We start from the raw sequence: 72,089 nt of genomic DNA on the forward strand, positions 1-72,089 counted from the left end.
GACGATGGGCGATGGGTGACCGGCGGTGGGCGAAGGGCGACGAGCGACTGGTGGAGGATGAAAAATAAAGAAAGAGAAAGAAAGGAGCTCGCATTAGGGTTTTACAAGAGAAATTAGCGACGGATTAGAGACAAAAATTTCGTCGCGAATCCGTCACCAAGTAGCAACGAAAAAATTTTGTCGTTGATCTGTCGCTAAGTGGCGATGGAGTTTGAGATGAAAAGTTTTCATCGTGAACTCGTCGTTAATTAGCGATGGAATGTTTTCCGTCACTAATTTTGCAAATAATTCGAATGTTAGCGACAGATAGTTTTCTCTAGCTAATCTGTTGCAAATTTGCGATGAAAAAAATTCATCGTAGATTCACTGTCGCTAATTAGAGTTTTTCTTGTAGTGTTAGGAATGGATTCTTGTCAACTTAAAGACAAAAATTAGTTTCAAAGGTTTATGTACTATTACGTTTCTAATATTTTTCTCAATAGTTGACAAATATTTATTGTGGTTTGGGCATTGCATAGTCCATCATCAGTTGCTTAATGTTAATAACGAAGCCCACTTAAGTGCAATGTCACAAATATCGATATTTGGATTCTCTTGGCAATGCAAATCTCATAATAAATTTAAAATTTTGTATTTTGAGATAACGTTAGTAAAAATAACAGCATATATAATATTAGGGTATTCGAAAATACATACAAATGTAAGCATAAATCTTATAAAATGTTAATGTGTATCATGTAAAAAAATTAATGACAATCTTTTCACTGCCGTGTTCTTTCAGGAACCGTGCCCGGCTTTTGAAAATATCACAGTAAATTTGCATTACTCTAAAAATATCATTACAAGATCATGATATTTGTTACCTCAAGAAAAAAATTATTTTCAAAATATCACCAACATTTTTTACATAGACTAGGAGTGGTTACATCAACATAACAACCATTTTCTACATGAATCACAAGAAATCATGACCTAGATTCTTGATGGCAGCCTAAGCTTAACACGGTGACCGGCAGCATCATCTTCTATAAAATACCTGATCATTAGATTTTATAGATCGTGAATGCTAATTGTGGTATTTGTGTTGTCAATCATCTGCCTCGTTCTCTAGGAATCAAACAGCAACCCATAGAAGCAATGTTGGTCAGTATCATTGTCAATGATAGCCTGAATAGGCCGATTCGTATCATATCAGTAAAAAAAACTATTAGCAACTGATCTGATTCGGATATTTTTTAAATAAATCAAAATTTCTAAAAAAAAAAATAATTTTTAATAGTTTTATGACACATGTTGGTTGCTGGTTAAAAGTTGACCGATTCATTTCAATTCCGTAGAGAATCAGTATCGGCCGATTCGCCTGAATCATTGGCCGAACCAATGTTGTCAATATGGGTATCGAACCTGTATCATTTGGCCAATGATTCAGGTGTATCAGCTGATAACAATACTCAAGTGTATCGTTTTTAATCGTCAAAAAATAAATAAAAAATATTATGTGTCAATCAAAACATGACACGTGTTAAAATAATTTTAAAAACTAATTTTAAGTTATTTTTTATTTATTAAAAAATAACCTATTCAGGTCAATATAGTATCGATTTTATGGCAATACGATACGTATAGGCCGATACTCACCCATACTGACAACATTGTGCCAAACGATTCGATGGCCAATACTATTTTGACGACACTCCATAGAAGCACAAAATGACGGAGTCATGGCAACAGAGAAGAGGCCAGCAGGGTGAAATTATGATGGGGCCCACAAGTGTTGTCCATCTCAACACTAGGGATGGCAGTGGGGCGGGGCCGGGGACAAGGTCTCTATCCCCGCGCCGCCTCAAGATTTTATCCTCCACCCCCACCCCGCCTCCCCGGCGGGGATGGATTTTATCCTCCACCCCCGTCTTCATCCTCGTTTCATGTCCTCCATCCCCGGTTCAAACGGGGATGAGGCGGGGCAGGGCGGGGATATTGCGGGGAAAAGTGGTCGGGGCGGGGTTGAGGCGGGGATCGTGGCGGGGACGGGGCGGGGTGGGGAAAAGTGCACGTCCATCCCTGCCTCCACCCCCGACGGGGATGGATTTTAACCTTCGTCCCCGCCTCCATCCCCGTTTCATACCCTTCATCCCCGGTCCAAACCGGGCGAGGCGGGGTGGGGCCCCGCTTTCCCCCGGTCCACTGCCATCCCTACTCAACACCCAAAACGAGAATGGTTGGCAGCGGGTCCTAAATGGAGTCCGGGTGCAATATGATTGCACAAAAATTGTGCACTAAGCACTCGATTGCCCTTCATTGGATCTTGGGCCCCACACCTGACAGCCCTGTTGTCAAGATGGAGGGTAATCAGGTGCTTAATGCACAAATATTTGTGCAATCATATTGCACCTGATCTTTTCACCACCCCCACATGTACCACCCCTTTCTGTCACCGTCCATCTTGAAGATGAAGGGCTGTAAGGGTACCAAGTACAATATACTCATCCAGAGAAACGTGCCTCACCATTATTAATTACTTCACCGCTTTACACTGAAAAAAGCTGGACAACTAACTAATAAACCAACCGCTTATCTCCATTCAAGAACAATAGGAACTAGTTTAAATCCATTTGAAAGGAAGTGCAAGATTAAATTATTTCAAGCAACGACATCAACCATCATAAACGTATCAAAGAGCCACATGATACCTATATGCAAAATCTTAAGAAAGTATTCAAAGAACTTCATTAGGCTAAGCATTGACTTTGAACAAGTTTATCTTTTCAACCTTCAAAGTTCAAACGATCCACTTAGCTGATTTTGCTTTTGGCCTAAGCAACCAACCTTCTCTATCCTCAAAAAGGAAGGAATCCCACCTCCTAAATTCTAGGCAATTTTCACCTTGGATACCATCTCCCAAACGCTGCATAGTAAACAAATAGTGCAGCTACATCATGATTGGTACAATGTCACAAGAGTACAATGCAAATTTTGTGCTACCCTTTTTTGGGCAATATATAAAAAAGACGAATAATTAATAAAAGGAAGGAAATGAAGAAATTACAGATGAACACCTAAAAGAAATTATAGGAGCTCTCAATCCAGTTAAATCACAAAATTTTGTGCTTTGTCAGTCATTGATTTTTTAATTTCCAAAAAATCCTGCACACGTTGGATTTCAGCTATTTAAATGTTGATCTTCATTGAATGAATGATGTAGAACACGTCTGTGGAGTCCGGTTTGATCAAAATAACCCAAAAGGGGTATGAAGATAGGGATGAGTGGAACCGAATTGGATATAAAAGTGGTCTCTTTATTTTTAGTTTTTTTTTTTTTTGTGTGTGTGTGTGTGTGTGTGAGAGAGAGAGAGAGAGAGAGAGAAAGAATGTGCATATCACGGCTGTATTCGAGCTGTCTAAAGGTGTCAGTCTTGTTCAAAATAGAGATCGACCCTAAAATTTATTCGTTGACAACCAAATCTTCTTCCTACAAAATATTAAAAATAAAAAGAAAAAAAAGAGAGGTGAAAAAAAAAGGAAGTTGAATTTTTTTTTTTTTTTTTAAAAGAACCACCCAGTAGCCAGAAGAATCATGATGAGCGTAACGATCATGGAAAATCAACCGCCCGTTTTTCCTCTCTTTCCATGAACGATCCGTTACTCTCCAACTCAATAGGGCAGCAGGCACGCCTATGCTTTACCCATCAAAACCAGCAAAGATAAATATCTATATATCCTGCACAGCTAGCAGATGAAAAAAGAAGGAATACCAATGCTGTTTTTTTCTTCTCCCTTTCCGCTGATTTGTTTCTGCTCCCTGCCGGCCACCCACAAAATTTTGACCTCAAGCAGATGAAGAATGTTGCTCAGCATTGCCACCTCCGGGTGGTTGAGATGAGGAGGCTGTTGCGGTTGTCAACGTCACACCACCTACTGCATTTCACCACAGACTGTCATAGTTTCGGTGTTTCCATATGACCCTTTACTATAGATGGTGTCTTCATACCAGAGGAAGGAAAATCTAGAAACAAGGAAAGTTTTACCTGTGTTAGATTGAAGGTTGGCGGGTAGAGAGAGAATGGGAGACCCGTCTTGCTGTTGAGGGCCTTGAGGCAGATAAGGAGGGTATTGAACCATCTGTGGGTATTGCATACTGCCCTGTGCGTACTGTGTGTAGTATTGGCAGATTCCTGCTGTGTTGGGAAACATTCCCAACGCTGCATAGTAGTGGGGAAACTGGTGTCCTCCATACGGATTATAATAGCTCTGCAATTTCAGAGGAAGCCAGCTTTATACATCATCTGATTTCCTTCCATAAATGCAAGCAGATGCACTATTAATGATATTAACCAGAACACTAACCACGGGGTACATGTTTTCTTGAGAATGACCAGTAAACCTGAAGAAGAGGAACAAGGAAGATTTATTATAATAAAAACGAAAGAGGTCCTTAACATTTGTTTTAGTCTTATTTGAGTAGAGATGTAATGGGATTTAGGTGAGTATCATTACCCATAAGTTTGATAAGGAAAGGTTTGACGGAATGTGTATTGATGTTGTTGGGGGTAAGGCGTTCCCGGTGGGCAGTATGCCGGAACTCCGGCCGATCCGGTTGCCATTCTATGTCGACTACCTACTTTAATGAGAAAGAAATAAAGAAATAATTTATTGGCTGGTGTGTTTCGATTGACACTATTTTGATGTTTTTGGTTTGATGGTGATGAGTGAAAAGATGAACCAACCTTGTTGAGAAGTGGACGGTTGAGATGGACGGGCACCAAGAAATGCCAAATTGCAGTTAGCTCTCCTACCGTCGATCACTGGCGAAGGATCTGCGCATGCCCTCATTGCTGAATCTGCATCCTTAAATGTCACCTTTACAAAGAGCGGAGGAAAAGAAAACAACATATATATTTAAGAAAACCCACTTGAATAAAATTGAAGAAAAAAATCATATAAGGTTTTATGGCGTTCCTTTGAATTCTTACAAAGCCATATCCTTTTGATCTCCCCGTGATCTTGTCTGTGATCACAACAGCTTCTAGTATCTCCCCAAACTGCTCAAAATAGTGTTCCATTGTATCCCTCTGAGTCTCCCATGCTAAACCCCCAACAAAAATCTTGGTGTACGTTGTATCTCCAAACTGCTCGCTACCGGTACTGTTCCCTTGCCGTTGATTTTGCGCCATCCCTCCGCAAGAAACCAAATGGGGAAGCAATGATACAATATAAAACCTTCCCTGTGGATCACCAACTAAACACACATCACAATGAAAAACGCTTGCATTCTCATTTCCTTCTCATCCTCTCCCTCTTCCTTCAGTCAAAAACTAACGGCATTAGCATCCCTTCCTGCCTAAGAAGGGTTAGAGAGAGATTAATGGGGGAGGATAGAAGAAAAAGAAATAAAAAAGAGAAAACAGGGAAAGGAGAAAAATAAAGAGGTCTGCGTTGGATCGATGGTTGTTGCGGCTCCCACAGCACGTATCATCCAATGAAATAAGGGGGTTCTATTTTTCAATTATTGTATGGCCACCTTATTATCAAATGAGGTGTGTGCATAGCTGGCTTCAACCTTTGTAGTTCTTTCCCTTGTGCATTCATATTTAATAAAAGATTGTAGTATGTGGGTGAGTTGGAACATGGTAAGTTGACCGTCATCTTTCTTCTTGGACTCACTCAACTCCTTTGGATACCTTTGTTTTTTTTTTTTTATATCATGAAGAAACACCCTGCACCAAGACCTGGTAGCACCGGCTCAAGGCACCCCCACCCCACTACGCCAACTCCCCTTGAGGCATCGACCCCTCGTACCTGAAATTACTTGAGGCATCCCATTGAAAATAAGATGAGCGAGAATCGTTTACGGTGGTTTGGACATATTCGACGAAGGCCTAATGATGCTTCAATTAGAAGGATGGAGAAATGGGAAAATATATTAGTTAAAAGAGGTCGGGGTAGGCCTAGGAAGACATGGATGGAAGTGATAGGAAAGAATATGAATGCTTTGAACCTCACCGAGGACATGGCATTCGATAGAAATGAATGGAGGAAAAGGATTCATGTGGAAGACCCAGAATGATTTTCTTTGTTGGTTCATATCGCCCACCCTAATTGTTTTGGGATGAAGGCCTAATAGTTGTTGTTGTTGTTGGGTGGAACCAATAATATGATGGGTAACTGGGTTCTCACAATAAAAGCTCAAAATAAGAGCAGAAGGGCTTGGGGAAAGATGCTGATAGTGGAGAGCTTTTTTTTGTTGTTCTTGCCACTAATGGCCAATGGGGGCCTGTTGGATGGATAATTTGGGTTAAGGAAATGAAAACCACTAGAATATTGTGCATCTTTATTATTATGACAGCGGTAAGAAACAAAAGAAAAAGAAGAGACTTCCTGCCCACAAGGGCTCCACTCATCTGGTAGGGCTAGCTGCCAATGTCACTTGATGGGACATCACAAGTTTGAAACCCACGGTGGGTAGAAGTAGGGGGGTGTCAACGGGTCAGGTTTTACCCAGACCCTAATGGTGATAAACAAGGACACGATTAAGGGCTGGGTCCGGACCCCAATATCGGATTAATACATGGACCCAGCTATAATTTGTGAAATTTTATATCAGACCTGGACCGACCCAAGTTTCGATTAAGACCCACAAATTTTCAATGTAAAAATGATAAAAAAAATATTGTTTTATCAGGTCTGGTTCATGTAGTTTTTATCGGGCTTTAGTTTTTCATATAATGGACCCGATTAGATCGGGTCCGAACCTGATACCATACCCAAAAAACCGGGTCCAAGTCTGGTATCACCTGGCCCGAACCAAACCCGACCTGTGGACACCCCTAAGCAGAAGGGACCTGAAGGGTTTTGCCAATCAATGAACTGTTTGGTGATGGGGAAGTTTTCCCTTTGAACTGTCCAAAAAGCTTAAAAACAGAACAGAGGGAATTATTAGTGAAAACACAATCATTAGTTCAGCTAGGGACCAGAGTCCAATAGTTAGGACTCTCCCAAGTTAGATCAAACATTTACCTTCTCTCTCACAAAAATATGAAAATTACCTTGAGATAAAATGAAAACTTACCAAACAGAAAACCTCATAGACACTTGGGATCATGCATTTTGGACAAAAAAAAATGGTATTTGGAGCCTTAAAATTTTATGAAATTGTAGATGGTTGATTTTAAAACGTTATAAAAACATATTCAATGCATAGGAATTAAATGCTCCAAGAAATTATTCTTATAAAAACAAGCTCATAAATTACATCTGTAAGGTCAGAATTTCATAAAAGCACTGAAAATCTGATAAAAAAATTTATTGGGTAGATTTGAAAGGTTTTCTTTGGAGCTTTTATTTTTTTGTCTTAAATCTAACCATGTGTGTGGTCTACATGCTTGGTCATAAGGACCAGCTTTTATCATCGAATTATGATGCATAGACAAGATACTTTAAAGCTTTAAAATCAACAGTTCATAATCTTCATAAATATTTATGAATCCAAAAATTATAATTTTTCTTTAGAAATACAGATCCAACTAGGGGTGGGCATAAGGCCTGCCCGGCCCGCTAACATAGGGTCCCACTAGGGGTGAGTTGGGCATGATGAACGTGTCCCATGATGAAGCCCTAGACCCCGGATATGGTCCTCCGTGGCCCATCTCCGAGTTAAATCTTGCCAAACATCACGCTAATTGGAATGCTTTAACCGAAGCTAGCTCACCTTTTAAACAATGTCTGGCCGGACCAGCTAACAACCCTATATGCAGATACGTACTGGATTAGACAGGATTACTGATCCATCATTTGACCCTGGACAGGTTCCATCCAATCAATCAATGGCTAAAATTGGTTCACATTTCACCTGGGTGTGGACTGATCCTAGGCGTGCAGATGCTTCAGCTAGATGGCTCAGAACAGCATAGGATGGAACCCAACCGATCCTATGTCAAAAGGATGGGATCCTTTTTTATCAGACAATGATTTACAGGAAAAACATCAAGGCTTGATCAATTTAAAGTTGATTATAAATGTATGATGTGTGAAACAACATGCGTTTGTAACGTTAAAAACTTGGAAAGGCATTTAATTGAAGGCATATGACCAACACACAAAAGCAGTTTTGAGCCATAATGCCTCAAAGTAGGGGTGGCAAAATCTGACCCAACCCGCCAACCCGCTTCTTAGCCGGGTTAGGGTTTGGCTTAAACGGGTTCGTTTCGTAAACGGGTCGACCCACCGAACCCGTTTATTAAACGGGTCGGGTTCGTGTTAGGGGTATGCCAACCAGTTTGACCCGTTTAATAAACGGGTTAAGCGGGTGGGTCAACCCGTTTACACGAACCTCTCAACCTGCAAGAGAGCAATAGCCAACCCACGTCACCTGAGCGGCAGCCAGAGGTCATCGGCACCGACAGCCAGCCGAAAGGCCACTGACGATCGCAACCGTCCCCCATTAGCATCATGATCGGGGTCAAAGGAAGAAAATGTCGGCCAATGCTTGGTGACCCGTGTCGTTTACCGGCAACCATCCGACAACCCTGTGATGGCAGCCTCTGAAAGAGGTCCTTGGAGCCTTCCGTCGACGGCAGCCTGATGAACGACCATCGTTGAGACCGAAGAGAGGAAAAGCTCCTTCTGCGTCTCTAACGACAGCAAACTTCGTTGGCACGAGGATGAATCCCGGTGAGACATAGGACATCGCCGGCGAGGCAATGAGCCCCGGCGAGCATCCTATCAGAAAACCCCTTTCCAATAAAAGGGGTTCTGTGTCGGCAGCTACCAGAAAAAACTCGAAAACCCCTATCGACGTCGTGTAATCGGGTGTCGACCCGACCCATTTATTAAATGGGTTAGCTGTGTCGTGTCGGGTTACCTGTTTAATAAACAGGTCATGTTTGTGTTTGCCACATCTAACCCGTTTAATAAACGGGTCATGTTCGGGTTGAGGTATTCTGACCCGCTGACCCGACCCGATTGCCACCCCTACCTCGAAGGCATGCAGGAAAGCCTTTGGCTCCGAGCATGTGTGGATAATGCACCACACCAAGAGCTAATCATTAGTTGAACTATGCTTAATTGACATAACTCAAGTCATCCATGTCAAAACTCAAAATCGGAAGGCTCCCTTGTGATAGACGAATAGTGCTGGTAACTTGAGATTTTTTCTTTTAAGTAGAGGAATAGGATTCATTAAGCGTCCTCCAAGACACCATAATGCACCAAGGACCCTATTCGCTAGTAACCTAGCCACGAAAGATTTGAATCTTTCCAATTAAGCTTCGCATCACAAAACAGATCAAATTGGATAAACAACAAAATCGACTTGGCTGGTTTTTCCTTTCCTCTAAAAATTTTGTTGTTTCTTTCTTCCCAAACTCTTCACCAAGCAAATATAAACCACCACCTCCAGACTTTCTTCCAGTAATCAATTGCCTAAAGAAAGAGAATTAAATTAGCTTCATTTTAACATTCGGCCACATAAGGGAGAAAATCTCTTAAAAATAGGGGGGCAGAACCAGAGCAAAATGTTCAGCAATCTCAGTGTTATTTTCACAGACAACATCCATCAGCTAAATTGATTCCAATCTTCTGCCGTTGGACATGAGTGTCTTTTCGGCTAGTAGCACCCAAGCAAAAAATGACGCTCTAGGCAAAGGTTCTCTGCACCAAATAGTTTTATCTGGGAGCTAAGACATACTATATTCATTGCATGGCATATGGCAGGAAGCAACAGAAAAACAACCATCTTTGTTTGTTGAACGCCCATTTAACTTGGCCCGACAAATCAATAATGACCAACCCCTCTTTGAAGAGAGGGGGTTGTGTGTTCTTCCCTGAAGACAGATTTGTGTGTTTCGGGGGTATAAGGAGGAATATCTTGGGACCCATGATAATTCATATGCCAATGTTACTCATGATGATTTTATAATAAAATAACATATAAAAAAGATAGATGTGCGTTTGACAGAAATGTTCTTCCGTAAGATAGATATGTGTTTGACGAAAATGTTCTCTCATAAATAGCTTTGCATATTCCCGCGAGTCCAGGTTCTCACCTTAGTTTTTAGCTTGTGTTACAACACATTGCCGCCTTCTTGTTCCTGCCTTGTGTTGCAAAACATTTTCGGGTTCATTCCTACCTCGTGGAGATAACTATAAATCGATCAACTGGTTCGATAATTGGTGGGCGTCATAGGGAGATTTGTCGGCCATCTATTTTTACAGTCTTCTCTTCTTCGTTTTCGTTAAGCAGTATGAAAAAAAGCAACAATGCACAAGCATTCCTACAAGTGCCATTAAGGCGTCATGAGTGTCTTTCCATGTCATCATGCTATTGTTGAAGAACGTATATCATCGTGAGTGTCATTAAGGCATTGTTTTGTTATTGTAGGTGGATGTTGGCTTTTCGTTGGTTAAAAAATTAAAGATATTTGTAGGACGTTGGGACCTATTGACAAGAATGCTTGGTTATAGATGCAAGGAAGGGCCTCTACCGCCATCCGGTATTGTCCATTCACTCAGTATATGCAATGTATCGCAAATCGCGGTTATAGTAACATACTACCAATTTGTAAGATATTATTTTGTTTGTTAATATCGATTTGTAAGCTATTATGTTGAATTGTCATATCGATTTGTAATATATTATGTGATATGTATATCGATTTGTAAGATATTATGAATTTTCTAGTATCGATTTATAAGATATTTGTAGTATGATTTTAAAACATGTGCGTGCAGAATTTATATTATTGTGCGCATGCGGTGGCGATTTGCATATTCAAATCACTCTCATTTAAAGATTCTATTGAAATCGCTTCACAACGTCGTAGATATAATTAAATTGTTGTTACATGAATCGCTATCGTCAATACACATATACGATAAATCATTTCCTTTATTGGCATGGTAAATAACAACTCGATGCATAGTATAAGCAAATAACAAATTGTTGTTGCTTTTATACTGTGATTCATTCAATCATTTATTTGACTTGCTTAACTAATCGGTATCTATTGTTATATGCATCTTGAATAAATTGTAGTAAACATATGCGTTGGCTAACGCAAATTGATATCTTACTTATGACAGTGGTGAGCTTATCATCTGGTTGCAGTGAAGATGATGTATCTCAATTATTGGAAAGTTATGGAAAAGTAAACATTTGTATGAATGACGCACCTGAAGAAGTAAATATGTATACTAATGATGCACATGATAAGAAGGGTGCAGGCATTGGATTCACTCTTGACTTGAATGTTTCAGTAGAAGAAATGCAATTTGATAATGAGGTAGACAGTCATGACAGTACACTTGACTCTGTTCTCGTAGAAGAAATGCAGTTTAATAATGAGGAAACTGCATACAAATTTTATAATGATTATGCCTTCAAACTTGGCTTCAGTGTTAAAATATATTCTTGGTCAAAAAATGCACAGGGTGTCGTGGTGAGAAAGACATGTTTGTTCTAAAAAAGGTTGGAAGAAGTCAAGTAGAAATCTAATAAGGAGCAAGCCAGATTCAAGATGTGGTTGTCCAGCGAGAATGGTGTTAAGAAGACTTTCGAATGGAAAATATGTAGTTCATACTTTAATCAGTGATCAGAACCATGAATTAGCAGCTTCATTTATGACTCATATGTTGAGGTCACATCGTAAAGTAACTGAAGCACATGCTGTAATAGCTGATAGCGCCGACATTGCACCAAAAAAGACATATAATTTATGTGCGCATATAGATGGTGGTCGCGAGAATATGTCATTCACACCTATGGATCTAAGAAACTACTTTAGAAGAAAAAGAATAGATAACATGAAGAATGGAGAAATATGTTCTTTGGTTGATTACTTACAGAAGAAATCAAGCAATGACCCTGGTTTCTTTAGTGCAATGCAACTGAATAAAGATGGATATGTTGTGAATATGTTTTGGGCAGATTCAAAGTTAAGAGAAGATTATGAATGCTTCAATGATGTGCTTATTTTTTATACGACAGTGAAGATTAATACTGAACAGTGGTCATTTACGTAGTTTGTCGGAGTAACCATTACTCACAGAGTTGCATATTAGGCGATGCTTTTTTGTATGATCAGACCAAGAAAACCTTTGAGTGGTTGTTTAGAGTATTTACACAGGCAATGAATGAAAATCACCCTAAAGTTGTACTTACAGATGGTGATCACGCAGTTGTAGCTGCAGTGTCTCATGTATGGCTAGATGCACATCATTGTCTATGTTTGTGGCATATCTTTCAAAATACAGTAAAGAACATAGGACACATATTTAATCAGAAGACAGGATTTTATAAAAAGTTTTCAAGGTGTGTACTTGAGAGCATAGATAAGGTCACCTTTATGTCTGATTGGGAGGAAATAATTTAGATGTACGACCTTAAAGACTGTGTGTGGTTACAAAATTTATATGCAGACAAAGAGAAGTGGGCATTGGCATATAGAAGACAATACTTTTGTGCAGGTATGATATGTATACAAAGAGCTGAATCTATGCATGTCACACTAAAGAAAACCTTGTATTCATGTTTAATAATGTTTCGCTTCATAGAATAATATGAATTATTTATAGACAATTTTAGACAGAATGAGCTTGAACAAGATGTGAAATGTTTTAACACACACCCTATAACTTTGGGCATAAAAATATTGATGCTACCTGCAGATCTGTATATACTAACTATATTTGAATGGATTAAGAAGGAGGTTATACAGGTCATGAATTATAACATAGAAGGACATATGCAAACTGAGAATATATACAAATACCATATTGTATGTGAGGGTGAAAAGTATCTAAAAAGGCAAGAAGCACATGTTACGTACAATGTTGATAATAAAACAGTTGAATGTACGTGCAAAATGTATGAATTCAAAGGTATTTTATGTTGTCATGCATTAAAGGCACTTAATCAAGAAAAGATACAAGAAATACCTGAGTTATATTTAATACAAAGATGGATGAGACAAGCAAAGATTGAACTATTGGATACAGATAATGTCAGTGCATCCGGTATTGATGAGAAGTGTCACATAGCCTCCTGTTATCAATAACTATATAGGTCACTTATGTATATTGCAGATTTGGCATCTAAAACTGAAGAAGCCTATATATGTATAAGAAAAGTGCCAAGAGAGTTACTTGAAAATGTGCAGTTAATTCACCATCAGTTTGTTGCAGCTCATAAAGACCAGTCTAAGAAAACACGAGCGAACAACGAAGGTGAAAATCATGCTTATTTTGACCCACATGAGAAGTTGTGCCGAAGTGTAAACATCATCTTCAATAAGTCAGGAGTCAACGTTATAGATTATGATGAATAAATTCACCTAGCAAATAGTATAAAAAAGAAACCTACCTCTAATCGTAGTTGTCGGAGGACAAAGGGTGCACTAAAATTGGTTGGCAAGAAAAGGTCTAAGAAACAACCAACCTCTAAGCAAAAGCAATCAAGCCCTTCGCATGAACAGGTATGTAATACATTATATTGTTTTCTATGTAAATTGCATTAAGTGCAGCTTATCAATATCTAACTTGTGTAATTTTCAACATGCAGCAATAAACTACAGATGTGCACTACAACGTTGGAACCTTCAATCCTCCCGACCAGTTTGAGTGGAATGATGGCATCAGTTTTACAAGTCTTTTGCTATGTAATCAATGTTGGGAGGATGTTTGCATTTCTTGTTAAACGTAATGTAGTGTCTTATATTGTTTTGTTTCATGACAGACTTAGTTTAATTCAAAAGTGAGCAATGGAATACAGGAATCACATGTGAATTCTTCAACTACATAATTGTATTTGATTGTGTTAACATGATCGATCGTTGTAATATGTATTATTCACATGTATAAAATGTTGTCTCATCTAGCCTATAGAGCTATAGTTTTGATACCATTGGTAAATATCATAGGTAAATTGTCGTTGTTTATTGCTTATACCATTAGTAAAAAGAATTATCTTATGTAGCTTTCACATGCAAAAAGTAGTTCTGTAAATAAACTGTATTAAAAGTAAAAATTGTTGTCTCATCTAGCCTTCACATATACAAATTGTTATACATATATTGTAGTTGAATCATTGCAAAAAGTTATTATGTGAATAAACTGTATTAAAAGTAAAAATCGTTGTCTCATCTAGCCTTCACATATACAAATTATTATACATATACTATAGTTGACTCGTTGCGCAAAAAGTTATTTTGTGAATAAACTGTTTTAAAAGTAAAAATTATTGTCCCATCTAGCCTTCATATATACAAATCATTATACATATATTGTATTTGAATCGCTGCGCAAAAAAATTATTCTGTAAATAAACTGTATTAAAAGTAAAAATTGTTGTCTCATCTAACCTTCATATATACAAATCGTTGTACATATACTGTAGTTGAATTCTTGCGCAAAAAAATTATTTTGTGAATAAACTGTATTGAAAGTAAAAATCGTTGTCTCATCTAGATTTCACATATGCAAATCGTTGTACATATATTGTATTTGAATCATTATACCATATAGTGTCCTATAATGATTTATACAATGACGTCTATGTCAGAAACAATGATTTGCCTTTGCTACAAATCGTTTCATGGCCAAATCGATTTGTTTATTGTTTTTATTTTCTGCCTTTACTAAGTCTAAATATTTGCCTAATTTTCGATATACTTTATGACAAATATGCTACAGTTGTTTAGTTTCATCTTGTCTGCCTGTAAAAATATATCGATGATGATGGGATCCCATACATTCTGCAGCTCCATCTTCTTTGCCTGGATTGCATTCTAAGCACATTATTATTTGGACGTGGGGGTGATGCTGATGATGATGTCTGTTTTCTTTGATGATGATGGTCATGTATTGTTTCTAAGTCAAACCATTGGTCATGACGTATTGTAACTAAATACTCATATTTTTTGTAAATGAATATGATTGTAAATCACGTCAATTTGTAATTATGAAGTTACCACGACAATGATATATCTTTGTTTATCTTTGTGAACATTGATTTGTATTTATGAAGTTACCTCAATTTGTATCATTGAAATTACATCAATTTATACTTTACTAAAGCTAAACATCATGTCGATTTGTTTATTGTTTTTCTTTTCTGTCTTTTATGAATCAGTCATTATGTAAATCGCGATAGGATATATCGTTCACATAGACAAAGCTCATAAACGCAAATCGTGATAAGATAAATCATTTTTGCTTTATGTCCGTGGTTGTACAAATCATGATAGAACACTTCTTCTATAAAAATTAAATCTTGATCTCTTATAGAAAGAACTATTTAATTATTGAATGTTACGTTACAACAAAAAATTATAACTAGTTGCAAGCCAATCGATATCAAGCAAATCGTGATAGCACATAGCCTTCATATGTACAAATCGTTTCAGCCTTTTATCAATCATTGTATAAATCATGATAGGAAGACAGCTCGTAAAAGCAAATCATAATTTCTATAATACACAACGCTAAATGCTTCATAAGTACATATCGTTGTAACGTTTGGGCTTCATAAGTAAAAATTATTGTCTCATCTAGCCTTCACATATACAAATCATTATACATATATTGTATTTGAATCGTTATACCATATACTGTCTTATAGCGATTTAAACAATGATGTCTATGTTAGAGACAAAGATTTGCCTTTGCTATAAATAACAGTCTAACTTATTGACGTGTTTAGTAAAAATATTTTATCATGTAGCCCATCAGTATGATTTACAACCACATCAATTTACATAGTGTCCTATGTTAAAGGATGAAAAATACAGATCTTTCCATTCTGGAAGTATATATCAGCATTCCTCTTGATATCAACATTTATCAATATTTATCAACATTCATCTTGAAATCGGGATAATTGTTGAATTTTTATTTCAACCCAGAGAGAATTACATAATTTGTATACACAGTCTTACAAAATTTGTATATAGTCTTACAAAATTTGTATACACAGTCTACAAAATCTGTTACAAATTTTGTATATCATGTTACTCCTGGGGGGCTCGCATCGTTCATTGCCTTTTAGGTATTCTTGTCGTCTGAGTTTTTTTTATCTTTCGCAATTAGAAATTCCATCAATTTTTTGCATAGTTCAGTGCGAAATCTAAGTATATCATCATGCAATAAAAAGGTAATGTGAGACAAATATAGAAATTCAGTCTCTAATAATATAGGATAATAAAACATGTTTAAGTGTACATCATACAGTGTCGAAATCAGGTTCTTGTCTATTGTATATTGCTTCAATATACTTTATTGCAAATATGCCATAATCGACGCCGTTATTTTGTAAAGGAACATCGAGTACGCATTAAAACCTCCACATGCCAATGTCGACACCCAAGATATCTTTGATGAATCCCATCTGTGGTTAATGCAAATTAAAGTAAATTCTAGGCCACCGTACAAGATACGCTACACTTATAGATTGAAACTTACCAAATGTATAATGTCACATTTTATACCAGTGTGAAAGTCCAATGAGTTGTAGCACCATAGTTGTTGTTTTCATAAATCCATCACGTATAAGACCCAATGCTTATACGATCGCCACAATATAGAAATTAATATCTGCAAATCGATAATAAAATATCTTACAAATCGATATAAAAATTCGTATTGATAGCTTAGAAATTGATATTAAGAATCAGCATACAAATCGATATTAAGAATTAAACAATATCTTAAATCGATATAATATCTTACAAATTGATAGTACAAATCATGTTAAAACTGTTATGCCTCATAAACCTTGGACAACAGGTTTCTTCACTTACCTTTTCACTTAACCAAAAGTCTTTGCAGTGATCATCGTTACTCCATCATTGTAGTACATCTTGAAATCCAATGGCGTATGATAGTCGCCGAATGAAACTCTATTGAATGAAATAGTGATAATAGTAAGGTTAAAATATGAAGCAACAAGAGTAGATCAAAAAAAATAATAAACATTGATATACCATAAAATAAGGGTTGACAACGCGTCTAATATTGGTTGTTGTGTTGCTTTGAATATACATTGACAAAATCGTATATAGTCTATTTGTAATAAATATGCACGTGTTAACATACAAACCCATGGCATACGTAAATGTATAATTGATAGTGATTTTATATGTACAAAATTATTGATAGTGTTTTCTTCTGCAAATTCATCTTGTAGCCGATTGATGTTCTCTTAGAGCTCTTTGTTGAGTTTTCGGACACCTTTTTTATGGATGTTCCACTGACATTAGCAGAATATTCAATAAACGATCTGTCGCATTATATTATAATTCTTTTCTATAGTACACAAAACAAATCGAATATACGATATAAAAGAGATAAATTTTGAAGAAACTCATCACGAGGTTTAGAAAATATATACTTGATTTGCTGTTGTTGGCCGTGTAGCTATCATTGTCTCCTTCCTCACCATCGATAGCCCCTTTGCGATGAAGTAGGTTATATGTTCGGCCCACGAACACGTCCTTTATAAAGGAAACGTCAGTTCATCCATTTCTTACTCATGAAGCAAAGTGAAGCAACACCCTCCTGAATTTGTGCGATGTGTCATTCATTTATAAAAGAAATGTAGTTTGACATACCGCTCGTTTTCAAAAACCGCACATAAAGTATATAATAAACAAATAAATTATATTGTGCATAAATTAAAAATTATCGTTTCATTTTCAAAACGCTATAGGAAATAGAATATCGAGATAAGATCTTCATAATACAAATCGTTTCAGGGTCAAACCATTGGTCATGGTGTATTGTAACTAAATACTCATATTTTTTATAAATGGTGGTTGTAAATCATGTCACTTTAAATTTATGAAGTTACTGCAACAACGATATATCTTTGTTTGTCTTTGTGAATGATATCGATATGTAATATAGTGATTTACTCATATCGATTTGTAACTGTTACTAAAATATTGTTTTAGTATAAAACTTTAAAAAAGAATTGTACACTTATAGAATGTCATGTTACAAAAAAGAATTATAAAATTACAACAAAGAATTATAGAATTACAACAAATAATTATTGGGACATTGATTTGTATTTATAAAGTTACCGCGACAATGATATGTCTTTGTTAACGATATCGATATGTAATATCGTGATTTACTCATATCGATTTTCAACTGCTACCTCGATATGTACTTTACTAAGTCTAAACATTATGTCGATTTGTTTATTGTTTTTCTTTTCTGCCTTTTATGAATCAGTCATTGTGTAAATCGTTATAGGACATATCGTTCACATAGACAAAGCTCGTAAAGACAAATCGTGATAGGATAAATCATTTTCGCTTTATATCCGTGGTTGTATAAATACTGCGATAGGTCAAACAGATTTGGTGGGATGGGATGTATTCGATTGAGAGGATGGGTTTAGGTGGGGGAGTGATTGGATTGGGTTGGTTGTGAGACCCATTTAGCTCTCATCAAATTCAGACTCAATCTAAACTATTATATATATATATATATATATATATATAGAGAGAGAGAGAGAGAGAAAGAGATATACACATTTACATATATATATATATATATATATATATATATATATATATATATATATATTTTAATTAAATTTATTTAGGTCTCAAATGAACCCAAATTCTATTTATTTAAGTAGGATCTATTAAGAATTTAGATAGATCTAAAACTTATTATATTCTAGTGAAATTCACAGTACACTAAAAACATTCATTTAGATCATAAGTGAATCCAAATCTTGTTTTCTTAAGTATGATCTATTTGGGTCTCGAATTGAATTCCGATACAAACAAATTCATTTTACCTTCATGAGATCCATTTAGGTCTCAAGTAGATCCAAAAGCCTTATTTACTTATTGGAATCCAATTGGATCTCTAAATAGGTCCAAATGTTAATTTATATAATGAGATCTAATTGAGTCTTCAAGTAGATTCGATATCTTATTTTCTTAGTATGATCTAATTTGGTCTCTAAATGGATCTAAAATACTTTTTACATTAGAGGAGATCTATTTGGGTCTTAAATTGATCCAAATCTCTTAAACGTCTGGTCCAAACCTTTATTTGAGTCTAAACTCTTTCCATATCCATTCGGGTCGACCCAAATACTCAGCAAAGATCTCATAATTTTTTTCAATTAAATATTAAATAACTTGAATAAATATTGAAATATTATCGATAATAAATTTGCTAATTAGTCCACCAATAAGTTTTCAGAAAAAAAGCTTCTAATGAATTAACTATAATAATTCACAAAAATTGACTTTTTAATTCATTTTAAAATTCTAAAAAATTTGTGGGCTTCTTTTTCAAATATCTAAATATACGAATTTGTATTGTTTAGGTATTTTACTAAGTCTAAACATCGTGTCGATTTGTTTATTGCTTTTATTTTTTGCCTTTTATGAATAAGTCATTGTGTAAATCGCGATAGGACATATCGTTCACATAGACAAAGCTCGTAAAAGCAAATCGCGATAGGATAAATCATTTCTGCTTTATGTCCATGGTTGAACAAATCATGATAGAATACTTCCTCTATAAAAAACAACTCACTATCGGTTATAGAAAGAATTATATATTTATAGAATGTTATGTTACAACAAATAATTATAACTGGTTGCAAGCCGATCGGTATCAAGCAAATCACGATAGCACAAATCGTTTTTGACTTGTACTTTAAAGTCATCAAGTAATATGCCAACTTGTGCTTTCAAATCCAAGTAGCTTGTGATTGTAAGTCAATTTGTATTTATCAAGTTACCTCGATTTGTACTTTACCAATAAACATCATGGCGTATTTGTCATGAAGTATATCGAAGTAGACAGACAAGATCTATCCTCAGTCATCAGCATCGCCCTCCCCCCCATCTATCATGCACAGATAGACAGAACAAAGAAGAACAAAGAATAAAAAAAAAAGAAAAAGAGAAGGAAAAAAAATGACATAAGAAGAAGAAAAAAAAATGACATAAGAAGAAGAAGAATAGGTACACATGTGTAAAACCCTAATATAGATCTATGTAAAACCCTATTCTATGTAAAACCCTACCCGACCCGACCTGTTGTCCATATCAAACCCTAATCGATTTAACCTTTCTTCCTTTTTTCTACGACAGCGCAACTTCTTCTTCTTCTTCTTCTTTCTCCTTCGCCTTCTTCTTTTTCTTCTTCTTCCTTATATTTTTCTTTCTTTTTTGTTCTTCTGTGTTCCTTCTACCTGTGCTTGATAGATGGGGTTGGATGCTGATAACTTAGTTGTTTCACATCGTGAAAAAAGATCTGGATAATCTTCGATGATGATTATGGTGATTATCTTCTGTGTATACATTGATATATTTATGACATATACGACTGTAGTGTATTTGTTGTGAAGTATATTGAAGTTTACATAGAATATAATGGCCATAATCATCCTTAATTGTTGCCGCCATACCGGAGCAAGCACAAATATTCTGCATGATAGACATGGGGTGATGCTGATGACCATCTATTTGATCTATTTCTACTATCGAACCCCACATCATTCGCAAACCATCCTTCGTAGTTGGAAAAATATATGCTTAATCTTCGATATACTTCATGATAAATATGCTACAGTCATGCGGGCTCCATCTTCTCTGCCTATTGGGATCCCATACATTCTGCACCTTTGTGAGCTCTGTCTTAAAGCTTTCTGCACTAGCAAGTTGAATTTCATTCGCACCTGGATTTCATTCGAATCACATTACTATTTGGACATGAGGGTGATGCTGATAATGATGAATGTTTTCTTTTATAATGATGGTCATGTATTGTATCTAAGCCAAACCATTGGTCATGATGTATTATAACTAAATACTCATATTTTTTGTAAATGAATATAGTTATAAATCACGTCAATTTGTAGTTATGAAATTACTGCGATAATGATATATCTTTGTTTGTCTTTGTGAACAAAATTGATTTGTATTTATAAAGTTACCTCGATTTGTATTTTACTAAGTCTAAACATCATGTCAATTTGTTTATTGTTTTTCCTTTCTGCCTTTTATGAATCAGTTATTGTGTAAATCATGATAGAACGTATCATTCACCTAGACAAAGCTCATAAACGCAAATCGTGATAAGATAAATCATTTCTGCTTTATGTATGTGGTTGTACAAATCGTGGTAGAACACTTTTTCTATAAAAAATAAATTACGATCTCTTATAGAAAGAACTATATAATTATTGAATGTTATGTTACAACAAAGAATTATAAGTGGTTGCAAGTCAATCGGTATCAAGCAAATCACGATAGCATGTAGTCTTTATACATACAAATCGTTTCAGCCTTTTATCAATCATTGTGTAAATCGCGATAGGAAGACAGCTCGTAAAAGCAATTTATAATTTCTACAATACACAACGTTAAACGCTTCTTTAATTTTTTTTTATGAAGGCTGAACATTACAATGATTTGTTCAGTGACACTTATGTGTTACACTTATTAAAAAAAGAATTATACATTTATAGAATGACACGTTATAAAAAAAATTATAGAATTATAACAAAAAATTATAGAATTACAATAAATATTTATTGGGATACAAAAATCACATAATATTTATTCAGTAGCACTTGATGACTCAGATGAACTATGACATACAAATCGTCTCTTTTTTTTCCTTGGTGGACTCTCTTTCCTCGGTGGACTCTTGGTTCCCTCGATCTTATTAAAACCACTGGTAATCATCTCTACCAGTGTACCATATTGTGACCGCATTTGTCTCCCCAAATTCTGCAGCTGCTTCTGTAATTCTTTATTCTCCCTCTCCAACATCTTTAACCTTGTGGCAGAGACTACCTTCTTTTTTATGAGTTGTGTTGGCTCCTCATCGTGTACTGCAACTGAGAAAATCTTAGTTGTAGTCGGAGGGACACGATGGATGTTTTTTCTATGCTGAGAGACGACATGATGGGGACAGAAGGGATGCATGGGTTCCCAATATTTCTACGTTGCTTCTTCTCAATCTTCAGATTTTGACATATGGGTTCCCAATATTTTTTGAAATAGTTGGGGTCATATTGTCGTTCTTTATAATCATATGTTATGGCACGAACACCTCCTTTATTGCAGCTATCCAATTGTTTTCTGAAGTGTTTGTGTCAATTCACGTTTCTGGCCCCACCACTATTCATCTTCCTTCTCACTTCCACAAGTTGCTTTGGGGTAGACTGTCCCAAGCCAGCTTGTAGGAGAACTCGACTACCATGTTGCAACTCAGCTTCAGATTTGCTAAACAGCCAAATATCACAGTCAGACAGTCTCGCAGCCTCAACAACAACCTCTTGGTCCTTGTCCTCCCCATCTTCATACGGTCTCCACACAACCTGTACATTGGAGATTGTGGTTTAGGTATAGACATAATTATTCATGCTAATGAATGCTAAATATTAAAATAATTTATAATAACGAGTGTTAAATATATTACAATGATTGTTACTAATGAGTGTTTTGTATTAAAAGGATTTACACTAATGAATGCTAAATATTATAATGATTTACAATAATAAAAGCTAAATGTTAAAGTGATAATGCTTTGTACTAATGAAGACAAAATCTTGCAATGATCATTACTTAAGAATGCTAAAGATTACAATAATTTACACTAATAAAAGTTAAATGTTAAAGCGATAACAATTTGTACTAAAGAATATAAAATCCCGCAATGATCATTACTTAAGAATGTTAACCATTAGAACGATTTATACTAATGAATGTTAAATGCTAATACGATAACGATTTGTACTAACGAAGACAAAATCCTACAGCGATGATTACTTAAGAATGTTAAACATTTTAATGATTTACACTAATGAAAGTTAAATGCTAAAATGATAACGATTTGTACTAAAGAATACAAAATTCTATATTGATCACTACTTAAGAATGTTAAACATTAGAACAATTTATACTAATGAATGTTAAATGTTAAATGCTAAATGCTAATGCGATAACGATTTGTACTAACAAAGACAAAATCCTGCAACGATGATTACTTAAGAATGCTAAACATTTCAACGATTTACACTAATGAAAGTTAAATGCTAAAGCGATAACGATTTGTACTAAGAAATATAAAATCCTACAATGATCATTACTTAAGAATGTTAAACATTAGAACGATTTATACTAATGAATGCTAAACGCTAATGCGATAACGATTTGTACTAACAAAGATAAAATCCTGCAGCAATGATTACTTAAGAATGCTAAATATTTCAACGATTTATACTAATGAATGATAAATGCTAAAACAATTATAAACTATTTTAAACCATTTACCTCATTTAATTGCAGACCATCTAAAATGAACTTAGCATTATTCTCCTTGACATTTATTGTAGTCCACCGACCAATCTTGGAAAAACCACAAATCAGAGGGCCATACTGAGGATGCAAGGCAACAATATGCTCTCACGCCCAAGCCTACAAAAATAATATATTAGTAAGACTATAACTTTTAACAATCTTAGACTACAACTATCAAATATGTAATAAACAATTACTTGGACAAATGGCCAAAACCCTCCAACGGTTTTTGTACCCTTACTCGCATGGTAAAGTTGATTGTATAAGTGTGTGAGCATAGCAGCACCCCATGCATACTTGTCAACTTCATCTATGTCTTCCAAAAACTGCAGCCATAGGTAACTTAACCTTAAACCAGACAAATCCGAAAATAAAGTAAGTCCAAAAAAATAAAGAAGGAAGTCGCGCAACTCTTGGTTAGTTCTTTCAGATGCACATGTAGCAGACCGGCCTTCCCATTTATTACGGAAAGAAGAAACTTTCATTAATGTGGAATTGTTTCCACCAGAAATACATTAACCCTAGTCCTCCATCGACATTCCTAGAAGGGCCATGCACTTGTCCCTTGCGTTATAGTTTGAATCACGTGCTAGGACAATACTTCTATGGCACTTAAGACCCGTAATTTCTGTCACATCTTCTAGGGTCATGGTGATCTCAAAACTATCAAACTGGAATGTGTTTGTCTTATGATTCAACTTATTGACCAGATGGGTCATAGTGTTCCAGCACATTTCAAAATAATGTTGGTCCAAAAGATCGCTGAAGTGCATATTTCATAAACGGTCATTCTGATATTCACTCAGTTGTTCATACCATGACAGAACTGCAGGCCACTAACACCGCCCTCTGAGCTTTTCACTTGGTGCTCTACTTCTCTTCTAATCTCTCTGTAACACAAAATAGCATATTATTTATATCAAATCATAATTAGTCTCATTTGTACTTCTACACATCATTGTACACAATAATTGTTATATATAATAATTATTTTATACTCGCTATCACTGTAATCGTATACACAATAATCGATATCAAAGTAATTGATATATATACTAATCATTATTACGGTAATCGCTATACATAGTAATCACTATCACAGTAATCACTATGCATAGTAATTGTTATCACAGTAATCGCTATCACAGTAATCGTTATACATAATAATACCTATCACAGTAAATTGTTATACGTACTAATCGTTATTATGGTAATCGTTATACATAGGTCACAGTAATCGCTATATATGGTAATCGCTATCACAGTAATCGCTATACATAATAATACGCATTACAGTAAATCATGACAGATAGAAGTAATTTACATACCTTGGTCACACTTTTCTCCTCTTTATCCCCTCCCTTCATCATCTGCCTTTCTTGTTGCTCCATCATTCGCTCCTCCTCCTCCCTCATCTGCCTTTCTTGTTCCCCATTCATTCTCTCATCTTCCTCTCCTTCTCTGCTTTTCTTGTTGTTCCTTCGCTCCATCGCCTCCCTCCTCTGCTTTTTTGCTTCTTTCTTCTTTCGCTCCTTCACCCTCCTTATCTGATTTTTTACTTCTTCCTTCCTTTCCCTTTCCTTCTCTTCCTCCTCCTATTTTTTTCTTTCCCTTTACTTTTCTTCCTCCTCATGCTTCTTCCTTTTCTTTTCCTTTCCTTATCTTTCTCATCCTCCTTCTCCTTCCTTTGCCTTTCCTTCTCTTTCTCATCTTCTTTCTCCTTCATTTACCTTTTCTTCTCTTCCTCGTCCTCCTTCCTTTGCCTTTTCTTCTCTTCCTCGTCCTCCTTCTCCTTCATTTGCCTTTTCTTCTCTTCCTCATCCTGATGCTTCTTCCTTTGCCTTTCCTCTTCCATCTTCATCATTTATCTTTCCTTCTCTTCCTCCTTCTCCTTCTTCTTCTTCAATTGTCTTTTCTTCTATTCCTCCTTCTCCTTATTCTTCCTTTACATTTCCCTCTCCACCTCCTCCTTCTCCTTCTTCTTCAATTATCTTTCATTTTCTTCCTCCTCCTTATTCTTCCTTTGTCATTCTCGCTCCTCCTCCTTCTCCTTCTTTTTTTGCCTTCCCATCTCCTCCTCCTCCTCGTTCTTCATTTACCTTTTCTTTCTTTGCTTTTCATTCTCCTCCTCTTTCTTCCTTTGTTTTTCCTTTTCTTCGTCATCCTTCTTCTTCTTCATCTTTAGTTCTTCCTCATCCTTCTTCCTTTGCTCTTTATCTTCAATATCTAATGGATCAGGCTCTGCATTATACAATTCTAACGCTTTGTCTCTATCTTTATCATTCTCAATCGTCATTATATTTTGGTACATTTCATAACGCTCATATATATCAGACTGATAGATAATTTCTCTAATAGTCATCCCATCGAACGGGAGGAGCTTTCTTGTCTTATAAATTTTAGTCATTGCTAACCTGCACAACACATAAATTTAACTGCATCATTATGTGTTACAATCGTCTCTCCAAGTATATATTATTACAAATTATCACATTCGTTACATAATCACCAACATTACAAATCATCGCAATATTTGGCTTCATAAGTAAACATTTTTATAAGATTTAGCAAACTTAAGTAGAAATTGAGGTAACTTCATAAATACACATCACTACTGCATCAAACGTATAAATAGTTGTTGCTTTAAACGTATAAATCGCTACTGATTTGAATATATAAATCGTTCATGCTTTAAACTTATAAATCATTATAGAAATTGCACCCTTCATAAGTATATATCATTGTAACGTTTGGGCTTCATAAGTAAACATTATTGTACGATTTAGCAAACTTAAGTACAAATCATGATAACTTTATAAATCATAAATACACATCACTACTGATTCAAACGTATAAATCATTGTTGCATCGAATGTACAAATCATGACTGCATTAAATGTATAAATCATTGATGTATTCTAACGTACAAATCATTGTAAAAATTTAGCCTTCATAAGTACATATCATTGTAACGTTTGGCCTTTATAAGAACAAATCGTGCTAACTGATTTTCGATGCCTAGAAGGTGGATAGGTACAAATCAATTTGTTTCAATATGAAAATATGTGTTATTTAGCATGAATAGTGCAACCAGCTGTAAGATTTAGCATTCATATTTACAAATCGATTTGTTTACATAACAAAACCTTACACGAAACTCACCGAAATGGCAGAAGTTTTAGTAATTCGACAGTGAAGGAGAAACACCCAAAAGGTAGATGCAGTCGATGGCGGCAACGATACTTCCATTGCGTAGATGACAGCAAAGGGTGCTCTGACGACAGCAAATGATGGCAAAGGGTGTGTCATCAAAGTGAGCTCCTGTTACAGCAGATGGTGCAAAATTTTATTGCTTAGGGCAAAAACAGAATGTTTGGACTTTGAAGAGTTAACAACATCCTCCATTTTCTAGATGGAGGACATTTTTGTCCTTTTCTTGAACCATTGTTTCATGGCGAGAATGGCGGGAAAAGGTACTTAAGTCTTTGCAACCGCACCGGACTCCAACGCTAAGTGATGCCAACACACACGGGGATACGAGCCCCACGTGCTTTTATACGTGGCGCTCATTTGGACCCCCAAAAATGGACCTGCGTGTTTGGGGGGGGGGGGGGCATATAACCTGCTTCGCTCTTTGAAAGTACCGAAAGCCTTAACAATAGCTTTCCACACTTGTAAACCTTTTAACATGTCGAGTTCAAAGACCAAGTTGAAGGTGTCCCCACTAATCTTTATTTTCTTTTTATAAAATTGGACAAAGGGTTCTCTTCAATGGCAAGACGCCACCGCCATTTACATAACAAAGCAATATTTAGTAACTATAGCCTTCGAATGCCCAAACCACCTCTATCCACTTGGGATGTAACCAATTTCTAATTAACTAATAACTTTGAAGGAGCTTGGCCATCCCAAAGGAAGGATCTGAATATTTTTTCTATTCTCTTTTCAACCTTCTTTGGCATATGAAATAAAGCTAACTGATGTAAAGGCATATAATTTAATGCATGCTTAATAAGAATTGCCCTCACCGATTTCGATAAAAAAGGCCTCTCCCAAGATTGTATTTTAGAAAGCACCACGTGCTCAAGTAAATTCTAAATTTGCATATGAGAATGGCCTTGCACAATTTTAAGGCCTAAGTGATCTATTGGAAAACTTGAAACCGGACACCCAAAAACAATTTCAAGAAGGCAACATTTTGGCTTGAAGAATTGCGTACAACCAACTTGCATTTGTCCTCATTAATTTGTAGGCCAGAAACCGCTTTAAAAATTTGTAATAAAGTCCAAATTCTGGCCATTTGAGACGGAATCGCAGGGCCAAAAATCACTACATCATCAGCATATTAGAGCAAACACCACCCCTCAAGTCCAGGAAGATGAAGATGATCAAGAAAATTTGATTGTGTTGCTTTCCTGAAAAGAGCATTAAGAGCCTCACCAATAACATTAAAAATGAGGGGCGAAAGTGGACAGCCTTGACGTAGGCCATGTTCCATTTTTAAGTACTCCCTTTCACACCATCAGATGTAACCGCAATTTCTGCAGTAGTGACCATCTCCATAATCTAATTTATAATCTTTTTTTTAAAAGTCATTTCCTGCAAACTCTTCTAAATAAGACCATCCAACTGAATCAAAGGTCTTAAAGACATCAAGTTTAAGAAGGAATAAAGGCTTTACAGAAGCAGTTGGTGAATGCACTATTTCATTGGCCAAAAGAACCCTGTCATGCAACAAACGGCATATAATGAAAGCCGTTTGAAAAGGAGAAATGATATCAGGCAAAACCAACTTTAAAAGCTTAGCGGGGAACTTTCTACATGCATATTGACAATACTAACAAGGTCCCTTCTAGATGATTCAATAATAACCTTTTTAATTAGACTGATCAACATGTTGCAAAATATTTCTTTACCAGCTCCATTCTCTGCCGTTGGAAGAGATCATTGCCCTCTTTGAACCGCCCTACTGCTATGGATTTGAGATCAGGTACAATGTGTGATTGCACAATTTAAGTGTGTTGCTGCACCTGATCACCCATCATCTGCTTTTCAGCCCCACAGCTGACAGGTTGTGTCTCAAAGATGGTGAGTGATCAGGTGCAGCAGCACACTAAAAGTGTGAAATCACATTGCACCTGATCCTCCCTCGCTGCTATGAAAACCAAATTAATTTGTTGCTTAACTATCTACTTCCTTTCAGTTGAGTCACTTCCCTTGCATTCCTAATCTTTTTTTTTTTTTAGAGAAAAGGCAATTGATATATTTTTATTTAGATTTCACGTTTTTAGCACATGATATGTAAACAGGAGAATTTACAATGATGTTGCACACTATAGCATATAGGTGTCGACCACCACGTGAACAACACACAGGTCCCTTCTGCACTATGTCTGTCACCGTTATGGACGAGTCGCTTAGTTCCCTTGTAATCTTATTTTGAATTAGCTGTATATTTGGAACAGCGTCTTCAAAGATTACTTCATTTCAGTGAAGCCATATCTGCCTTCAAGTTATCAGTACCCAATGCCTCAATTCAAGGTCACTTCTCCCATGCTGTCAGCCCGATAGTAGCATGTCACACGGGCAACAAAGCTGGTCTGACGGTGCCCGTTTCCAGATTGTAACATGCAGTTGCTGAAACCAGTTACACTCGGCAAAAAGATGCTTCGTGCCTTCGATTCTCCTTTCGCATAGTCTGCAGTAGCTCGCAAGACTGAAACCCAAATTTTGCAAATGGATTTCGGTCTTCACCTTCCCGTGAAGCACCATCCATCCAAGAAGAGAGGATCTTGGGGGTAGTACTTCATCCCAGTGACATTTTTTAAGCAGCCAAATAACAGTGTGTGTGACCTGCGCCTCGTAGCACGACGCAACAGATAACTGTCCTTCTTTGTCGTGCACCCACTGCAGCTCATCCTCACCATCAGTGAGCCTCACGCCTTTCAGTAAATGCATGAGGCCTTGTAGCCTCTGGACAGTGGTGGTTTGGTGGTCGCAGCCAATGTTAAGTTCCCATCTGTGCTTGTGCGAGCAGAGGTCACTTACCATGCCACCCGTTCCTCTGCAAATGTGGAACAAAATTTATATCTAAGCGGACCATGACCCAGGCGTCCATCCAAAAGTGTATGTTGTTTCTCCTTCCGACCTTTACCCTTACACTTTGCATAAACTTATCCATGAGTTTAACCATCCCATTCCCTATATTGGAACCCACGTCTACTTTGAGTTTTTAATATATTGTCAAGGTCATCAGAGAAGATCGTATTTGCTTTGCAGCACTTTTGAAACTTGCCCTTCATTGATAACTACCAACCATAGCCATTTAAAAAGTATAGCATCATTGAATGGCCTTAGGTCCTTTGATTGACTCATTTAATGGTCTTTGACCATTCGTTTTTTACATAGACTTGGTCAACCCAAATGTTGAGGTTGCCTTTGACCAGGCCCAACATTCTAGTACCTGCCAGCCATGTTGACCTTTGACTGCACCATTTTTTTTAAAAGATTTTGACTCTGGGAGGGTCATTTCTGATCCATTAATTGTTTTTTTCATCCTCGGACTTAGCCAAGTCCATAACCCTCCTTTTCTTAGTCGTTGGGGTCTTTATGGCTAGCTGTTGAGTTGCTTATATATACCTTAAACCTCTCTCATTCTTCTCCGTCACATCTCAGGTTCTCTTTTCTCTTCTTTCTCTTCTCTCTCACGAGCTCACGTGAGCTCCTTACTCTCTTCCACTCTCTAGCTTATACAAACTCTCTCTCTCTCTCCCTAGTGCTCTTTTTGCCCCTCTCTAGTGAGTTCAAACATTGACTTAGTCAAGGCACTACTTAAGTTGAGCCTATGATCTACCTAACTTAGTCAAGAGGCGATTCAAGGTAGTCTGTGTTGAGTTGTTCGATCTCACCCAATGCATGGTGTGGACCTACTTTCGTGAGTAAGAGAAAATACAATTATATATTGGGGGCAAAGTTGCACTATGAAAAAATGGCAACTAATGAAAAAATTAGCCACTAGGAGCTATCCAAGCTATCCCAGTTTAATGACACCAACTTCAAGAGGTGGCAGTACAAAGTTCACATTTTTCTCAAAATTGTGAGTGTGGTGTACATGCTCACTGAAGTGTGTTCAAAAGAACAAGAAAACGAGACAATTGCTTATAACCGAGAAAGAAGAAAGTGAGGATGATGACTTCATGTGTTGCGACCGCATCTTGAATACACTCTCGAACACCTTGTTCATTCTCTACTCAGAAGTTGATACAACGAAGGAGTTGTGGTGTGCACTTGAAAGCAAACATAAGATAAAGGATTCAAAAAATTATAAGTTTTTTGTTAATAAATATATGGGATTCAAGTTCTTTGATGATAAGTCATTGCTACCTCAATTCTATGAAATGCATATCTTGGCTTATCAAATCAAGTTTGAGGGTATGCACATTGATGAATCAATTTAGGTGGTTGCAATCATTGAAAGATTGCCTCCATTATAAAAAGATTATAAAAATGAGTTAAAACATAAAAATAAGGAGCTTACCTTAGAAAAACGTTTTCAACATCTTAGAATCAAGTAGGAAGCTCAATCTTAAAATAAGAAAGATGAAGGGAAGGAAGGTGTTAAGGTGAACGTGGTTGAGCGTAAGCTAAGGTTCAAACCTGAACTTATGGACAAGAATAAGAAACCCAAGACTGTTGTTAAGAAAAGAATTTATGTTTTTTACTATACTTGTGGTAAACTAGGTCACTATGTGAGAGTGTCGGTACAAGAAAAAAATCCAAGGCAACAAAAGGATAGTAAACTTGAAGACAATTTGGTAGTCATAGTAAATATGATATTTATGATTAATTCGGATAAGGGGTGAGATGTGAATTATGGATCGATGATCCATTCATGCAATGACTAGAGTATGTTCAAAACATATAACACCATAGGAGAAGGTTATAAGATCTATATAAGATATTCTCATGAAGCTAAGGTTCGTAGAAAAGAGAGTGTGAAGCTTCGTTTCACCTCTAAAAAGCATTTAACCCTCTGAAATGTGTATCATGCACCCACTATTATGACGAATCTTGTATCAGCCTATCTACTTATTACTCATAGCTTTAAAGTTGAGATAAAATCCAGCAGTATTATATTACCGAAGAACTACAAGTTTGTAAGCAAAGGCTACTCGATCAATGGATTGTTTAAGCTCAATTTGATCAATAAAGTTAATTCTACTTCTATTTATATGTTTGCCCTGTATGATTTATGTTAGCCAAGACTAGGAGATGTTAACTATAAATATTTGAGAAGCATAGGTAACTTCGGACTTATTTATAAATATAAAATTGAGCATATTAGAAAATATGATGTTTGCATTCAAGACAAGTTTGTAAAAAAACTTTTTTTCAAGTATTGAATGAAACTCAAAATTACTTTGTTTAATACACAATGATGTGTGTGATTTAAAAAATACTCCAACACGTGGGGTAACAATTACTTTATCACATTTATTAATGATTTTTTAAATTATGTTTATGTTTATCTTATAAAAACTCAAAATTAATCTTTTGAGAAATTTAATATTTTCAAATGATATGTTGAAATTTTACATGATTATAAAATAAAGTTGTTTAAAACTTATAGAGGTGTTGAATATCTTTCAAATGATTTCATTGAATTTTGTGAAATTCATGGGATACACAGATAAAACATTGGTCTACATACTCCTTAGTATAATGGTGTAGTTGAACGTAAGAATAAGATTCTGGTAGATATAGCTAATGCAATGCATATAAATTCTTAAATGGAATATAATGTATGGAGTGATGTTTTGCTTAGTTCATGTTATATCTTAAATAGAGTTTCATATTTTGATTCAAACGGTACACCTTATGAACTTTTGAAAGGTAGAAAACCAAATTTAAGTTATTTAAAAGTTTGGAGTTACATTACTTATGTAAAACTTACTGAACCAAAATTAACTAAACTTGGTTTAAAAACTTGAATGTGTGTTTTCATTGTATATTCTTAAAATAACAAAACTTATAGACTTATGAATGTTGAAACCAAAGTGATTTTAGAATCTATCCAAGTTTAATTTAGAGAAGGGCAACTTTAAAATTTTTTGAAATTTCAAAATATATTAAAAATGAGCCAAGTTCAAGAAAAAGAATTTATGAGCCTAAAAGTATTGAAATTCAAAAAAAGTAAGAGATTAAGAAAAGCAAAAGATTTTGGTCCTAATTTGTATCTTTATATGATAGATAGAGACCCAGTTTCTTTTTCGAAAGCTATGATTTCTCCATGTGCTCCTTCTTAAAAAATGGATATAGAGAGTGAAATATATTCTATCTTAGAAAATAAAACTTAGATTTTGGTTGATTTATCCCTTGATTTTAAACCTTTGAGATGCAAATAGATTTTCAAGAGAAAACTTTGGCGTGATAGTTTTATTAAAAAATTCAAAATTATACTTATTGCTAAAGGTTTTAAACAAAAACCTAAACTTGATTATTTCGACACCTACGCTCCTATAAGTAGGATTGCACCCATTATAACCATGATTTCTTTAGCATTGATTTTTAAACCTGAGATTCAACAAATGGATGTTAAAACCATATTTTTAAATGGTGCCTTAAAAGAGGTGATCTATATGAAACTGCCTGAAGGCTATGTTGTACCTAGCAAAGAAAAGAAAATTTGTAAATTGTTAAGGTTTTTATATAGTTTGAAATAATAATTTAAATAGTGGCATGAAAAAATTGATAATGGATAGTATTATACATATTCAAAATTAATGATTTTGATAAATGCATATATAGCAAATTAGAGAGTAGTAATGTTATAATTGTTTGCATGTATGTGGATGACATGTTAATTATGAGTAATAGTGTAAAATGCATAAATAATATCAAACATGTTCTTTCATCTAAATTTGACATGAAAGATATGGGTTTAACTGATATTATTCTTGATATTAAATTTATTAGACATGATAATAAATATGCATCAACTCAATTCCACTACATTAAAAAGATTTAAAAAAAATATAATCATTATGAGTGTAAGCATATTGTTACATTGTTCGACCATAGTGTTAAGTTGTCAATTAATATTGAAAGAAGTATATCTCAACTAGAGTATGTGTATTGTTGGCAGTCTCATGTATGCTATAAATGAAAATAGATCAAACATGGTGTTTTGTATGAGTAAGTTGATTCAATACACTAGCAATCCAGGACAAAAGCATTGAGATGTTATCTATTAAGTCCAAAAGTATTTAAGAAGAACTCTAGACTATGAGATATTTTATGAGAGAAAACATGATATACTTGAAAGCTATAGTGATGCAACCTGACAAATTATTTTCAACAAGTCATTATTTACGAGTGAGTGGATATTTACTCTTAGATCTAGAGCAGATGCTTGATGATCCAAGAAGCAAACTATGATAACTCATTTTATAATGAAAGCAGAATTGATAGACTAGTATGAAAGTTGGAAGGCTGAAAAATCTCTTGATGGAGATATCATTAGACAAGAAGTTGATACCCCCGATAGCTCTGCATTATAATAGTCAAGCCATTGTTTATAAAGCATGGAGTAATATTTATGTTGAAAAATCTAAACATATCAATTAAAAGCATAATTATGTAAATAGTTTATTCAAGCAAGCACTAATTTCAACTGAATATGTGAAATTATATCAAAAAAATAGTGAATCATTGACAAAGATACTTTCTCGAGAAATTATCCTTAAGACATCGAGGGGAATTGAGTAAAAGCTTATAAAAATAGTCACCTTTGATGGGAACTCGATAACACTATATGGGTCAAACTAAGCCTAGTGGTTCAATAGAAAGAACAAGTCACTAAGTGATTGAGTTGAACACTTATAATTTTCTTAATTCTGATGTCAAATAATCAAAACATGTGTACGAAGGTTGAATTTAAATTGAACTCTTAATGAGATCCATAAGCCTTATGGTGTAGTTGTTTCAAATAGGTTTACACCCTTGATTAACTCACCTATGTGAGTGTGAAGGTGGGGTCACCTTCTATAGGACTTGAGCTTTGTCTCTATAACACTCATGAAACTGGGATACAATACAATACCCAATAATCTTATGAGAACCCAACCATATGATATGGGTCAAACCAAGTCTAGTGGTTAAATGAGAAGAACAAGTCAATGTGTACGAAAGTTGAGTTCAAACTAAACTCTTAATGAGATCCATAGGCTTTATAACTAGAGTATTTTGAACATGTTTACACCCTTGATGAACACACATATGTGAGTGTGAAGGTGAGGGTCACCTTCTATAAAATCAGAGCTTTGTCTCTATAACACTCATGAAACTAGGATACAACATGAGACCCTTAATTTATGGCTTTTATATATTGGTAGACACACTATTATTGTGTTTGAAAGTTCAATTAAAATTCTCAATTCAAAGCTAATGTTATTAGGATCCGATATTGACTATGACTAAGTAACACTGATGTGAGGTTTAAACCCAAAAGATACTTTTATTTATGCATTAGATCTTCGTGAATTGACTCTTGAGTATTTTCATAATTTTGAACTACGTGAGGGTTTTTGTCTCTAAATTATTAGGTTTAATCATAGCTTTGCCTATTCTTTTCCTACTTTTACCTAAATTAGTGAGTAGCTTTGCCTATTCTTTTCTTACTTTTACCTAAGTTAGTGGGTGTTCATTTTTTCTTAAAGGTTTAGTTTTAGATTGAAAAGTTGAGGAACTTCACTAGAATTTAAATAGTATAGAGTTACATTTATGGGCAAAGCTCATTGGAGACATGTCAATTAAATTTTGGACCTTAAACCTTGAATTTTAGACTTGAGTTCATGGGCAAGCTTTAGCTTTGGATTTAAGTTTAGGTTCGGTTTGGTTTTGTCATGGTCATTCTTAGACTTTGATCATTCTTTTTTGGATTCTCCAAGACCAAGATTGGTCCCCTCTTCACCTTTGACCAACCCATTTAATGGGCTTTGGCCATTTATTTTTTACCTAGACCTAGTCAACCCAAATGTTGAGGTTGTCCTTGACCTAGTCCAACATTTCTACATAGCCTCTTTAATGCTTCAACATTTCAAAGTCGCCCAGCAGTGTTGACTTTTGATTTCACCCATTTTTTATATGATTTTGATCATGATGGAGTCATTTTTTATCTATTGGTTGCTTTTTTCGTCTTTGAACTTAATCCAACCCATAACCTCTCTTCTTTTAACCGTTGGGGCTAGCCGTTTAGTCAACAAGTCATTTATTGTTACTTGTTAGGCTGAGACCTATATATACCTCAACCATCTCCCATTCTTTTTTATCAACTCTCAATCCCTTTCCTCCTTCTCTTCTCTCACGAGCTCCTTACTCCCTACTCTCGTGCGCTCTCTAGCTCATAAAAGCTTTCTCTCTCTTCTTTTTTTTGTCCCTCGATAGTGAGTTTAGACCTTGACTTAATTAATGCTCAGCTTAATTTAAGACTAAAGTCTAGCTTAAGTTAAGTATAAGGTCTATCTAACTTATTCAATAAGCGATTCAAGGAGATACATGTCAAATTGATCGGTTTCACCCAATGTAAAATGCAAGTCAACCTTTACGAGTAGGCTTAGGCAAAAGCTCGATTAAATTTTGAAAACGAAGTTGCATGAATACTCATTGCACCAAGAACTTGATCTTAAGTATGACAACTATCGCTTGAAAGATAACACATCTAACGTGTGCTATCAAGCACACCTCGTTGCGCAGCTACCAGCCTGTTGATGTTTAAAGTAGCTTCCACCAAAAGCCAGCTACCTGACCGCAAAGAACAGAAGGGCTGTCAACTGACTGAACCTGACTTACCCACCAAGTGCATTTAACCCAAGGTCCAAAGTTTGTTTAACCTAGCAAGAACTGAAAATAAAAATTAAAAATCCCATCTAAATAGGAGTTGACCCATTGACCCATGTGGATCCAGCTCAGTGACAGCTCAAAACTTTGTTAGACTGCCCTCATAATAAAAGGCTTACCACTGAAAAAAAAAATAGTGAATAGGATCGTATGGGAAAGCTGGATGGTTAGGTCACACTATCAAAAAAAGAATCTTGTGATCGAATCCCACGGGGATATTCACCAGCTTGTATATTGAAAAAACAAAAAAGAAAAGAAAAGAAAAAGGAAACCACCATTCTGCATGCACCTAACAGCAGCCATCAACACAACCCAATATCCCATAAAAAGACAGAAAAGCAGCTCAGAAAGTCAATTCTGATTGAAAGAAACCCCAGGAAAAATACTTCATTGACACAAATCATCTTTCCAAGTAATCAATGCAGCAGATCTTAACAATGGGGTCACCAATCTTGCAACCGATGCCCACTGGGATCCTTCAGGAACAGCAGCCCTCCCAAATGAGCACAGTTGGCCTGTAATTTCACGTGTAAACATTTCGATGTATTGTAATGGCCTTCAGAAAAATGCAGAGAGCAAAACCAGAAAACAGCAGTATTTTCTTACGGCACACGAAGATTAACATGGAAAGCCCCGAACGTTACAAGTACCTGGTTACACATACCTTGCCTAATCATTCTAATATGGCTTCCAATTTAGCCATGTGAATGAGTTTCCAGTAACTATTAATCTTATATGAAGATAGGCATTAGTAACATGAAGTCTACTTAAAAACTTTCAAGAAAGTACTCGTGTAATCCCTTCAGTGAAGAAAATAAATTAGTCATTGAAAGATAAAATCCAAGAATCCTTGGAACATCTGCAACAGCACACCTCAAAATTTACTGAGATAAACTGCAAATCCTCGAAATTCCAACCAAACTCTACATGCTAGCAAGAGACAAGTTCACCCCCAGGACATCACAAACTAACGAAGCAAATCCATTGTGGAGAGAACTGACGTACAGCTAGACCAGATGGAATACTTAGATTAAGTTAACATTTTGTGCCACCTACGAACTATCTGCTTTCAATGCATGGGAGGACGAGGAGAACGAGGCCTCACTGGCGTCTTAGACGGGCTCACCCTGCACAGAATTTGTTAATATTGAGAAAATTAGTGAGGATTAGATAGATAGGAAGAAGCATCTGGTTGACCTATTCGTAGGGGTGGGCAACCAGACCGGGCCGGCCCGCTAATGGACCGGGCCAGGCTTCAGGCCGCAGGCCAAGCCGAGCCGGACCGGACCTGTGTCGGCCTGGTTCGGGCAGGCCAGGCCAAAAGCCCGGCATGTGGCAGGCTGGGCCGGGCCGCCCGGCATGTGGCAGGCTGGGCCGGGCCGCCCGGCCCATTGCCCAACTCTACCTATTCGTAGTTAATACCTTATAGGCAAGGAGCCCAAGATGGCACCGCTACAGTTCAATGCATTGATAGCACTTTCTGCCTGCAAGAGAAAATCCCACAAGTCATTAGTCTCCAAAAATTAAAATTAACAAATAATCCTTCAACTATAGGAAATTAGGCTCTATGACTAACTGATAAATGAAACAGATTCATAGATTTTCCAGATACAAGACTTTGTTAGCAGGTCACATTCAAAAGATAAGAAAAGCTTCCCGAATAGTTGAAATTAGCAAGTGGAAGAAATTAACCAAGCTCTCATGAATCCATTTCATCACAATGGAGTCCCATTATTTGCAAAATTGCTTGATGCATAACTTTTTGGAATATTGGCAGATCCCAAAGATTGTTTAAATTGCTTTGTCTAGGAGGATTGACTATAACACATCCATGGCAGTCAAGGGAAGAAACAAAATCATGAACAAAATGCTTCTGGACAAGTTTATTTTGCTTTTCAACTTTTACGCGGCAGGTATATCAGGAAGATGTGAAACAAAAACAAGCTAACATCCAAAGCTTCACGACAACTACATCCTAGATGGGATAAGGCGTGATAATGATAACCTAGTCAAGAATGACAACAGTGATGTCTAGATGATTCTTCTAAACTTGAAGCAAAGAGGTGGATGTATATGTTAGGAAATGAAACATCCTGGCAAATGCTGCATGGTGCGATCAAGTGATGCCTGTGTACAACGAAAGGAAACAGGTAGATTTGCATAACATGTTACTTCAAGAACATCACACAGGAATGTGGAAATCAGAGTTAACATGGACTATAGAAATATAAGTTTCTGAGCACATGATTCTTCTAAACTTGAACAAAAGAGTTCGATGTACAAGAAAAGAAACATCCTGGTAAATTCAGACTTGTGAAAACAAATGCCCAGTGCTCACATGGTCAGATCAAGTTATGCCTGTGTGCAACAAAGGGGAATCAAATAGACTTTCATAATGTTATTTCAAGAATCACAGGGACATGGATGGCGGTTACCGTGGAGTATGGTAACATAAGTTTCTGAGCTCATGCACCTGTATGGTGGGATCAAGTTCAAGAAGCATGCATGACATAGAGGTCTAAAATGGATCTCAACTAAGGTAAGGGGATTAGGGAACTAAAACAGAGTCCAGTGACATAAGTTTGTCAGTTCATCTGTCCATAGGGTAGAAACAACTATCGCGACACAAACACAAAGGTGAATACTGGCCTCAACATGGAAGAAAAGAGACCATGGGAGAAAATGAAAGAGTTGGAGGATCTCAAGCCTCAGAAATATAACCAAAATTCATTACTCGTAATTCAGAGTCTCAAACTTTCAGTAGCTCAAACTGGTAGTATACTAGCAAATTAGCTTCCCAATAAAATAATCCTAGACAAGCTAAGCCCAAGTACAGTTCTATGAGATAACACAAGCACATGAAGATGGTGATATGTAAGATAACCAAAAATAGAAGGCTCCTGCCAAGGGATGAGATTGGGCTCAAATTCATATCCTGCTCCTAGAAGTTGTTCATTCAAGACATGTTCCAAGGGTATTTCTTTGTGGACTGCATAGTCCGATTAAAATAGAAGCGAAGAAATAAAAAACAATCCTCTGTTGACTCCACTAAGGTGCTAGCTATGTCACATAGGTGCGGGTGCGGGTGCGGGTGCGGGTGCGGATGCGGATGCGGATGCGGATGCGGATGCGGCGATGCGACACTTTAAAAAAACTTGGGTGCGGGGAGGATATATATATAATTTTTAACAGTTTTAAGTTAACACTATGTATTTGTGTGCATTTATGTATTTATATATAATATAGATAAAAATGGACTTGATTAGGGTTAACTGAATCTACTTTTGGATAGAAATGGACCTCAGTGTGGTTGACTTCACCTAAACAAAGGAAGTTGTGTCCAAGTGTCGCACCCGCCTGGGTGCGGGTGCGGTGCCCTGTTAGAAGAGTCCGTATGACATAGGGCGCTAGTAAAGGTAGCTTGATATGGAAAATAATACCATAGAAAATGCAAAGTAGCTGCATTGGTCAAACTTAAATAGAATAAGGATAGAAGAAGAAAGAAAAGTTCAAGGCAACTTTTAAGTTGATAAGCATCTGGAAGCCACATGTCACCATCTGAACCATTCCCATGGGAGAGGATACAAATTTTCAGGTTCCATAGGCATCAATAGCTTTGAAGGAAACGTCAAAAATAAGGTCATAATAGATAAAAATTGCAATTTTTATGGTGATGCAAAAACAGATTCTGGACAATTAACATGAAGGCCAGTCTACCATATCCAACTATTTAAACTTTTTCTTTGAACAAGTGTTTACATGAAAAATCACAAGCAGAATGAGCAAAGCAACTTTCCTCGAGGAACAGAGTTAATACTAAGATTAGTTTGAACTTTGATCATATGGCAAAGTGAGGTTTCTGATTCTGCTCCACTCGCCGGAGGACAAAGTTCATTCTGTATGATTCTATATATGATATTTTCATTGTAGTTGCTTCAAGAAATGATGTATACCCCTCAAAATAAAGGGTTGCATTCTATCACAATTGTTAGCAAAAGGAAGTGGAGCACCTTTCAGCATGCTAACATCATACACACAAAATATCTATAAAAAATAAACATAAGAGAAATACAAGAGATAACTTGAGAATATCTGTTGAAATCAAAATGCAAAATTAAAACAAAACATGATATTTTAGTTCCTGTCACTTTGCCTGCTTTCTTTCTTTCACCTTGTATCAGTTGGTTTCCCTTTTTGTTAATATAAAATTACCTGAAGTTGTCACATTATCATTAAACTTTATTCTTTTTTTCTCAATATTATAATAAAAAGTGAAGGCCAGTGATGATTTTGCCTTTGGAACTGATAATGATCTTAGTTGTCAAAGGCAAAGCCTAGCCGGCGTCTGGGCAGACTAGGCACAGCCCCACCGCTTGGGCTTTTGGGTTTGGGCGGTGGGGGGCCTTCTTACTGCCTAGCTTGCTTAGGTGCCGCCTAGGCAAAGGATAGTTGTCCCCTTTTTTTAACTTTGTTGACCAGGTTTGGACTAATCCAAACCTGGTCAACAGTGTCAAGCAGAAGCATAAAAGGGGAAGGGCGTTGCATCTCTCTCTCTCTCTCTCCCTGTTTGCCCAATAGTTGGCAAACTCGTGACTCGGGCTCAGATCGCCCAACCCTTGACTCGCGAGTCCGTGGGTTGACTCGGTGACTTGGATGAGTTATGACTCTATATTTTATAGTATAAGAGCATGAATAAGGCATGAAAATAACTAAACTTCAAGTTGTAATATGTCAACGGTTAAGCTACAAAAACATATAACTATACATGATCATTAACATCTTTCATTGAACAATATTAGATCATTCATAACAAGTGACTTTGTATAAGAATTGTGCATAAAATCATAAAAAGAATGATAAAAAGTTTATAATAGGCATTAAGATCAGCAACCTGAATCGCTGACCCATTTGGGGTCCGATCCGAGCCAATTTGGGTGATTTCCGAGTCGACTCGCCGGGTTCGTCAAGTATGGTTTGCTCTCTCTATCCCTCTCTCAGTTTGTTGCAATTTTTTTTTCTCCCTTTTTTCCTTTTTTTTTCTTCTTCTCTTCTTCCTCCTCTGAACTCTCGCCCTCCTCCCTTTGTTTTCTTCTTCTTCTCTTTTTCCCCATTTTTTTCTTTTTTTCCTTTATTTCTTTTCTTTTTTCCTTTTTTTCTTCTTCCTGTTTTTCCGTTTTGGTTTATGTTTTTCAGTTTTATATATATATATATATATATATATATATATATATATATATATATATATATATATATATATATGTGTGTGTGTGTGTGTGTGATTCATATATAATTTGTTTGACTGTTTATTAGTTATGTTTTTTAGTTATATTTCGGGTTGACTGTTTATATATTTGTGTATGTGTGACTGTGTGTAATTCATATATAATCTGTTTGACTGTTTCTGAGTTATATTTTTTAGTTATATTTCTGGTTGACTGTTTCCGAGTATATCTATGTGAGTGTGCGTAATTCATATATAATTTGTTTTTTTATCTTTTTCACAGTTCACAATTCACACACACACACCACAGTTGGCGAACCCGGCCCCAACTGGGTCACGATTCAAGACTGCCGATCCAACCCATTAAATATATTTTTTATCATGTATTTTATTATTTTAATGCATAATTCTTATATAAAGTCACTTGTTATGAAGAATCTAATATTGTTCAATGAAAAAAGTTAATAATCATGTATAATTATATGTTTTTGTAACTTATCTATAGACATATTAGATTAAAGTTTAGTTATTTTCATGTCTTAGACATGTGCTTACACTATAAAATACAGAGTCCTGACTCATCCGAGTCAACCTGCTGCCTCGGTGACCCAGTAGGGGTCCGATCCGAGCCTGAGTCACAAGTTTGCCAACTATGACACACACACACACACACACACACACACACACACACACACACACACACACACACACACATATATATTTTTTCTCACACATGCACGTATTAATTGATTTACAGTGTTTAACGACATGAGTTTTGTCTATTGCTTATTGTTGATTGGTTTTATGTTGTATACATATTATTTTAACAGTAGACCTGTTAATTTTTTTCATTGTTAGTTTCCAACCTAGATAGGTGGTAGACTGGTAGTAATCTTAATTCCTAGGACCTCCCAACAAAAAGGGATCCTTGTCTATGCCAAATTTTCAACCTTTTCTGTTACCTGCCTCAGTGAGGCTCATATCCCATGTTGACCTTTTTTTTCATCCCTTCATTGACTCCACCCTCGTGCCCCAGTCATGACCCTCACCTAATCCTTGTGAATCTCTGTCTCATTACTTTGCCGACCTCTCTTCATCCGTATCTGCCCTACCAGTTCATCTTTCCATTTGTGGTGGTGTTCTGGGTACATTGACCTCAAATTGCACTAACAAGTTAACTGAACATGGGACCTCTGGTTGTCCTAATGTAACACCTGGTTAGTGGCCTGCTTTACATCCACGGTATGTAACACAGACTCTTCTAACAGGCCACCACACCCACACCCACACCCACACCCATGCGGGTGCGACACTTGGACACGGCTTCCTTTGTGTTTGGTAAAGTCAACGATACTGAGGTCCATTTCTGTCCAAAAGTAGATTTAGTAAACCCTAACTAAGTCTAATTTTATTTATATTATATATATATATATAAATACATAAATGCATACACATATACGTATTGTTAACTTAAAACTGTTAATATATATATACCCTCTCCGCACACAAGCTTGTTTAAAGTGCCGCATCCGCATTCACACCCGCACCTATGTGACATTGCATCAACCTAATTTAATATCATGATGCTTTTGAACTGTTAAGACATGTGAACTTTCAAAAGCACCAATTGGCACCCATCAGCTACAAATATCACAAGCCTTAGAGAACCCGTGCATTCTCCTCATAGTATATATCAGGAACAATAGTAAATATTTCTCTCAAGAATAGTTATGATCGTCATTGAGCATTTACCTTCATCTACATCATTATCTTAGTTGTCAAAGGCGGTAGGTGGAGCCTAAACGGTGAGCCCCCAAAAAAGCTAGGCAGATCAGGGTTACCGAAAGCGCCATAGGGCATGGGGAAGCATGCTTCCGAAACGTGCTGGGAAGCGTGCTTTCCAATTTAGGGTCCCTTCTTTTTTCATTTTTTTTGTGTTTTGATTTTTATTTATTTATTTTATTTTTTCTCTTTTTTCGCTTCTGGGTCGCTTCTAAGACATCCCGTGCTTTTCACTTCCTAAAATTTTGAAAGTGTCTCGCTTCCGGCTTCCGCTTTCCCGACTGGCAACTCTGAGGCAAACTATTCGGTGCCTCAATTAAAAAGATAAAAAAAAATACGCAGACCTTCCACATTTGACAATCCAATCAAAGAAACCTTAAATGGCAGGAGTAGGTGCGCAACAGAAATTCTACTGCAGCTGTATTCAAAACAGTCTCACAGGAATACATCTCCGCCTATGCAAAAGAGAAAAACACTACAAAAAAAGGGAACCTACAGCAAAGTGAAACACAGAAAATACCAAACTTACGCAGAATAATACTGAAGAGAGCCTGAAGTCTTGTGAAGCTTCTACAAGGACCTCTTTTGGAGAGCTAACAAACCACACATAAGAATCAGCGTGAAAAAGTATCTAGTTTAACTAAATCGCTCACCACAACTCAGGGCATAAGAACTACTAGCTCCCAAAGATACATCAATATCAGCCTTCAATGAATCCATATACATGCCATCACTCATAGAGCGAATACAGACATAACAAATCACCAAAAGTGTGAACTAAAACCAAAAACATCTTCGCCACCATCTACATAGAAGACTCACTCCTTTCTACAGATTCATCTTATCAACCATCCAATAGATCACTTCTCATGCTTCCAAGCAAATCATCTCCTCATGCTTGTTTGAATGTAAAAATCAAGCTGCCGACAGATAAATATGAAAAAGTGATGATAATCATCACCATTATCGTCATCACTTGTAAGTTGTAAAAACAATAAAGTTTTGCCATAACTTTATCAATTTTACCTTTAATATGGACCAGATGAAGATGAGAAATACACCAAAATGAAAAATTAAGCAACCTTTTTCAACATAGTGATTAGAAAAGAAAGGCAGAAATTTACAAGCCTTGCAATGTCAAGAAATACCATGTGGTGGTCACTGTTGCAATCCAGGCTCCAGAAGGAGCCTTACACATATAAGCGTTTATGCATTATTAGCGGTTGAAAAGACCAAATGGCTTTATTGCCCACATTGAACATAAAATATCAGTAAGTTTTCCATGAACATATTTCATGTAATATTGTGCATATAGTTTACTTAGTTTACAGGCAATCATGCACATGCATGCACACATACACCTGCAGATGCATGTGTGCAAGCACGCACACATGCACACTTGTTCACACATAGAAGCACTCCAGAATATTTAAAAAAAAAAGGATTCAGCTAGGTCACTTTGGCATGAAGTAGAATCAGAAATTATTTGTCTCTGTAACATAGACTACAATTGTATAATATAAGTTTTAGCTGCATTTTCTTAAACAAGCAATGGAATATAGTATTATGCAATTGCAAGGTGGCTTTTCTGGACAAGTATTGTTTTATGTGAAACAAAACCTAGTTTAAGGACCAACAAGTTAAGAATAATATCATTAAATAAAGATCATCATCATCATCATCATCATCATCGGACCAACACTATGTGAGATCAATCAAGGAAAAGCACATCAGCAAACAATTAACACTTACCAGCACAAACTCAACAAAAGCAATACGTGTTGAATGATGGTAATCTCCCAACAGTCTCAGCCGATAAACCTAACCGTAGGATATCAGGTTTAGTTTCTTTGTAAATCAAATACATCAACTAAGAGCAAAACTTTAAGGCTCTGATGAAACCAACAAGCTCTAACCTCTCCACATAGTGTCTCAAAAAAAAGTTTAACATCTGTTTGTGAAACCTGTAACAGTAAACAAGGAATTAGCAAGAGTTTATAACTTCATGGATGAAACAACAATGTGATATGTTCCAACTCCACCTTTTTATCAATATTTGTACAATAAATAGTCCTTGCACACATCTCACGTTCATCTTCAGTCTGCACAAAAATATGATGGTTAGCTGTCAGAAATTAACAAGCTAATGCAGTTGATTTTAACAGTGTAAAGTAGAAGATAAACCAAATATAATTAGTTTTACAGACTAAACACCGCACAGGAAAATGTCTTCTCACCCTTGGCAAAAAAGTTGGATTAACAGGTGCAATTGCCGTTTTTGAGGGAAGCACCCTCACTGGGTAGTATCCAAGCACAGTACCAGCAAGGCTTAAAGCAGCCTTTGCACCTTCTGAAATCCCGTCAATCCATGAGGGGAAAAGGAAAACGGAAGCATCTGAATCAGAATAAGCCCAACCATGATGATAAAGTAAAATTCACCTTATGTCCAATCAAATTTTTACCTTCATCAAAAAACTCTATAAAAGCAAAACGAAGAACCGAATTTGGATCACCACATACACGACAGTCAACGACCTTCAGTGAAAAGACAGTCAGCTTTCAAGGGAAAAGGAAATACCACCATGCAATTTTGGAAACTATGAAACAGGCTAGAGGAAAACAATGACCAAAATGCGAGTAATATATAAAAAAATCGATTGCATAAGCCTCACATGTCCACAATGGCTAAAGAGAGCTGCAAGTTGCTCCTCCGTGACCTAGACAAACATCAAGAATGAAGACTATCATGAGGGCTCGGCATATTCATAAAAACAAACGCAAATACCTATTGCTTTAACTAAATATGCCCAACGACGCAAATAAAATAGAAGCCAAGAAAACACCAAGAAGAGATAACTAAAATCAGTAAGCACTGGACAAAGAAGGTGATCACTCCTATCACAACTCACACCAAAGATGATTTCACAATCATTTCTCTTTTATCGTTCAACACCACTATTGTTACTGTTACAGATGTATGTGGTGGATTACAGAAACTATAAATAAAAAGCAAGCCTACAAGATGAAACGGTTGAATAATAGTGGAAGCGTACAAAAAAATCCTACAGAGACGAGATAAAACTGTAAACACCAGAATAGGTAAATGAACAAATTCCGGTACCCATTTTGCTAAAGGCACAACAAGAAATAAAATCAAATAAAAAAATAAGTTTTCAAGAACGTCAATCAAGCCGGCGTAGAATTACCTGCTGATCAATATCAGAAACGTATACTGTTCTCCGAATAATGTCTTCCCTCTGAGCCATACTCGTCCGACTGTTCATCCGCCGCTTTCCTTGATTATAATTACCCTTCTTCTGAACATTTTTGAAGCAAGTATTAGTCACAAAATTTTCTCAAAAAAAATGCCCAAAAATAATTTCCCTCCCTTTTTTTTTAACAATTAAAGGAATCAAATCGGTTCTCTTCCCCCACCCTTCTATGGTTTCCATTTCCGCCGTCATTGTTTTGCAGCACAAGATTGTTCGTGAAGGGGACGCCCGACCCTGGAACAAACTCCTCCGCCATCGGATTGAGTTTCGACAGAAGATCCTCGAGCTCCTTCATATCCCGCTTAAACCCAACACCACCACCAACCTCCCCATTCTCGTGCAACTCGAGACCATTAGATCGATGCTGATGTCCGGCCACGAGCGCCCCGTTCTGTAACCCCTGCATCCCATTTTTCGGCACCACCTCCGCCTTTGCCGCCGCCGGCTTATGGTTGCCGAGCACCTGCGGCAGGGATGCCTGGGATGACGGCCTCTGCTGCAATTGCTGCACCTTCAACCTGAGGTCCCCATTATGCAGCTGCACATGCCCTTGCTGGCCCAAATTGGGGAAATGCTTAACCTTCGCCTGCTCGCCATCATTCATCGGCGACGAAGACTCCGAAGCAGCCGTCTCGAACCTGTTCGCCGGGACCTCCTCCCCAAAGTTCTGGCCCGCCGACGACGAACCGGCGCTCATCCCCAAACCGACGCCCGCATTCTCCACCACGGCCATGGCCTCCAAGCGATCGATCGCCTGCTTTATTCCTCTCCCTCCAAACTCTCTCTACTCCCTCACCACTTCGTCGATCAGCACATTTTTCGACGATAGAAATACACTCTGACACAGAGGCAGAGAGAGTAAGTAAGAGAGAACAAGAAAAATTTCGACTTAACCACGGAGAAACGAAGAAGGAAGAGAAAAGGATCAGTCTTTCTTAGCGATCCGGGAGGACATGGATCGTCTTCTTCAGGAATTACCTCACGCAGATTCAGAGAGAGAGGAGAATTAGAGCACAACTCTCTTCTTCTCCCTCTTCCCCCCCGCTCCACTCTATATATATGGAGAGAGAGAGAGAGAGAGAGGAATCGGTCACAGTTTTTTTTTTTTGATATTTGCCTAAGTACAGGTTAAATAGTGTCCGTCTACGTATTAAATTTGAGGTAGCCGGTAAGGGTAGCTTACTAAAGGCACGCTCACTAAACTAGTCACATGTATAATCTCAATGGCAATCGAACACGGAACATCTGAGCATGAACAGACAGGATTGCAAGTCAACTAAACCATACGAGTAACTCTTGTGGTAATCGGTTATGGGCAGCAGTGTCTCCGGGTCACTGCTGTCTGTGCCCCCATGCCGCTGCCACAAACGCCGCATGCACGGGACACCTAAACCACGACATCCAGCAAGACACTTTTTAGGTGTCCCACACCATTCCATCCCTGCTCTTGGAATAATAGTATCCAGAACACCTAAGACAAAATCTAAAAAAGGGAAAAACAAAAAAAGAAAGAAATGCTCGAGACAAAAACTTGATTCGTTCAAGACACCTCTGCTCCTAGCAAGAAGTGCCCAAATGGACTGTTCTACATAGTCGTCTACGCAATCAAATATCCAAATGAGCAGACCTATCACGGTGCCGATTGGGGAGCATTAAACCAACAAGTCATGAAAGTCGGATCGGACCTTGGGGGTCTTATGATAAAAGTGAAAGCTCAAACAAAGTGGTTATCTTTAAATCACCACTTCTATGGATGGTGTCCACTAGGGATGGCAGTGGACCGGGGGAAAGCAGGGCCCCGCCCCGCCCCGCCTCGCCCCGTTTGGACCGGGGATGAAGGGTATGAAACGGGGATGGAGGCAGGGACGAAGGTTAAAATCCATCCCCGTCTGGGGGTGGAGGCGGGGATAGACGTGCACTTTTCCCCGCCCTGCCCCATCCCTGCCACGATCCCCGCCCCGACCACTTTTCCCCACAATATCCCCGCCCCACCCCGCCTCATCCCCGTTTGAACCGGAGATGGAGGACATGAAACGGGGATGATGGCGGGGATGGAGGATAAAATCCATTCCCCACCGGGGATGGAGGATAAAATCTTGAGGCGGGGCGGGGGGTGGAGACCTTGTCCCCCGCCCCGCCCCACTGCCATCCCTAGTGTCCACTACTTATCCAAGGGGCCATTTGGCTTGAACCTGAAAAAGGGATAACAAAACAGAAACCCTAACCAATAAAACCCATGAACTCAATTGGGTAGCACAGCAATGGATCCAAGCTCAACCCATTCGACTTAGTTCGGGTCAGAACCTAAAACCCTAATCCAAAGTAGGCTGGGTGGGTCGGTTTGACCCCTTGAATCATCCAACCAATACTCGTGCAAGATCTTTTTCTTCTTTTCATTAAGTGGGTGTTGTCTATTAGAATAAGACCATTGAGTAGACAACACGTTTCAATCTGATTAAGCTTGCATTGATGGCTTGTGTTGCATAAACAATATGTTGGTTTTGGTTGGGTGGCACATGGGTTTGGAATGTCGCTAATGGTGTTATTAAAACCAAACCCAATCTGTCATTATGGGTCTTAGCTAACCTTACAGGTATAACTTTGACTTTTTAAAGAATGTTTTAATGCGCTTTAAAGGATGCTTAGGACAGTTTTCAAACGATGATTTGAACGGACGATTCCCTGGGGTTTAGTCCATGTCTATGATCCTGGGGCAGTTTATTTGTGTTAATGTCAAAAATATATATATATATATAATTTGAAGGAACCTTATATCCTTTGGCCTTTTATAAGACTTAAATATGCAATTTTTTTGGAAGGTTTCATTTTTTTTTTTTGAAACAAGGTAAGCCCATGAAATAAACTAAATGGAAGGATACGCCTACATAATCAGCGAGATAAATCCAGTATTTCACATATTTTCGCAATGGATATTGAAATTATTAGCGGTAGGACAAATCCAAAATCCAAAATCCAAAATCCAACAAATTTATAGGGTCTTTTTCTCCAATTGATCGCAACCATAGCAAAGACTTTCTTGTTTTGAAATTTCTCAAGGAGTGGAAAAATAATAATAAAGTGCTCAACTTGTGTGGTTGGTCATTGTTGAACAAGACTTATGGCAAAAGCAATTTTTATGATTTTCTAAGATTAAAGCGCTATAATGGGACAATACCCAAAACTTTGGAAGGGTAATCAAAATGGATAGAGGCCTCAAGTTTTTGTGTCGATTTATATGATATTAAGCTTAGTTTAGGTGTCGATGATTATCTTATATGATAGGGAAAAAGTATTGATTATCCATGGCGGATCATTTTTTTATTACATTTTGGTGAGCATTCAACTGTTTCATGTTTATGAATACGCAAGGTTAACTATGATTTGGGATGAACAAAAAATAAAGTTCAACGCGCATAATTTCTCTTTGAAAATGTTATTGATGACCTAAGATTGAGGTAGAGATAGGTTGTCATCTCTCTCTCTCTCTCTCTCTCTCTCTCTCTCTCTATATATATATATATATATATATATATATATATATATATATATATATATATATATATATATATATACACACACGAAAGGGGTATAGTCGAACACCCTTTCGTCCGTTTACTTTTTTTTGTGATTTTGTTACCTTTAGCAGCGGTCAATTGCCGCTAAAGGGTCTGATATATATATATATATATATATATATATATACACGAAAGGGGTATAGTCGAACACCCTTTCGTCCGTTTACTTTTTTTTGTGATTTTGTTACCTTTAGCAGCGGTCATTGCCGCTAAAGGGTCTGAAAATGCACTTTCAATGTGCGCCGCTGATCACACGCACCTGATTAAAAATGATGGTTGTCTAATTATATATATGTATATAGATGGTTGCATTGATCTGGACGTTGATGCATCTGAGGGCACGTTTGTCTAATTATATGATAAAAAACTTATGTGGCTCTATTTCATTTCATGTGATTGAAAATGATATGATTCCAAATCACACCCAAATATGATTTTGAATTTCACTGCCTTATTTTTTCAGGTTTGTTTTGCATGCAAGGGGTGAGGTAAATGAGAAATTTTATTTCACCATTTGTAAGAGAAAGATTCTTGATTGGGGCCAGGCAAATATGCTCTAAGGTGGTGTTTGAATGGCGGGACACAATTGTCTCCTCCATCAAACGCCAGACTATTGTGTGCTGCCAAAGTGGCTGGTTTAGCAGGAAAAAATTGCCAGACCCTAAAAGGCCAGACAATTTATCTTGGATGCACTTGTCCAGAACAAATGCATCAAATGCCTCCTAAGTGTTTTATTGAACTAGATAGTCTTAGGGCACGTTTGAACGCAAAAAAAAAACTCGCATGAAAACAAAAAATTGCCTCTAACAAGTTTTGATATGATAACTTTTATAAAATAATTTTTTTTTACTTGTTTGTGTAGCATGAGAAAAACGAAATAGAAAATGTAAAAAAAAATGATAAAGAGAGGAGGGGTTGATCATAGTGACAAAAGTTTTTATCGGCATTTCTTGTTTTTTAAAAAGCCACGAGAAATTGAAAAAATTCCATAAATCTCGCATTTTTTCGGCAAAATCTCGACAATAAAAATTAATTAAAAAATATAAGATTTAATTTTTATAAGAAAATATTAATAAAAATGATTTAAAAATAAAAAATAGGATTTTTTCGCAATTAATAGTCTTTTAAAACGTAAATATCGTGTTTAAATCATGATATTATGTTTTTTCATAAATCTTGTGATATTTTGAAAATCTTGCAAGAAATTGCCGTTTTAAACTTTCAAGCAATTTTTCACAATATTATCGCGAGATTTTCATAAATCTCGCGATATTTGTCACATTGGGGTTGATCAAACCCTCGTAGAGAGAGAAAAGAAATGAAAATGGTGGTGGGTAGGAGGAAGATGAAGATGGAGGAAGCACTTTTTTGAACGGTTGCCTTAATCAAAAATAATTTTTGATATCGGTGAAAGAAAATTTTCTATCAAAAATCATACTTTTTATAAAAACTTCTTTCAAAAATTAATGTTGAAAATCTTGCATTTTTTCTGTCAATCTTCTGGCTTTCGAACTTACCCTCAAGATGAAGTGGCTGAACCAATGAGTCAGCTGGATGGTTGCGTTGGGAATAGAAATCTTAGTACATGTCTATCAAAAAAGAAAAGAAAAATTTTAAATACCCTCCTAACTTTTGACTTATTTACATTTATGAGCTTAATTTCTGAGATATTACAAATACACGGCTAATTAACAAAATAATTCTCAAAAACAGCCAAAAGTTGGATGGGTTTTTGTAAAATTTTCAAAGAAAGAAAAAACAAGCTGAACTTTCTGGATTCTAAAACGTTGAGTTTAGTCCAACTGTGCAGTGTTTTGGAACTATACGTGCTGTATCTGTCTACTTAAGTTGCCTTGACCAATTTGCTTAATTATAATAACTTATCAACAAACCAATTTAAAAAAAGAAATGTAGAAGAGGTAGGTAAGGGTATAAACAAATGGACTGCAGCTTGAATAATTTCAAAACCAACGGATCCCAAGATGTATCTTATCATGTAACTTGTCCCCTGTTTGATTTCAACTGTCTAGCAATTACTTTTATCATGGCATTTCAAAATGTGATAAATCCTAAGCAAAAATAATATTTTCAAAATATCACGATAATTGCCAGACATGTTACGTAAGGACCCGTTTGGTAAACATGAGATCTAGCAATCAGCACTATGTTTGTCTAGTCATATATCATTTCCTTTTCCTTTTGTCTCTCCTGGTCAGATCTAACAATCAACATTATAGCATCAAAACATGTATTTGTTATAAATACAACTACAACTACAACTACAACTACAACTACAACTACGCCTTCATCTCAAAACAATTGGGGTCGGCGATATAAACCAAAAAAGAAAATCATTCTGGGTCTTCCACGTGAATCCTTCTCCTCCAATCATTTCTATCCAATGCCATGTCCTCGGTGAGGTTCAAAGCATTCATATTCTTTCCTATCACCTCCATCCATGTCTTCTTAGGCCTACCCCGACCTCTTTTAACTAATATATTTTTTCATTTCTCCATCATTCTAACTGGAGCATCATTAGGCCTTCGCCGAATATGTCCAAACCACCATAAATGATTCTCTCTCATCTTATTTTCAATGGGTGCAACGCCTACCTTCTTACGTATCTCCTCATTCTGAATCTTATCTTTTATTGTATTTTCGCACATCCATCTCAGCATACGCATCTCAGCTACACTCATTTTTTTAATATGATGCCTCTTGGCAGCCCAACATTCCGTACCATATAGTAAAGTGAGTCTAATAGTCGTCCTATAAAACTTTCCTTTCAACCGCAATGGCATTCTACGATCGGTTTTGAACCTGGATCTAATCGGGTCTACTACAAGAAAAATCATACCCAAACCCGATAAAAACTACATGAACTAAATTTGAACCATACCGAGTAAAACCATATTTTTTTATCATTTTTACATTGAAAAACTCTAGGTCTTAATCGAAACTTGGGTCAGGTCCGAGTCTGGTATAAAATTTCATAAACTATGTCTGGGTTCATGTATTAATCAGACCTTCGAGTCCGAGGGTCTTAATGGGGTCTTCTTATTTATCACCGTACTCAGACCCTATAGAGTTTGGTTTGGGTTGAGTCCGGGTAAGCCAGGCCCATTGACACCCCTAATCCTAACTAGGTTTTGGGTACAATTGATTGCAGCTTATATATGCCTAACAATATGTAAACTAAAAAAGAGGAAGAAATACCAAAAAGAGAGGTCAATTAAGAACATGACTGCTATGTCACGCATCATGCGTGTGTTGGGACCCACAGAATAAATTGACTAGGAAAAAATATTATGGTCAAATTTTATTCATAAAACACGAAATTGTACAAAGTGTGTACAACAAACCATTTCCTTTTTGGTGGTCAAGAATCAACCACCAGTTAAACTAAGTACAAGCCAGCAATTCATTTGTTGTTTCATATTTAATATGTGTAGGCATTCATAAACCTAATCTAGTTTTCTGGTTTCTTTAAACATGCTTTCCACTTGTCCAACCCAATATTTTAAAGGAAAAAACAGTAATTCTGGTTAACTTTTGTCTTAAGACAGGACCAGGAGACCACTATTTGGAAATAGTCCAAAATTACTATGCACTTAGACCCTCTAGATGTGAATGTGATCTACATATTTGAAACCAGCTTTTGAATCATTTTTTTTTTATGTTTATGTCAAATTTTTTGAGTATTGAAAAATCAACGGCATACGATATACTAAATTTTCAACCCTCAAAAATGATGTTTTTACATTAAAAAATAGAATTGAAAAGTTAATTTGTACAATTTTGACCCAACCAAACATATCAAAACCGTCAGATTTCGACAAAATGACCTTTTCATATGAGTTTCAAATAAGGGGGGTTTAGAATTCACAAGAGTTTCCAGCATTTTTCCTTTTTTGTTTTACTTACGCCAAGGAAAAATCCCACCATTGACCATACATTTGCAGTTGATCAAACTCCTTGAGGTCCCCCCCCCACCACCACCACCACCACCACCAAAGGTTTCACATGTTAAGAAACCAATGGTGGTGGAAACAAAGGCTTATTTTACCACATCGAAGTCAATATTGTTGATATTTAATATTCAAACTGGTTCATCAATTGGAGGGTTGTAGGCTTGTAGCCAACAACTTGGTCAGTACTCAAGCAAACCAAACAAAATGCAAATTTTCTTCTATATAAGAGAGAGAGAGAGAGAGAGGATGGTCCTCACTTTTTTTAGATAAGAAAAAAAAACGTTTTATTAAGAGAAAGATCCAACCATTTGATTATCACCATAAAAAATACTTGGATGAGAATGTTCGAGATCATAGCACGAATATATTAGAAGAGTCCTCACATATCCTCCCATTTATTTCCTTCCAAACCAACAACCAAAATGTCAATAGCCAGCACCATCACTTGCCTCACAAGAACTGCCTCGGCATGAGCAGAAGGTCTCTGGTAAAAGAGGGTTCCCTCAATATTGAGTTTGCCAGATCCGAATGTGTTAAGTCGATTCATCATATATGGTACACACTATTAGGAAGAAGAGGGGATGAGAAGAAATGAAAAAAAAAGGAGAAATCGTGTGAAGTGGTTCGGTGATACAGACCTACATCCACCAAACCCTATCAGACTTATCATCATCACCAAACCCTAAAGGCTACATATAATATACATCCAGATCCTCAAAACATGGCAACAGAAAAAGAAATGATAATCACAAAGGATGAGCAAAAAAAGGAAGAGAAGATAACTTGCGGTAACAACCTATAAAATATACCCAGTGGACAAGGATATTCTTAATTATCCTTATCACTCCCCCTCAAGCTGAGGGGCGAATGCATCATGAGATCCCAGCTTGTCAAATATTTTATACAGAATATCCTTGGGCACGGCTTTAGTAAAAATATCCATAAGCTAATCTACTCTGGCTATGAATGGAGTGGAGATTTCATTGCTCTGAACTTTATCTCTTATGAAATGACAATCTATCTCTATGTGTTTCTTTCTTTCATGAAACACAGAATTTGCAGTTATATGTATAGCAGCTTGATTATCACAATACATAGGCATAGGAGTCTGAACTTAAAAACACATATCTTCAATAAGTGCTATAGTCCAAGCTAATTCACATGTCGTGGTTGTCATGGCTTTGTATTCTGCCTCGGCACTCAAACGGGATACAACCTTTTGTTTTTTACTTTTCCAGCCTACCATGTTGCCGCCAACAAATATATAATAATCAGTGGTTGATTTTTTGTCGAGAGAACTTCCTACCCAATCAGCATATGTGTATCCACAAACATCCATATTCATGTTTCTTTCAAACCAAATACCACATCCTGGGGATGTTTTTAAAGTATTGTAAGATACAATCGATATCATTTTTATGGATCTTCCGAGGATTATGCATGAATTTGTTAACTTCTCCCACATCATATGCAATTCCCACAAGCTTTTGATACTGCTTGACATCTTGAATTGGATCTGTTTTTGCCTTTTCAAGTTTGTGATTCACTTCTATAGAAGTGTCAACTGGTTTAGTGCCAAGCTTTTTGGTCTCTGCCAATAAATCAAGGGTGTACTTCCTTTGAGAAAGATACAGACCTTTTATTGAATGCCCAATTTCAATTCCAAGAAAGTATATTAATTTTTCCAAATCCTTGATGTCAAAGACCATGTGCAAGTATTTTTTGACATTGTCTATATCTTCCATATTATCACCTATCATAATTATGTCATCGACATATACCAAAATAACAATAATATAACCCATCTTCCTTCTAATAAAGAGAGAGTTATCAAAAGCACACCTTTTGAATTCCTTTTCTTCCAAGGTCGGACTTAGCTTGGCATACCAAGCCCTGGGAGACTTTTTTATTCTGTAAATAAACTTTTGAAGTTTGCAGGCAACACTCAAATTGTTCCAATTTGGGTGTCCAAATGGAACTTTCATGAAGACTTCTTCAGTGAGATCTTCCTGTAAAAAAGCATTCTTAATGTCCAATTGAAATAAATGCCAGTTTTTATTGCACGCAACGAATAATAAAATTTTGAGAGAATTCGTTTTTGCTACTGGTGTGAATATCTTTGTGTAATCTTTTCCCTCAGTTTGAGAATAACCTTTTGCAACCAGTCTTACTTTAAATCTTTCCACTGATCCATCACTTTTATATTTGACTTTATAAACCCATCTTCACCCAACAATTTTTTTGTCTTTTGGTTTAGGCACAACTTTCCATGTTCCATTCTTTTTTAAGGCTTCTAATTCTTCCTTCATAGCATCACGCCATAACTTATTTTTGTAGGCTTCATCAAACAAGCTTGGTTCATGATGATCTGAGATTTTAGCAAGATACAGAGCATATCTTTTTGAGATGCGACCATATTGAATTTGTTTCTCAATAGGATATGCAATGGTACTATAGGTAACAAAATCTTGCAGTTTACTAGGCACTTGTGTAGTTCTTTTGGATCGATAAAGAGTGGTTTCCCCTCTATTTTGTCCTGGATTATCGGTACTTGGCAGACCTGGGATATTTGGGGTAGGATTTGACATATTGAGATCTGATGACACACTATCCAGAGTGACGTTAGGCAATACAAGATCATGCATAGGTTGTTGCTCCCCTTTACCACTATTCTCAAAATATGATTGATTCTCATCAAAGGATTCATCTTGTGAGACATAAAACTTATGACTCTTGGCATCATAACATTGATAACCCTTTTGAGATGGTGAATAACCAAGAAATATGTATTTGATGGCTCTTTGTTCAAGTTTGTTTCTAAGCATCGGTTGCTTCCAAACATACGCCACACAGCTAAAGGTTTTCATATGAGAAAGAGAATGTTCTCTTTCCTTGGGTATCTCAATGGGAGCTTTAAACTCAAGATTGTGAGTGGGAAGACAGTTGATAATGTAACTTGCAGTACTAACTGCGTCACTCCAAAATTTTTCAGGGACATTCATTTGGAAAAGTAACGCCCTAGTCGTTTCGGGTAAATGTTGAATTTTCCTTTCAGTGTCATTGTTCTGCTGAGGTGTCCCCACACAAGTAGTTTTGTGTTCCATTCCAATTTTTATACAAAATTCAGCAAATCTCTCATTAATATACTCAGTCCCATTATCGGTTCTCAGAGTTTTAATTTTTCAATTATACTAAGTTTGAATCATAATATAAAAACTCACAAATTTATCAAACACTTCATCTTTGGTCTTGAGAAAATAGACCCAAGTAACTCTACTGAAATCATCAATAAAGGTCAAGTAGTATTTATAGTGATTGTGAGATATGACCGAGGAAGGTCCTCAAATGTCTGAGTGCACAATATCAAATTTTTGAGATGAATCTCTCTCGGAATGAGGAAAAGGTAACCGAGTCATTTTAGCAAACTGGCACGACTCACATTTATTGCAATCAAAACTTAAATTAGGCTTCAATTTTTTTAGAACATTGCTAAAAGGATGACCTAATTTGATGTGCCACATTCTTCCCTCATCTTCTGGTTGAGCCACCAAAGCTTTATTTGCATTATCAAGAATGTAGAGGCCTCGAGATTTCATTCCTCTACCAATCATCCTCCTCGTCATCTTGTCCTGAAACAATACCTCAGTAGGGGTAAACATAACATGACAATTCAATGATCTTGTAATTTTGCTAACAGACAACAAGTTAGAAATTAACGTCGACATGTATAAAGCATTATCCTTTTGATTAAAAAAACTAATTTCTCCTATACCTTCGACATTCATAAGGGATCCATTGGCAGTAGAAATAGGCTTGAAATTAGTATTGGGAATGATATTATCTAAGTATGACATATGCCCCGTCATATGCTCAGAGGCACCAAAATCGATAATCCACGTATGGATATTAGAGAGATAAGAGGTAAAACATGAACAAGATCCATCAAGAATACCTGATTCTTTGGTTGCAAGTGCAGCCATATTATTTTTGGCAAATCATTGAAGAATCTGTGTGAGTTTTTCAATAGTTAGGACTTCCTCATTTGGTTCTGATTTTGCAATATTTACTTGTTTGCCTCTAAAATTATTCAAGCATTTTTTGAGTTTCGAGCAATGCTCCCTGGAGTGGTTGTCTCTTTTGCAAAAAGTTCAAAACAATTTTTTCTCTTTGGATTTTTGTGGTCCAATATCTTGAGTGGATTTGATTTGTCCTTCATCAGGTTTAGCCACAAGAGCAGCTCTGCCGTCATCGATTTCTTTATTTTTTGCATTCATAAATTTTCACCAAGATTCTTCACGCATGACCGTAGCACAAGCTACACTTAGGAATGGTAATTCAAACGCCATTAAGATCTAGCTTCTAAGTTGCTCATATGCTGGTCCTAGTTCAGCAAGTATTTGAAACAATTTTTCCTGGTCTCTTCACTTTTTAAATGAAACAACATTAGTAATGTGAGGTATATATTAATTAAATTCATCCCACATACCTCTCAGTCGCATTAGATACTCGTTGAATGACATTTCTTTAAGCTTTAAGTTGTGAATATCCTGCACTAATTGATAACTTTTTGCCATGTTATACTGCTAGTCATATAAGTCCTTGGCTGCGTCCCAAATGGCTTTTGTTGAATCAAGAAACAGAAAACCCTCAGAGATGTGTGGCTCCATGGAATTCAAGAGCCATGTCATTACCAAATGATCACTCGATTCCCACTCCTCGAAGTTAAGATCGATTTCTGCAGGCTTGGATTTTTTCTCGGTAACATGTCCCAGCTTAGATTTAGCACTGAGAATGAGGGTAGACGACTTAGCCTATGCAATGTAATTATATACATTTAATGGAATCGTAGTGATCTTGAGAGATGTATTGATCTACTCTTGAGAAATAGTTGGAGCAGCATCATTGATGTTCTGAGTGTTGTTCATCATCAGGAGATTGAAAAAGAGCAATGAATCAATAGATGAAACAACTATTTTGATCGAAAAAGACCCGCTTTGATACCATGTTAAGTCAATTCATCATATATGGTACACACTATTAGGAAGAAGAGGGGATGAGAAGAGATGAAAAAGAGAAGAAATCATGTAAAGTAGTTCGGTCATACAAACCTACATCCACTAAAGAACACCGATCAGACTTATCATTATCACCAAGGCTACGTATACAGCCAGATCCTCAAAACATGGCAACAAAAAAAGAAACAATAATCACAAAGGATGAGCAAAAAAAGAAGAGAAGATAACTTGCAATAACAACCTGTAACCGATTATGGTAACAGTGATAAGAAAAGCTAGTGGACAAGGATATTCTTATCCTTATCAAAATGTCGCTCCTCAAGCTTTCAAATTTCAAGTGTAGACGAAAGGCAGACTAGACTCCATGAATGAAGGACAGGTTTATTGATTCCAATTCGGTCTCTGCAATGTCGAAATTATTGTCAAGTATCCAATTTGCAAGAAACAATTGTTTGTTTAGGGAATTTAACCTCCAGACCATTGCCTTAATTGTTGCAGATGAATGAGGGCCTCAATTCTCCTCATGGAACACCTGAGGGGTTGTTGAGGTTGCGTTTGACCCCACCCATCAACTTTGATGACCTGTTTGACATAGCAAAGCATGGAGGGGACATAGGCGATCTTCAAAATAAGATTAGACTGAAGGGCCGACAACTGGACAGGCTCTAACCGGCACCCAAGCCTCTCCAAGAACTAAGGAAAGGGAGCCCCGAGCACTTGGCATACGTCATAAGAGTAATGATGGGACATCGGAAAACAATGAAGTTGGAAATTTGGTAGCCTCTCGCACTGCAGTGGCCCCATGGGGACTTGCACCGCAATGGCCCCATGGAGACTTGTGTTAAGAATGATATATCAAAGAGAAGAAAGCAATATGCACAAGAAGTTTACGTGGTTCGGCATTACAACCTACATCCACGATGAAGGAGCCAACTCTCTTTTCTTGTCTTTCATTCATATTTTTTATAATGTTGTAAACAAGGTATTAATACAGCTTCACACACCATCAAATGAGAAGGATAACGACTAACCGTTAAGGATTCACACAGTTGTTAAAGATAAAGGCAATATGGAAATAAGATATTGCAGATAAAAGGTGAATCAAAACCGATCCCGATAATCATGGCAAGAGAAAACTGACTCCTATCCTCAACAAACTCCCCCTCAAGTTGGTGAGCAGATGTCAATCTGCCCCCAACTTGTTTGAAATATACTTGTGTTTTTCCTTCCCAAGACCTTTAGTGAATATGTCTGCCAATTGATTTTCATTGTTGATGTGAGGAGTGATTATAGTTTCATCTTGAACTTTTTCTCTGACAAAATGACAATCAATTTCAATGTGTTTGGTTCTCTCATGAAAGACAGGATTTGCTCCAATATAAATGGCAACCATATTATCGCATATAAGCTTCATTAGTCCCTCAATTTTGATATTCATGTCCTCTAATAAAGATTTCATCCAAACAAGCTCACATGTGCAGGAAGCCATATTTCTGTACTCTGCTTCAGCACTGGATCAGGCCACAACTGTTTATTTTTTGCTTTTCCAGGTAACAAGATTGACTGCCACGAATGTGCAATATCCAGACGTGGAACGTCTGTCATTTGGGTCTCCAGCCCAATCTGCATCGGCATACCCAATAACATCAAAAGACTGATCCCTTTTCATTAGGATCCCTTATCCTGGTGTTCCCTTAAGATATTTCAAAAATTTGTAAACAACATCCATGTGTGAGGTTCTCGGCTCATGCATGAATTGGCTCACAACAGCAATGGCATGGGTGATATTTAGCCTGGTAACTGTTAGATAAATATGTTTCTCAACAAGTTTTTGAAATCTTTGAGTCTCTTCGATAATGTCTCCATCATCCTTTTTTAGCTTTAGGTTCACTTCCATATGTGTGTCAACTGCCTTTGCCCCTAAGTACCCTGTTTCTTTGAGAAGGTCCAACACATACTTTCTTTGACACAAGAAAATACCTTTATTTGAGTGAGCTACTTCGATACCCAAAAAATATCTTAATTTGCCTAAATCTTTTATCTCAAATTGTTTATTGAGATAATTTTTCACATAAGTTATAAATTTTGTGTCTTCACATGTCATTATAATATCATCTACATACACAAGTAAAATGACAGTTTTTGAATTGTAGTTGGAAACAAACATGGTGTAATTCGCAGAGCTTTGTTTGAAACCAATCTTCAAAAGGGCTTCTCTTAGGCGAGAGAACCAGGCGCGAGGGGACTGTTTAAGGCCATATAAAGCCTTTCTTAGCTTACAAGCATAACCTTTTTTATTTTCTATTTCTTCAGGACTTTCCATATATACTTCCTCACTTAAGCTTCCATTTAGAAAGGCAATCTTGACATCAAGTTGGGTCAACTCCCACCTTTTATTTGAATCAACAAAGATAAGAGTTTTGAGAGAGTTCATTTTTGCCACGGGGGCAAAAGTTTCATTATAATTGATTCCCTCAATTTGATTAAAACCCTTGGCCACCAGTCGAGCTTTATATCGTTCAATAGATCCGTCACTATTGAATTTTATATTTTAAAATGTATATATTTTTTTATATTTTTCTCTTCAATGCTATTGAGAAATTTATTATAATCTGAGATGTATATTGTTGACAGATGAATGTTTGACCTCAAAAAAAATGTTCGAAATAAAGCAAGAGTAGAGGGCTCTATTTGTAAGGCGTACACTTTAAAAGCGATTTTATATTTCTCATCTATGTACTTTGAACCTCACATTCCAACATGTTACACATGCCCACCTCGTAATGATGATGAAGAATAATTTACTGTAGCTGACAAACTGTCGATATTTCAACCACTTGGATATGCCTTTGACAGTTGTCGGTCAAGACTCTTGGAAGATCGAGAGCAAGACACATCACAAATCTATATCCCTTTTAATTGCTCAGCAATCGACCCATACATCGAGTAAGTATACTTAATATGCAGTAGTGAGTTCTATACATCGTACATGGTTTGGTAATATAAGTATTTGTTAAGTGTAGATGATTTGATCTGGAGTTGTAAAGAGAACTTTCACATCTCACTGATGCAAAAATACAGAAAGAACGTAAAAATAAGTTTGTTGCATGGTTGAAAGAGTTGGTAAGGACGATGACATACATTCTTTCCATATAAACAATAATAAGTTACTTAATTGGTCATGATTGCAGTCATTGTTTATGCTTGTAGGTCCGCCATGGTGATGTTAAAGATCAAGGAATATGTGATTTATAAAATGGTCTGGCCAAAGTTATGCAATGTTACAACAGGTACATCTTAAATGGTTATTGATTCCATATAAAAGACTATGGTGTAAACAAGTCAACGATGAACAATGGCGTGTGCGTCAAGGGTAGCAGCTACGGTGAAAATGAACATGACTACTACGGTGTTATAGAAGAAATAATGGAGTTGACTTACTTAGGCATAAATAATAGGGTAACTTTATTCAAGTGTCATTGGTTTGATCCCACAACAACAAGAGTCGACAAAGCCTCAGGCATTGTCACTACAAGAAAATTGTGGATTAGCGATGGCCTCTATCCATCGCTAATCCATCGCTAAACTGTTTAGCGACGAATTAGCGATGGATAGAGGCCATCGCGAATTTTTGCTCGCTAATTGGCGAAAAACTTATTTTGCCGTTAATTCCATCGCAAATTTGCAATAGATTAGCGATGAACATTATCTATCGCTAAATTTAAAAAAATAAATAAAAAAAATTGATCCCTGTCGGGCGGTATTCCGGCAGCAATAAGCCGGACTTATATTGCACCCGACAGGCATTGCACAGAACGATCGCTCTGTCTCGTCGTCGGACTTGTATCGTCCTCCGTGAACCGGTGCTCTCTGGCATCATCGTCCTCCGTGAACCGGCGTCGCCGTCCTCCAGCAATCGCTCAGCCTCGTCGCAGCCATCCTCCGTGAAACGACGTCCTTCGAAGTCGTCGTTGTCGCCGTCCTCCGGCGTCGGCGTCGCCGTCCTCTAGCGTCACCGTCCTCCGTGAAACTGCGTCCACCGAAGTCATCGTCGTCCTCCGGCGTCGCCATCCTCCATCGTCGTCGTCGTCCTCCATCATTGTCGTCCTTTGGTGTCGCCGTCCTCCGTTGTCGCCGTCCTCCGAAGTCGTCGCCATTCTTCGTCGTCGCCGTCCTTCGGCGGCGTCGTCCGTCGGCGTCGCCGTCCTCCGTGAAACTGCCTCATCGCCGTCATGCTCTCCAACGTGCTCTTCGACGGGGAGAGAGCGGTTTAAATCATGCGCGGTCGATTTAAATTTCGAACGGGGAGAGAGGGAAAATTTCACGCTCGGTTTAAATCGAAAATTAGCGAGGGAATTTTTCTGTCACTAATTAGTGACGGATTAGCGATGGAAAAATTTCCTCGCTAAATCCCTCGCTAAAATGGTTTTCTTGTATTGAGAATTAGCGACAAAAAATTATTATCGTTAATATGTCGTTAATTAGCGACGGATTCATGAAGAAAGTTTTTTCTAGCTAATCTGTCGCTAATTTGCGACGGAAAAAATCTGTCGCAAATTTCCGTCGCTAATTAACAATTTTCTCGTAGTGTGTGGAGGTAAATCATAAATCAAGGTTTGGAACATATGAACCATTCATATTAGCCTCGCAAGCTCAACAACTTTACTATACTTCATATCCGAGTACAAGGAAGTCAGATATAAATGAATGGTGTGCAGTTTGCAAGGTGAAGTCTAAACTATACCCCGAGTATGATCAGTTACATGAAGACAAGTTAATTGAAGAGAGTGATTACTATCAATCAGATGATATGTATGACTTCTCTTATGGTCACGATTTCGCACATGGTATGTATGTCATATCTTCATTGTTCGATGGCACATGCATGAAAGAATGTGATCCAAATGATATACCAAGTGGATGAGTGACCAATAAAGAAGTAGATGGCGAAGATGAGGAGGAAGAAGAAAAATATGAAAGTTAAACAAGTGATGCAGAAGCATTCTCGAGCTAGTGAAATACATCTTGTAATACATACCTCTATTTGATGTGAATGATTTGAATGTATTAAAATGTATTGCAATGACTTGGATGATTTGAATGTATTGCACGAAGTTATTTTCGATTTGATTATGTATCTTTGATACGTATAGAGTTATGATTTGAATGTATTGTGACATGTTTGAATGATTTGAATATATTGCAATATTTAAATGTCTTATATGAAGTTATTTTTTATTTGATTATGTATCCATGAAGATGTAGAGTTGTGTAACTGATCCAATTGTATTGCAAGTTAATGATAAGTTATCCATGATTAACAAGTGATGTCATATCTTATGTTTTAATGTATTGTAATATTTGATGTGAATGATTTAAATTATTTGAATATATTGAAATGTATTGCAATGATTTGAATGATTTGAAGGTATTGTAATGTTTGAATGTATTGCATGATGTTTTTTATTCTTTGATTATGTATCTTCGATACGTATAGAGTTATAATTTGAATGTATTGTAACATGTTTGAATGATTTAAATGTATTGCAATATTTGAATGTCTTGCATGAAGTTATTTTCGATTTGATTATGTATTCATGAAGATATAGAGTTGTGTAACTGATCCAATTATATTGCAAGTTAAGGATAAGTTATTCATGATTAGCAAGTGATGTCATATCTTATGTTTTAATGTATTGCAATATTTGATGTGAACGATTTGAATTATTTGAATGTATTGAAATGTATTACAATGATTTGAATGATTTGAAGGTATTGCAATGTTTGAATATATTGCATGACATTTTTTATTTGTTAGAATATGGTTCATGGAGGTTACAGTGGTCGAGCACCCAATGGTAGTCAGTCTCAACCTTCATCTTTATGGGCTGCTTCGATAGGTATATCATTTAACTAATTGTATACTTGATTAGTTTAAATGTGCATTGTGTGAATTTCTAACCCATTTTTCTATAGATGATGTTTCGCCTGCACATGACCCACCTACACTAGTTGTCCATACAAGTCACGAGACAACGTTGGATGCAGGGTCTTCTCAGTCTGACACACGATGACTCATTCAAATAGTGTATATCGATAATCGACCGTAAGTATTTCATTTTCACTTATCTTATACTTGTCTTATAAATATTGTATATTAATAGTTAATGTGTACCAATTCATATGCAGCGCGAAGTTCAAGCCATAAGAAGTAATACGAGAGATTAGTCATTCACTAGTTCAACATCTATTGGGATTGATTGCTCAATGGAAAGAGTACCTGAAGGAGGTGTTGGACAGATTGTGATCCTCATTCATGGTATATAATTGTTTCTCATAGTTAATGTGTTTCATATTTAATTTTATGTTATAGTTATGTCTACTAACTTTCTGAAATTATTTATAGGCTTCGAATCACTTCGTGACTACGATAGAGGAGCAGGACGCGATGAAGGTGTGACAGAAGATAGCTGCCAGTCGATTTACAGATATGATGCACAATATGAAGACTGCAGCAAGAAAACATCTGACGGGATAGATGATCCACTATAGTGGAAGGGCCATGACCCTTCTACTATCAGGTCAGATGTTTGGGATGCAATGTGCGACAAGTGGGTGGTGCATGAATTTTGAAACTGCTCAGTGAAGGTTGCATAAAACCGAGCAAAGATGCCTGATGCTCATCTACACACAGGTGGATTTAGGACTTTTGGGAGCTACCTGAAGAAAATGGTAACTCATCAATATATATATTATCAAATTTATAAGTATTGTTGCATACATGTTAAATAACTTTTTTATCATTTAACTTCGTAGGAAGCAGAAAAAAAAGGCATTGTGCCATACAAGGATCACTACAAGAAAAACGCCAAGTAGCGACAGACGCTATCCGTCGCCAATTCTGTCACTAACATGTTTAGCGACGGATAACGTCTGTCGCATAATTCTAGTTGCTAAATCCTAACAGAATTTATCTGTCGCTAGTTCGTCGCTAATTAGCGATGAATTTGCGATGCCGTATTTTTTTCACAAATTTGTCCATAATTAGCGACGAACTTGCGACAGAGTATATCCGGATAAATTCTGTCGCTAACGTTTGGTCGGCAAGTTAGCGACAGATTTGCGACAGAATACAATCCGTCGTAAAACATATCATTGCTGAAAATTAGCGATAGATAATATCTGTCGTAGAATTTAAAAATAAAAATAAAAAAGAGCCCCGAGGCGTGCGCCGATCACGTGCCTATAGTACAATATAGTGCAAGTCTTGTGAAATGGAAACAATACAACGATACAGTTTTTGCTTGTGTTCATAGCTTGTGTTCATAGCTTGTGTTCACAACTTGTAATAAACATATTATCACATGTCCCCCATCTTCAACCAAACATATATTTGGTCTCTCAATGTTAAGATTTGTAGAACAATAACTTGTGTTCATAGCTTCAACCTTTTAAAAGAACAAACTCATTAAACCAAAAAAGAAATGCACAAAACATCTATTTAAAGAGAGAAAAAAATAGAAAAGCCACCTAAATTCTGCATCACTAAATGAAACAATCCGATCAAACAATCTGAAAAGTACAACTATATAGCCATGATATTGCCTTCAATTTGAGCTTACACGTAAGGCAATAATCATGGATGCAAATGAAAAAGGAAATGAATATAGGAAATGAAGAAGCACAAACTAGCATTCTAGAATTCATGAAAAAACAGGTAGGCTTTAGCAGTGAAGAAGGAAACCACCCCCCGAACAGAGACCTTCCATAATGTCAGCATAATTGAATCCTACACAATTTGATATGGCTTAAGTGGATTCAGAGTCAAATTTCAATTTGGGTGCAAAAAGCTACCACCAGATCTGGATCCAATTAGCCTAAATAGCAAATTTACATGTAATCAAATCTGTCTTACTAACTAGATTTAGATTTAGTCAAATACCCAAACAATTGACTTGTTCAACATCCTTAAACAAGAGTGAAAATGAGACAACTAAAAGATGGTGCATAATTGGTGGAAAAGAGGAACAAAACATGAAGTATAGCATTCTAATGTGCTATTTCTTAATCGTCGCTTGGTTGCTTGACTCCTAAATCACCAAAAACACATAGCATGTCATGGTTTCTATATTAAACTTATACAGTGCAACCCAAATTTCAAACAAGAAATTGTAAAGAATGTAGAAGCATGATATTCATAAACAGACTCAGGCTGTATTATCCATTTGATTTGCTGATAGAATAAGCTAGGCTTTCATGAGTAAATGATAAAAAAACTATGTAGTTTGAGTTGCTTCAACAGGTGTAATATGATTTCTCCAGCACGGGCTTCCGTAGGCACCAAACAATAAAACCCCTAAAAAAACTATCAAATCTGTAGGCAATCTCTACATTATATAAAATGTAACCTTATGACAAGGAAAACAAAAACAGAATGAGGACTGAAGGTACCCTCTGCTAAAAATTGGAAGCAAGGAAGGAATCTGAAGGGAACACCGGTTCCTGCATCCTTAGCAATGCACAAAGAGAGTCGGGAGCGCTCACAACAAGAGGTTTTCAGAGAGTCCTGATTAGGGCTTTGCCTTCCTCCTCCGCGAGCGAGGAGGGGTCGTCGTCGTCACTGTCTCCGTCGCCATCACTATCGTCATCGTCGTCGCATCACCGTTGCCATCATAGTCGTCGTCGCTTTACCCTTTGCTAAAAATTGGAAACAAGGAAGGAATCGGAAGGGAACACCGGTTTCTGCATCCTTAGCAGTGCACAAAGAGAGTCAGGAGCAGTCACAACAAGAGGTTTTCAGAGAGTCTTGATTAGAGCTTTGCCTTCCTCCTTCGCAAGCAAGGAGGGGTCGTCGTCGTCACCATCACTATCGTCGTCGCCATCACCGTCATCGTCGTCGTACCCTCTGCTAAAAATGGAAACAAGGAAGGAATCAGAAGGGAACACCGGTTCCTGCATCCTTAGCAGTGCACAAAGAGAGTCAGGAGCAGTCACAACAAGAGGTTTTCAGAGAGTCCTGATTAGGGCTTTGCCTTCCTCCTCCACGAGCAAGAAGGGGTCGTCGCCTGTCGTCATCGCCATCATTGTCATCGTCGCCATCGCCGGAGATGATGCGGACGATGACAGAGTCGACCTGGGGGAGGAGGGAGGCAAAGCGTCCTAAGCGTAACGTGAGAGAGACAAAGGGAGGGAGAATTTAGTGCCCTAATTTGGTAGCTTTAATCGAAAATTAGCTACGAATTTAGCGAGGGAAATATTTCATCACAAATTCGTGGATAATTAGCGCTGGATTTGTGACAGAATATTTCTCTCGCTAAATCCATCGCTAAGTTGCTACAGTTTTTGCGATAAAATTTTTTTTTTCGCTAATTAGCGACGGATTTGCGACCGAATTTTTGTCGTCACTAATTTCAAAAATATTTCGAAGATTGGCGATGGATAATGTTCTCTCGCTAATTTTGTCGCTAATTTGCGACAAAAAAAATCTGTCACAAATGCCCGTCGCTAATGAAGGTTTTTCTTGTAGTGGATATGTTTGTTGAAACACATAAATGTAAGACCACAGGATAGTTCGTATCAAAGAAGGCGAGAACGACAACGGTATGTATTTATTGTATTAATAAACATTGTAATATACAAGTTATAATAAATATTGTAATTCTTAATTATTAATCTACATTATAATCATTACTTTGTAGGAATCATACGAGCAACAGATGGTAGAGCGATATGGCGATGACTTCACTCAGCATTTGTCTTTTGATCCTGCAGCATAGGTGACTGCAACAGGTAAACCCAAAAAGGGTCGTGTGTTCGGGTTTGGGAGTAATACGAACACCTCACCAGTCGTTGCCTTCTCCAGTCACGGCTCTCAGAGTTCTTCCGCCAGCATCAGCTCCAAGCATCTGACTAAACACAATGCATGACTATTTACATGAAGCAATTTTCAACGTTGTCCGTAAGGAGTTATGCAACTTTTTTCGGGAAAGGGGAACTTCGTCTGCAGGTGCCTGTCAGGTATGAAAGTTTCATGTCATTTGTTTTATGTCGTTAGATTTCAAGTTAGTATATGCATGATTTCATCACATATGAGCATGATTTCATCACTATGAAAGTTTTTGACTGCCTTATAACACATATATGCATGATTTCATCACTATTAAAGTTTTTTTACTACATTAGAATACATATAAGCATGATTCCATCACTATAAAAGTTTTTTCACTACCTTAGAACACATATATGCATGATTGAATCACTATGAGAGTTTTTTGATAACCTTAGAACACATATTTGCATAATTGAATCAATATGAATTTTTTCTGTCAGCCTTAGAACACATCTGAATTGCATATAATTTAATATCTTTTACTTTATTGCTAGCTAGACTATGTGTAATTCACTCATGTTACTTTGATTGCCTTATGTGCATTGCATATAATTTATTTCATTATATTTTGTTTATCAATATTAACCTTTCTTTTTTCTTGTAGGATGTTGGAGATAATCAACGTAGAAGAGCTGAAGGAGCAGATCGAGACAATGAAGAAGATGACACACAAAATCTTGGTGATGATTAGATTCATGTGTTGAATTTGTTGTACCTTCTTGTTGTTTTAAAAGAAATTCTTTGTAAATATTCACTTGTAAATAATTAGAACTTGGCGAGGATTATAGTGGATCGATAAATTGTTTGTAGTTGCTTTGTATATGTATTTTTTTATGTGTACTTTATTTTTTATTCACAAGATATATAAATTGTATCACGATAATTTTTTTATTGATATTTATATTTTAAACAAATTTAAAAAATTTTATTTTATTTCTTGTGATGGATAAGCGACGGAGTTTATCTGTCGCTAATTAGTATCAACCTTTAATTTAGCGAGGGATCAATGATGGATATTTAACAGTCGCAAAACTGAATCGGTTGATGTTGTGCGATGGATTTTAATCTGTTGCAATTCTGCCGCTACAATAGCAACAAAATTAGCGACAGATTCATATCTATCGCAAACCCAAATCTCTGCAGATTAACGACGGCCTTGTGACGAATCATAGCATTCACTAATTTGTCTCAATTTAGCGACGAAAGTAGCGACATATATGTTTCGTCGCTAATTAGCGACTAGAAATTTGCGATGAAAGTTAGCCGTCGCTAAACTCTACAACGAGGGATTGGCGACGGATTAACGATGGAATACGGTCATCGCTAATCCACAAATTTCTTGTAGTGATTGGATTATTCAAGAATGGGTCCTTTAAAATCAAGTATGTAAATCACATCCGTACTTTCTGACTTGAGAAAAAAAAACATAAAAATCTCAGTTTAGATTCTAGATATCATATTCTAGTGGTACATACATATAGCTCCGTGAGAGAGAGATTTTGCTATGGTCAATAGTATATTGGTATAACCTAATAAAAAAACAGCACCACTTTTTACTTTTTTTTTGTAAATCTAACCTCTTTGTTGTCGTCTACATGGTTTGTTTAGTGGAAAACATATTTTAGATAATACTATTGTACCATGTAACTAAGTTCTTCGAGTGTCTAAAATGGCAATGTCTCCAAGATGCAATCCCTGACAAACAAACTATATATATATGCTGAAGGCGTTTATGAAGTCAAATTGACCAGACGAAGCTGGCATCCTGTATTTCTAACTAGATGGGATGGGATGGGATGGTTCTCTCTCTCTCTCTCTATATATATATATATAAAGTTGGCTACCTACTGTTCAGACTCTCTCTCTCTCTCTCTCTCTCTCTCTCTCTCTATATATATATATATATATATATATATATATATATATATATATATATATATATATATATATATATATATATATATATATATATATAAGTTGGCTGCCTATACTGTTCAGAATTGAAGCTACAGACAAAGTCCATAGATAGAAGAGTGCCTAATGCAAGGGTATAGCGTAGAATGTACTGCAATTGAGGGAGCCCACAATATAATAAGCGCACATGCATTCGCGAGTTCTTTCTTCCAAATACATATGCCAAATTTCACAAGTATAGAAAACTCCAGACTTAAAAGCACGTGGGTAACATTATTGCCTGTAATAAGTGCTCTCTCAAAAGGAAATATTATTGCTTGTAATAAGTGAAGTTACTAGTTTGTAACTTTGTTCCTAAACTGTCGTGTGATCATGACTAGGGGATAACTTGCATTTGTTAAAATGATAAAATATGAAAACTATACGACCATCAACGCAAGTTGTAAATGTCTTGCAAACCAATCTGCTTGATTTTGAAAAGTAGAAATAAACTAATATATTGTGGGGGATAGGTTCACCAATAAATCAACCTTTCTTTGTACAGTAAATATAGGAAGCGACATGACCATCCCAACGAATAATGAGGCATGTACATTTGCTGGCTTCACAACCATTGTCGTCTTATTCATTTCTGTTGCAGGAAGAAATGTGGTGGGGCCATGCAAGCTCTCGACTGCTACAAGTGAAAGGGACTACATCCAAGTTAAACAGGGGTCATAGTTTCTGTAGAACATGCAACCTATTGTTTGCCTCCCTAGAAATGCTGAGGCATCATGCATCTGCACTTGGCCTTTGTGACATGTGAAGGGGGACCAAGTCCCTACCTCACATGGACCTACCTTTACCTTGTATAGGGTCAGTTAGAGCCAGAAAACTCACTGGGATCAGGACTCATTTTCAGTGTTTTCTAAGTTCGGAATCAGATCTTGATTAGAACCAAAAACAAACTGAATCCAGCCATGTTTCGCTAGTTTGGGTGGAACATAAAAAAAAGTGTCAAATGATGTCACAGTTGGACTAAAATCTTCAAAGGTTGGACAGGTTCAGGCTTTTCAATGGCATTTAGAATTTGCACTTATACTGTTGATAGGTTGATTGCTTAAAAAATCGTGAAAGGTGGCGGAGAACATGAATTCCTGGCTGTGTCTTGTTTTTTTATGATCAAGCTGAGGGATTAAGGCCTCCTTTCTTTCCAGTAGACAAGTTCTATTGGTGGC

The 72,089-nt window shown here is 36.7% G+C and overlaps 2 protein-coding genes across 4 annotated transcripts; both read right to left on the minus strand.

Annotated features, from left to right (window-relative positions):
- Positions 1-3,826: 3,826 nt before the first annotated feature.
- Positions 3,827-5,171, minus strand: LOC149829577 (uncharacterized). The gene is made up of 6 exons (XM_090016251.1): positions 4,971-5,171; positions 4,725-4,857; positions 4,495-4,615; positions 4,345-4,381; positions 4,026-4,248; positions 3,827-3,915 (listed from the first exon to the last, which is right to left on the minus strand). The coding sequence occupies exons 1-6, from the start codon at positions 5,169-5,171 to the stop codon at positions 3,827-3,829; spliced, it is 804 nt and encodes a 267-aa protein (XP_089872377.1).
- A 31,863-nt stretch (positions 5,172-37,034) lies between these two features.
- LOC149829578 (polyadenylate-binding protein-interacting protein 12-like) lies at positions 37,035-47,588 on the minus strand. 3 transcript variants are annotated; one of them, XM_090016024.1, is made up of 11 exons: positions 47,487-47,588; positions 46,672-47,346; positions 46,443-46,553; positions 45,909-45,953; positions 45,699-45,771; positions 45,474-45,586; positions 45,279-45,338; positions 45,153-45,200; positions 44,989-45,057; positions 37,656-37,717; positions 37,035-37,360 (listed from the first exon to the last, which is right to left on the minus strand). In XM_090016024.1, exons 2-11 carry the CDS (start codon positions 47,239-47,241, stop codon positions 37,303-37,305), a joined length of 1,209 nt encoding a protein of 402 aa, XP_089872150.1. In that variant the 5' UTR covers positions 47,242-47,346; positions 47,487-47,588; the 3' UTR covers positions 37,035-37,302. The 3 variants fall into 3 exon arrangements, with proteins under 3 accessions (XP_089872150.1, XP_089872152.1, XP_089872151.1); XM_090016025.1 differs by lacking the exons at positions 37,035-37,360; positions 37,656-37,717 and adding an exon at positions 43,914-44,156; XM_090016026.1 differs by lacking the exons at positions 45,474-45,586; positions 45,699-45,771; positions 45,909-45,953.
- Positions 47,589-72,089: the final 24,501 nt, after the last annotated feature.

The sequence above is a fragment of the Nuphar pumila genome, chromosome 8 (assembly GCF_984573655.1).
Source record: "Nuphar pumila chromosome 8, dmNupPumi1.hap1.1, whole genome shotgun sequence".
Taxonomy (NCBI): Eukaryota; Viridiplantae; Streptophyta; class Magnoliopsida; order Nymphaeales; family Nymphaeaceae; genus Nuphar; species Nuphar pumila.

Bases quoted from the DNA above. Each gene is read 5' to 3' on its own strand.
- LOC149829577 (XM_090016251.1), bottom strand. From the start codon at position 5,171: ATGGCGCAAAATCAACGGCAAGGGAACAGTACCGGTAGCGAGCAGTTT. The intron at 4,858-4,970 runs GTAAGAATTCAA...CTCTTTGTAAAG, and splicing joins GATCAAAAGGATATGGCTTT to GTGACATTTAAGGATGCAGA. The intron at 4,382-4,494 runs GTAATGATACTC...CCTCTTCTTCAG, and splicing joins TTTCCTTATCAAACTTATGG to GTTTACTGGTCATTCTCAAG.
- LOC149829578 (XM_090016024.1), bottom strand. From the start codon at position 47,241: ATGGCCGTGGTGGAGAATGCGGGCGTCGGTTTGGGGATGAGCGCCGGT. The intron at 45,201-45,278 runs GTGGAGTTGGAA...TTACTGTTACAG, and splicing joins GTACAAATATTGATAAAAAG to GTTTCACAAACAGATGTTAA. The intron at 37,361-37,655 runs GTATTAACTACG...AATTCTGTGCAG, and splicing joins TTGGGCTCCTTGCCTATAAG to GGTGAGCCCGTCTAAGACGC.